The following is a 72,089-nucleotide window of genomic DNA, read 5'->3' as shown; positions in this document are numbered from 1 at the left end:
GCTACTCATGGAGGTTATGAAAGACAGACGCTCTATCCTCTAGATCCTGTACCCAATAACAAAGCTTGGATGAGTGTGGGGAGATGTGGAATACCAAAAACAAGTAATTAGGTCTTAATACTCATGTATTCAGTATTACTGCAGTTACATAGCATTAGTGAGACCATGGCTTGAATTCTGTATCTGTTTCTCGTGTTTGCCCATTGAAAAGGATGTCAAAAAAGTGAAATGGACTCAGAGAATTGCTGCAGGAAGTCTGGAAATCCTGCTTCACAACAAGAGATGAAATGTGTCTAGTCTCTTTACTTTTTTAAAGAGAAGGTTAAATAACTTGATCATGGTCTGTAAGACATCTCTTCCACAAAGAAACTTTCCTTCATGTTTGTCATAGACTGGAGTCCTTAAAGGTTTGTAAATACCAAATATATTTGAGGGGTTAGGTCTAATTAACTGTGTGAGGATTTATGATGGCAAAAGGCTTCTTGCTGTAACACACAAAGGCAACACAAGATTCAATAACTGGAGTCTGACGTTGCACCTTTTCAGACTAAGTGGGTGTTTTCCCAGGAGTGCAAATGTGCAATTTGCAGCGCCTCAAAGCCTTTTGAGGCACTGCAAACTGCACACAGCACATGTTCATCTGTTTTCTGCACTGCATATTTACAGCGCAGTGGCAAAATTTGATACCGGGAACACTCAGTGTCTGAAAAAATGCATTAAAGAAAAGCAGCATGGCACATACTTTAGGAGCATGCACCACAGTAACTGGAGTCTGGGTCCTCCAAGGAGGTGCTCTGGCAGCCAACCTAAGCATCTCTAAGACTGCTGCATCCCTCTACTGCTCCAATATGCTGCCTAAGCATGCTGGAGCAAATACGAGCGAAGCAGAGCTGTCAGCAGCCTGCTCCACAGCATTCCTGGAATTCAGGGTTCGTTCTGGGCCCAGACATGTCACCAGGACCAGCCAGGCTGCCCTGCAGCTGAGCACAGGCACCAGCCGTGCCTGTGACCTGGAGGCTGAGGCACCCAGGCCTCAGCTGCAGGCCAGCAGGAGTGGCAGGAGAACCTAGAGGCCACAGCAGGGGTGACCATGGTGAGGCAGGTGGGAGACCCCACCAGAGGAGCCTGCCTAGGCCTGGCCAGATAAAGTGGCTGACCTCCTGGCCATTTGGAGCCAGAAGAATACACCGCACCGATTCACTGTGGGCCACAGCAATGAGCATGTGTTCTGGGCAATAGTTGCGCAGATGGCAGAGTGGGGACACTGTAAGACCTGGCAGCAGTGCCGTACTAAGGTGAAGGCATTGTGGTGGCAGTTTAATGCCATCTGCAATGCCAACTGGTGTTCAGGGGTGGAGTGAATCACCATGCCCCATTATGAAGAGCTGGCCCACATCCTGGGGCCCACAACCACTAAACTCCCCTTCCCCCCATACTCTTTTGCCACAAGAGGAGGAGCACAGGCAGGGACAGCCAGCCCTGAGACCCAGGTGAAGTCCCTGGAGGCAGGGTCCTCCTCCAGGCCTGCTGCCCCACCATCATCCAGCCATGCTGGGAGCGACACCAGCAATAGGCAGATGCCAGGAGCCCTGAGTGACAGGTCTCCTGCCTCTTGCAGAACAGCAGCGGGAGCAGGGAGGAACCCAAGGAACAGCCTAGGGTGTTACCCAGGTCGGTGGAGGGCACATCCTAGTGGACTCAGCACCAGGTCTCACCCCCATTAGAGGCATAGTCCAGCTCCAAATCCCCCCAGCAGCCCAAGGCCCAAGATCCATGGTCTCCCAAGTGACCCAGCCACCTGTCACCAAGGTCTGGTAAGTCCCACACAGGGTGTGGGGAACTAGGAGCCTCTTCCTCCCTTCTTCCCTGGCCCACTCCTCCTCAGACTTCTCCAGGCACCTGACTTTACTCCCAACTGGTCTACCTAGATGCATCAGTGCTGCTGTGCAGCCACTGCCCACTAGCAGCTAGCCAAGAGGTACAGGCAGTTCTGCTGGAGTGCCCATACCACAGCCCAGGTAGCCATGCAGTCCCTGTCTGCATCCCATGGTGCATAGCCATGGGGCTTCAGGTTCAAGGGCCCAGATGCAGGTGGAAGCAGGTAGCAGATTGCTGCAATGGGAGCAGCATGCAGGGGTCAGTCTAGGTCAGGGCTGCTGTGGCAGTCCAGCTGTCACAGTGGGCTAGTGTCCCCAGACACCAACTGCCCATGCCTGAGAAACTTCTGACTATTTGTATCACCCAATTATCATGGGCTGTGAGGCCCATGTGGCTAACTAAAAGCTCCTAACGTATGGGGCCAGTAGATGGATGACGCAACAAAATACTTGGGACAACTAATGAAAAAATCAGGATAGGAGTGTCGTGTGGGTCAAAGGCTCAAGGCATGAAAATAAGTGTGCCTGAGGGGGACACTGAGCAGAGCCCCCTGGGCCACATCCACTGGCCCTCAAAGGTATCCAAGGAGCTGGTGAATGCTGCTCACTGGTGCTCCTCCTGGAGACATGAATGGACAAGTGAGAGGAAAGTGGCCCCACAGTCTCCAGGCACCTTCCTGGGCAGAGACTCCTTCCAGGTCAAATACAGGGCCCACTTGGCCAGGGCCAGGAGGAGGTTGGTACCAGGAGGTCCCGGGACTTGGTGGGGCCATGGATGGGGTGACCAAAAAAAAAAAAAAGGAGGGGAATGAAATTCAACCAGAACCTCAGGAGGAGGTTCTGGATGTGGACGTGGAGGGGCTGCAGTCTGGTGCACTCGAAGGTCATGTGCGTCAGGGTCTCCCTCTGCCCACAGAAGGGGCAGGAGACCGGGGTGTCTGTGAAGCTCGCCACATACATGCCCATAGTGATGGCTTCATGGAGGAGCAGCCAGCTGAGGTCCCCAGTGGCTCATGGGATGAGGGTAGAGTACAGACTCCTGAGAAGGTCCTGAGGACAAGTAGCCCTGAGTTGCTTGTCAGGGCACCTCTTGATCTAGGGCCACCCCATGGCTGAAGATGTAGGAGGAGCCGGGCAGGGTCAGTTTGCTCAAAGTGGCACAAATTGCTCTGTACCAAAGTGCATGTTCAGGTATGTGTGTTGAAGTACAAGTCTCTGGCACAAATTTGCGCTGCTGCTATTTGTGCCACTGCAAGTGCACATGCCCACATGTGTGGGCATGCCCATGAGTGCATGCCCATGAGTGGGAATGTGCATTTCCCCAGGGACAAACAGCAGTGGCACAATGTGCTGCTGCTGCTTGTCCCTGGGAAACACCTGTGCTTGTGCACTATGGTGCATGACACATTGCCTCAGGTGGGGTAGGGGAGCTCAGGGCCAGCACCTGGGCTTGCCCTACCAGACTTACTTGGGGTCCTGAGGGACTTCGGGGGCCTCAGCTGTGGCAATCCAGTAGCACAGAGCCTGGCTGGCAGCTGGAGTGTGGCTTCAGCTAGCCAGGCTCTGGTTCTGAGTGATGCATGCCGCTGCCATGTACATCACCCTCTTTTTTTAAGATGTGTGTTTTTTTGACACTGGGAGCTCTCAGTGTCAAACCCTGCCTCCACACTGCAAATTAGCAGCACAGGGGATGCCTGCATGTGTGGCATGCACAGTGTGTGTTGTCACAGATGGGTCTATGGCACTGCATACCACGTGTCTGCACTTGTCTGATCATGCCCAGTGAGTTAGTCAAGTGAGGTAGAAAGTTTCAACAGTGGGGTAACTAAGCCCTTAAATCAAGACTGGATTTCTTATTCTAAAAATCATTTCTTGAGGTCAATTACAAGATAAGGGCTTGATGCAAGGTACCACTGAGTAAAATATGGTTGTGTGGACAGGAGTTCATACCAAATAAACACAGTGGTCCTTTCTGGATTTATAAACTAGTAGACTTTGAAATGCTTTGCTTCATGTTATGATGAGGCCTCCATCATCCTTTTGCTTTGGAAGCATCTTGCTGACTTGACAGAAACCTCTGAGCATGCATCCTAAATGAAATCCCAGTGTAGCCCACATTTTAATAGTGCTTAACCTGTAAACCATCTGTTCTTCCATCCAGAATTGCTCAGGACAGTTCTCTTTATTGGTGAGAGACTACACTTATAAGTCATGTGCAACAGTTAAATATATTGAAAATGTGATAGCATTCAATTCTGTTTTTTCAGTTTGTCACATGAAAATAGGTAGCCATGTGTCTAGTTAGCTCAGAGTAGATCATTAGCCAGTATTCTGTTTATACCATTAATTGTTCATAGGCCATTCCAAATAAACTTTGAGCTCATGTATCATGCAAGTTGTCCTAACAACTGATTGCTGGAGTTGGAAAATAAATACTAGGCCCTGTAATATCACTCAAGTTCTTGGTTTGTTGGTTTTAGTCCTCATTGCCAAGCAGGTGTGTTGACATAACACACATTTTTGAATGGGGCTTTGGAGAGACTTCACATGTTCAGATCTTCTAGTGACTCAGGGCATTTATACACATGCTCTGGGAGTGGGGCGGGGGTGGGGAGCACTTTAATTAGAATGGCTCCAAGAGCTACTCTAAATGAAATGCTGCTCTAATTAAAGTGCCCAGAGAATCTCATGTATCAGCATCCCCACACGTAAAAATGGTGGTGGGGGCACTTTAGCTAAAGCTGGTTGAATGAGCTTTAGCTAAAGTGCCCCCGCCACCATTTTTAAGCACAGGATTACTGATACATGAGACACTGGAGGCTGCTGCAGCTCAGTAATTACCATGTTCCAGCAGACTCGATTAATTGAGTCTGCTCTGACATGCTGTAATTACAGCGTGTTGGAGGAGCCTTGCAGCTTGTGTATAAGTATTGGGACGTGCGAAGTGGGCCCCATTCAATTTGGATACAACCCGAATCAGGGACAGTGATTCGATTAGTTGATTCAGATCACTGTCCCTGATTTTATTCAATGCTGATTCAGAGAATCAGTGATTCGGACATAGACACAGCTTTAAAAGTTTTTTCTACATACCTCAAGGTACAGCATGGCTTGTGAACGCTGTGATGCTGGGGTGGATAGAGCATCCCACAGGAGTGCATGCTTGGCAGCGAGCCCAGAAGTACTTCCAGTCCACTTCTGGGTCCACTGGGGAGCATGCTGGGAGGCATCCCCATGCTTCCCTGGCTTGGCGATAGGCTGCAGGGGGGCCCCGGGTGCCCTCCCTAGACCCAGGAGGCACCAGTCACCAAGCCAGGAGGTTATGAGGGGTCCCCCAGCACGCTCCTTGGTGGACCCAGAAGTGGACCTGGAAGTGGACTCCATGCGCCCCAGCATCACAGCATTCACAAGCCCCCTGCTACCTTGAGGTATATAGAAAAAACATTTAAAGCTGTCTCTATGTCTGAATTGCCAAATCTCTCTGAATCGATTCGGGGGTTCTGATTCAATTCAGAGAGATTAAAGGGTCCTCTGATTCAATTTGGATTTAGAGATTCAGTCACCAAATTGGGCTGAATCTCCGCCGAATCGAATCAGGGACCGAAGCTTTGCACAGCTCTAATAAGCACCCTCAGTTTCTGAGACAGAGGTGTTTTTTCCTTTATATAGATGATAAACACCTGCTTATTATGCACACTAGAACACAATCACATTGTTTATGTTTCTTAGTAGCTACACTATGATCACATCTGTCAAACAATAAAAAACAACCCTTGAAATGTATAAATATTGAGGAGGGTATTATTTTTATTACAGAAAAGAGAATGAAGTAAATCTTATATAATCTGCTACATTTTAAATATTTTTTATTATTTAAAGATTTTTCTTTCATTACTTCTTCACTATTTCTCATGTGTGTGTATGAGAAAGGGAGAGAGATTCCATCACTACTTAACTTAAATTTAAAACATTGATCCCATCTGTGGTTTCATGGTATCCTAAATTTTAAAGTCAGAAAGATTTCAAAAGCTTTTGAATGATAGTAATTCCACCACAAACCTTGGTAAATTGTTCCAGAGCTTAATTTCCTTCATATTTAATCCATATTCAGTGTTTTTGTGATATGTTTTATATATATTTTAACCAGAATGTAGTGTTAAATGTTTTACTAAAATCTATTGGATCAATAGTTACCTTTGTCAATCAGATTTCTCATCTCATACAATACTATATAAAGTTAATTTGGTAAAATCTATTTGCATAAAATGCAATGGTCTTACATTAATTATGCTACCATTCCTTAATTCTTTACAGATCAAATATTACATCATACTACATTATAGATATATATCTATGTAGCAGACTCACCTTTCAGAGCTTGGATTGAGTCCCAGGCTTGAGATCCTGCTGTTTTGATTGGTGGAGCCCATCCACCAATCAGGAGGCAGCAGGAGAAATAAAGTCATGCCCCTGTCCTGAGGGGAGGGGGGGAAGAGCTCCCCCAGACCTGATTGAAGACTGTAAACTGTCAGGTCCAGAAGACTTCAGGGGCAGAGCCCTGGAGCGTGTAAAAGGAGCTGCGTGCCCAGCATGAGGGCAGATGAGGCAGGACTCAAGAAGAGTGGAGCCAAGAAAAGCTGGGGAGCTCTCCCTCAGTGGGCAATAGGCCCAAGGTTCCTGAAGCTGCCACTGGAGGAGCAGCCTAGGGAGTGGTGCAAGACTGCTCGGGCTGTTGACAGCACACAGGGACAAGTGAGTGGAGACCTGGCCCTGGGAGCAGTGTGAGATTGCTCGGGCCCATCACGGTGCGCAGTTCAGTCCACGGAGCCAGGTTTTGGGAGCTGCAAGTGGCAGCTCAAACCTATAACCCTGGCAGGGCCAGCAGGCCTTGAGGCTGCAGTAAGGCAGCTCAGGCCCCATCTCCCAGCAAGCGGCCAGGTCCCATGGTGTGCAGGGTGGCGCACGGGGCCCGAGGCTTGGGAGCCAGGGAGCAGTGGAGGATGCTTGGGTTAGCCATCCAGCATGAGGATGGCCTGCCAGAGACTGAAGGGCCTGGCCTGTGCTAAGAGAGCCTTCAGTGCTGAGCCAGAGTATGGAGAAATGGTAGTGCTGCAGCATGAGGCCCAGCACCAGTGAGGAGCCAGCAGCAGTGGTGCAGCAGCTGAGAGGAGCTGAGCCCTCAGTGCGTAGAGCAGGGCACAGGGTGGAGAGGAGCCCAGCAGCATGGGAGAGGCCTGGAGAGGTGCTCCAGCAAAGGTAGATCCCATTGAGTTGTGCCCTGACCACTGCAAACTGAGGGAGCGTGAGTCATAGATTAATAGATGTTAGGGTCGGAAGGGACCTCAATAGATCATCGAGTCCGACCTCCTGCATAAGCAGGAAAGAGTACTGGGCCTAGATGACCCCAGCTAGATACTCATCTAACCTCCTCTTGAAGACCCCCAGGGTAGGGGAGAGCACCACCTCCCTAGGGAGCCCGTTCCAGACCTTGGCCACTTGAACTGTGAAGAAGTTCTTCCTAATGTCCAATCTAAATCTGCTCTCTGCTAGCTTGTGGCCATTGTTTCTTGTAACCCCCGGGGGAGCCTTGGTGAATAAATACTCACCAATTCCCTTCTGTGCCCCCGTGATGAACTTATAGGCAGCCACAAGGTCGCCTCTCAACCTTCTGTTGCGGAGGCTGAAAAGGTCCAGTTTCTCTAGTCTTTCCTCGTAGGGCTTGGTCTGCAGGCCCTTGACCATACGAGTTGCCCTTCTCTGGACCCTCTCCAGGTTATCCGCATCCTTCTTGAAGTGTGGCACCCAGAATTGCATGCAGTACTCCAACTGCGGTCTGACCAGCGCCCGATAGAGGGGAAGTATCACCTCCTTGGACCTATTCGTCATGCATCTGCTGATGCACGATAAAGTGCCATTGGCTTTTCTGATGGCTTCGTCACACTGCCGGCTCATGTTCATCTTGAAGTCCACTAGGACTCCAAGATCCCTTTCCACCTCTGTGCCACCCAGCAGGTCATTCCCTAGGCTGTAGGTGTGCTGGACATTTTTCCTCCCTTGGTGCAGCACTTTGCATTTCTCCTTGTTGAACTGCATTCTGTTGTTTTCTGCCCACTTGTCCAACCTATCCAGGTCTGCCTGCAGCTGTTCCCTACCCTCCGGCGTGTCCACTTCTCCCCATAGCTTTGTGTCATCTGCAAACTTGGACAGAGTACATTTGACTCCCTCGTCCAAGTCGCTGATGAAGACATTAAAGAGTATCGGTCCAAGGACCGAGCCCTGCGGGACCCCACTGCCCACACCCTTCCAGGTCGAGACCAACCCATCCACCACGACTCTCTGGGTGCGACCCTCTAGCCAATTCGCCACCCACCGGACTGTGTAGTCATCCACATCACAGTCTCTTAACTTGTTCACCAGTATGGGGTGGGATACGGTATCGAAGGCCTTCCTGAAGTCTAAGTATACGACATCTACCCCTCCTCCTGCGTCCAGGCTTTTCGTAACCTGGTCATAGAAAGAGACTAGATTGGTCAGGCACGATCTGCCCACCACAAACCCATGCTGGTTTCCCCTCAGGATAATTTGCCCTGCCGGGCTCTCACAAATGTGAGCCTTGATAATTTTTTCAAAGACTTTACCAAGGATGGAGGTGAGACTGACTGGCCTATAGTTGCCCGAGTCCTCCTTCCTCCCCTTTTTGAAAATGGGGACCACGTTAGCCCTTTTCCAGTCCTCCGGGACTTGGCCTGTGCGCCACGAGCGTTCGAATATTCCCGCCAGTGGCTCTGCAGTGATGTCGGCCAGTGCGTTCAGCACCCTCGGATGGAGCTCATCCGGGCCTGCTGACTTAAAGGCATCCAGTTCTTCCAAGTGACTCTGCACCATCTCAGGGTCTACGCATGGAAGTCTGGCGCCTTGCTGCTGCCTCTCTACCACCCCAGTGAGAGACTTGTCGTGCCCCTCACTTAGGAACACTGAGGCAAAGAACTCGTTGAGGAGTTCAGCCTTGTCCCCCCTGTCTGTCACCAATTGTTTCTGTCCATTTAGCAGGGGTCCTATTCCTCCCTGGGCCTTCCTTTTACTCCCAATATATCTAAAAAACAATTTCTTGTTGTCTTTTACTTGGGTTGCCATCCTCAGCTCCATGGTAGCTTTGGCCCGTCTAACTGCCTCCCTACAAGCACGAGCAGAGAAGGTATATTCATCTTTAGTGATCTCACCTTGTTTCCACTTTTTATGTGCTCCCCTTTTGGCCCTTAGGCTGCCCTGGATTTCTCTGGTCAGCCATGGAAGCCTCCTGGCCCCTTTCCCTCTTTTGCCTCGGTCGGGAATCGTCTTGCTTTGTGCCCGAAGGATTGTTTCCTTAAGGCACAGCCACCCTTCTTGGGCTCCCATCCCTTCAAAACTCCTACTCTGCACTGCTTCCTTGACTAATCGCCTGAGTGCATTGAGATCAGCTTTCCTAAAGTCTAGCACTTTCACCCTACTAGTTACCTTACCCACTCGACGTCTTATGTTGAATTCTATTATTAGGTGATCACTGTCTCCCAAATGGCTACCGATCTGGAGGTCCCCTATCATGTCATCCCCTGTTGCCAATACCAGATCCAGTATGGCATTCCCCCTAGTGGGACCATGCACCTCCTGTGTCAGGTGGAGGTCCTGTACACAGGTTAGAAACCTGCGTGAACGATGGGACCTTGCTGTCTGCGTCTCCCAGCAGATGTTCAGGTAGTTTAGGTCCCCCATGACTACCACCTCTTTAGCTTTTATGGTCTCCGAGAGTTGCCTCAGGAGCCCCAAATCTATTTCTTCCCCTTGGTGTGGGGGTCTGTAGCAGTCATTGGGCCCTTGGATCCAACAGGGGAAAGATGTTTGTGGTGGGCCACCCCAGAGAAGGGGCTGGGTAAGCAGCCGCCGGCCTAGTCAAGGCTCTAAGGGGAGGGGCCCCTGGTGCTTCCTGGACACCCCCCAAGGGACTCCATTGGAAAGAGGACTATCTCTTGCCATGGGTCAGGGACTATATTAAGGGATAGATGTTATTAAGATGTTTGCACCTTTATATTTTGTAATTGAAATGTAGTATTGTGATGTTGCAAATAGTGTTATTTAGGGTTTGACCTTGGTTACTGGTTAGTGTTCACTGTGTAAATATATGTATATGATATTCAGTTTTATGTTTATGTATATTATAACTTAATAAATTGAGTATAGTTAAGAACTGTGGGCTTGGGCTAACTCTGTAGAGGAAAGAGGGATCTGCTTGAAATTCTGGCATCCCTCTTACAGCACCCCCTCCTGCCTACCCCTCCTATTCAATTAGGAATAGGGCACACCCTTGGGTGTCCCCGGGTTACATTTATATAAGATGTGTGTGTGTATACACACACATATGAATGTTTGCATATGCCCAATATTTTTTCTTTCTACTTCATGTACAATGATTCCTTCTGATCGTGCATACAGGAGAAAAAATGTGAGATTACTGCTCTACACTGGAAAGGTCCCTTGCTGTAACAAACATGGGACTTTTATTGCTATTTTTTACTGCCTCTCAACTATATGTCACTTACCAGCCAAGTGTTTTGGACCGATCTTAGGTCACAGAACTGTGCTCCACTGATATATATCTCCAGTAACAAGTATTACCTCTTACCTACAAACACTGACTTGGTGGCCTAGTGCCTACCTCCTTGGATACAGGGAAACTTAGGCACCTGTGTAAATGTTATTGTTTAATAACATATGCACCGTTTCAGAATTATTCCATTCACTGACATAGTGGCTACCTGTTTTCAGGTTATATTCATTTGCTATATATCAAGTAGAAATCAGCACTACTTGCATTAGATCCTGCCCATTTGGAGCTTTACACAAGCAGTTTAACAACAATCTTGCTTCAGTGATCCAGATATAAAAGTCTGATTCTTTAATTCTCTTTCTGTGGTGTAGTGTATGATAATGGATATGAAAAGCAGCATTAACAATCTGGAAATCAGATGGATTATACCCTCAGCAAGTTTGTGGGTGACACCAAGCTCGGGGTAGTAATAGATATGCTGGAGGATAGGGTAGGATACAGAGTGACCTAGACAAATTGGAGGATTGGGCTAAAAAAAAATCTCATCAGGTTCAACAAGGACAAGTGCAAAGTCTTGCATTTAGGACTGAAGAATCCCAAGTACTGCTACAGGTTCGAGATTAACTGGCTAAACAGCAACTTTGCAGAAAAGGACCAGGGGGTTACAGTGGACAAGATGCTCAATAAAAGCTAGCAGTCTATCTTTGTTGTGAAGAAAGTTAACAGCATACTGGGCTCCATTAGCAGAAGCATTGTCAGTAATTAAGGGAAGTAATTATTCCCCATGTTCTGCACTGGTGAGGCCATACCTTGAGTCCTGAGTCCAGTTTTGGGTCCCCCACTACAGAAAGGATATGGAAAAATTGGAGAGAGTCCAAAAGTGGGCAATGAAAATGGTTAGGGAGATGAGGCACATGACTTGTAAGGAGAGGCTGAGGAAATTGGGCTTATTTAGTCTGCAGACGAGAAGACTGAGGGAGGATTTGATAGTAGCCTTTAACTACTTGAAGGGTGGATGGATGGGAAAGAGGATGGAGCCAGTGGTGGCTGATGACAGAACAAGCAACAATGGTCTCAAGTTGCAGCAAGGGCAGTTTAGGTTGGATATGAGGAAAAAAAAAAATCACTAGGAGGGTGGTGAAGCACTGTAATGGATTACCTAGAGAGGTGATGGATTCTCCATCCTTGGAGGTTTTTAAGGCCCAGCTCAACAAAGCCCTGGCTGGAATGATCTAGTTGGGGATAGTTCTGCTTTGAGCTGCTGGTTGGATTAGATGATCTCCTGAGGTCCTGTCGAAATCTAATTTTCTATGATTCTGTGCTACTATGATACTTTAAAGGGAGCTTTCAGGATTTGTGCATGTAACTTCTCAGATAATTTCTAACAGCATGTGTACTATTTCATTACTTGATCCACAGTTTTCATATGGTACTCTATGGGTGCGTCTACATGTGCCCATTAAATAAGTGTGACTAAATTTAATGTGCATTAAGTCAATGTGTATAATGTGATTTTTGGCAGGTCTCTACATGTGCAGAGACTTGGCATTAAATTTAGTGCAGTGACAATTCTCTGTGGCCCTGCCATGTGCTACTGTGGCTACTGGGGGGAGCTGTAGCTTCCAACCATATGACTGCCAGCACTTGGCAGGCATCTTGGGAGCTCTGGCACCTGGCCAGCCCCTTTCCTGCCCAGAAGCTGCCTGCCTAGTACAGGGGCAGCACATGCCAGATCCATCCTTTCCACCCTGCCTTCCCATGCTAGGGCTGCCCCTGCCAGTGACACCCAGCACCCCACTTCTCTAGCCCAGCCCTGCCAGTGATGACCAGCACCCTGTGTTTCTGCTGTCCATGGTGCTGGCCCTACTAGTCCCAGCAGGCACTCCCTTACCCAGTCCCCAGGAGAGCCATGCACCTGCCCCCAGGGGTCAGGGTACATGCTGCTGGAGGTCATGGCAAGCCCCCTCCTCCTGCACTCCCTGCTCCAACCTTCCCACACCACCACCCGCAAACCCCCTATCCCCTGCTCACTTGCAGTACCACTCTCAGGCCAGGCACATGTTCAAAACAAAAGAGTTTTACTACCCTCACAAGCCTCCTCCCCACCCCTCCCCCCTCGCTCCTCAACAAACAGTGCCCCTTCACCACCCACCCCACCTACCAATAATAAAAAATGAACTTACAAGTGGAAAACTATATAGAGAGCAGCCTAGCCTTGGTGGAAGAGAGACGGCCATCCAGAAACCCTGGGGCTGGGCTCAGGCTGGCCCTCTAGTGGCTGGGCAGGCTCGACACTAAAGTTAGTGTCAGCTTGCATCTACATGCATGTTAATGTGCTTTAACTAAGCACTCCTAAATTGCAAAATAATTATTCAAATAGGGACTGTCTACACAATACATGTTAATGTGCATTAAGAGTATGTACGTGTACACACGTGCCGATAATGCACATTAAGTTAGACTAATGCACATTAACACATCTCGTATAGACGTTCCCTATTTGAATAATTATTTTGCAAAAAAATTAAGTCGTTTGCTTTTGATCATTTTGTTGCTCTAGGGGTAAGCCTGTCCTTTGTTTGAGGCTTTTTTTACATACTGTATACAGTACAATGTGTGAATATGAAAAAAGAAAAAACCCCAGAAAGGTAGCACTAAAAATGTGTTTACAATTTCAACTTAATTTTTATTGAGATAGGATGTGAATTCAATGTTTAAGAAGTATCCCTGAAATATCTTCATGGGTAGACAACATATGAGAAAAAGAAAAGATATTTGTCCAGGTTGGGGGGGGGGAGGGGTGGGTTGTGTTAGAAAATGAAGGCATAGTGTTATGCCACATGGGTTGCTAGATCTTATATTATATGCTATTTATAGTACTGACCATTGTTTTATTTGCTTTACTGACATTTTTAAATGTTATATTATAACTCATGAGAAATAATCTCTACAGGACAGTCAGCAGAAAGTAAGGGAGGGTATCTTTATCCATTACACTGTTACAGTCCAGTTGCTTACTGGAAATGTAGTGCACTTACAGTGATGTGCTCTCACTGTTTGAAGAAGAGATCCCTAGTAAATTCTCTTCATCAGTCTGTGATTAAACTGTGTATCAGCTTGTGGAAATGAGATGTAAAGGACTAGGAGGAGAAACTTTTGGTTTTCCTATTTCAAAACAAAGGAAGGAAGCAAAGTTGCTACAAAGCAGACAAGATGCACTGGGTTGTAAATGTTTGCATTTTGTGCCTGAAAAGTATTGTGTGTTTAAGTTATATGTAGTGATGGCTGCTACTTTAGCCTGCAAATTACAGATTGAACTGGGGCCTACCTGAATAGAAGGCACAGATCTCTATAATTTGAGCTAAAGAGCCAAATCTGACAGCTTGTTCTTTCAGCATTGTTGGGTGTCTTTGGTTCTTCATATCTGAGTGTAAAGGGAAAGATAAATATGAAGATCCTGGATTATTTTCCCTCTGACCATGTTGGTGTTATCTGGCCCAATCCAAAACCTAATAACTCTTCAGCAGAGTTTTTTTGAACAGCAGCTGTAAAGCAAAACCACAGAACCGAGGACTATGTTAGAAATCACCCGAACCTTCCTCCAATTCACTGTTACTACTACAGCAATTTGTCATGGAGAACTGCCTCCAGCACATCACTGCTTCAGTTTTGAAAATTAACCCAAATTTAGGAAAATATATTCCATTCCCAGGGGATACATCCTAATCTCTAATTGCCAGTTGAGGCCAGGCTTCATACTTGAGTGCAGACTATATCTCTACATTGTTCGTGCAGTGTTAGGGTTTCTTTGTTAAAGGTGCATTTGGCTGCAGCAAATGTAAGATGAGTTGATCAGAAAATTATAGGACAAGATGAATAAAGAGGGATGGACTGTGACTACACAATCTGCCATGAGCAAAGGGGAGGATTATCACTCAAAGCACTGTAATCTGTTTGCCAGATCTCCAGTGAGCAGACTAAGCTGTCCCAGGTGTATAGCCAGCAAATACTATGCCTAACCTGCCAATACAATTATATCACTGGGTGTTTGGAGCAGAGACAAGGCTTCCTTCTCCCACTCCTTAACACCCCGTGCTATGAAGAGAATGGGCCAGAGCAGTTCTGCAGAGCCTGTTTCCTGTTCTGTGCAACCCTCTGTAAGCCATTTATACCAGTACAGGAGAATAAGGAACCTACTAGTTCTTACAGGTGCTTTATCTCTTTGTGCTGCTATAAAACTGAGCCACAGTTTCTCCAAAAGATCCACTACATTTATTTTGTTACCTGGGTGATAGCATCTGTATTTGAATTTTACTGAGAAGAAGCCACAGTTTTCTACCGGCACACATCTTTTTCTTTTAGAGAGGTACAAATCACCGAGCTTTAGCAAAAAAAGGCTAATCAGATTTAATTTCCATTTTTAAAAAAGAAGTAGTTCAGGTTATTTACATATGCATCTAAAAGCATTTAATGTTCCATATATTTCTTCTTCAGTTTTATTTCTTAGATTTCATCATGTTTCCTTTCTGTGCTTCTAATATTTAAGTTAAATTACTTTAACCTACATTGTATACTAACTTTCAGAATAATTCTATTTTGCTATGGCATTTATGGCCCAGCACTTTTAAGCATAGTACAGACTGTTGTTTTTTGTTTGTTTTTTTTAACAAACATGTCCCAGGGCACTTGGCAGTCTGCTTTTAATTCATGTGCATTTGGTTACAGCTGGCACAAAAGGGAGACTTTTCCAAGGACACTGTGCAGACTTGCCCAGTGGAAATTGCAACATCTATAAATTGTTTAATGATCAAATTTTGTTTTCTCAGGCCTGTTTCATCAGATCACAGTTCTGGTGGAAGTACTGGTGCTGCTGAGCTTCCAGGCTGACATATCTAACTAAAATCACATTTTAAGGCAATTAAAGAGCTCTTAAGTAGGACAGCTATTTCCATCAGTTTTATTCCATTTCATGGTCAAGAGTAAAGCTAAACTCAAGTTCATTTGTTATTAATTCTCAGACAGGCTGAGAATTTACCTTTTCCTAGATATTTTAGCCACTAGGCTGTGGAGAAAAGGTGGGCACCAACAATGCCACTTCTACCCCTCAAGTGTGGGGCTAGGTGGGAGTAGGCAGTCTGAATCACACATGAAGGAGGTAGTTGGCCTTTGAAGCAAGACTGAATGGTTTGGCTCACAAGGGGATGCACATACACTAATGTATAGTGCTTCAGCTCTGAAAAGAGCAGGAGTTCAGATAAATGTGTGTGTTTAGCATTTCCTGTTGACTGGACTTGCCTAATTGCTCTTTGGAGATGCCTATGTCTCCCTATTGATTGCACAGGAATCCTAGGTATCCACACACAGGCAAACTGTATCTACATAGGTCCTTAACTTTGAAAATCCCTCCCTCTTGACACCCATCCGAGCTGGAGCCTGGACATCTGTCAGAAGTGTAAAACCTTTTTATTTGGGTAGGCCTTTAACAGGCAGGATTAGATTCTGAGGTACTGTTCAGGGAATTGTTTTATCATTTACCATTTTATTTAATATTTATGATGTGATGTGTTTATTGTAAACTGCATTTTTGGGAAAAGTGGCATATACATCAAATAAATAAATACATAAATAATGTTATCAATGTGCTGGATTCTTACCTACACTTTAGGTGCTGAAATTCGTAGCTGTAGACACCTTTGAGTTTATACCGAATCTGGCCCTTAATCCATAAGCAGAAACAATAATATCTCCTTAATATCTTTTCAGCAGCAGATCTTAAAGTACTTTGCAGAAAAGGCTGGGCTACAGAGTGGAAAACTGAGGCATGCTAGATGCTGTGACTTGCACTAGCTTCCCCACTGGCAGAGATGGAAATAGAACCTATGCTTCCTGAATCCCACCTTCAGTTACCCATCTTCAGAGACAAGGTACCATTTAGATTGAAGATTAGGGCTGTGCCTCTTAGTTTTCACTCTGTTATTTACTACAGAAAAATAATTGAGCAATTTTTTATTTTGCAAAGAACCTAGAAAGACCACATAAGTCAGAAATTTTCTAACACTATGGATTCTTGTTTGAAAACTCTGGGTTTATCTGATGAATCATGTTTGTACACCTAAGAGTGGCACTTGAAAGGATCTCAAGGCATCCCATGAAGTCACACCACCGTGGTTGAGAATCACTGGATTAGGACTTGCACCTATGCCTCTGGACTCTTATAAAGACACCTTAACTACTTTGCTACCACATCCTGGAACTGTCTTCTTGCACTCCCATTGACTTCAGCAGGAGCATTCAAGGAATAATATACCATTCAGTATGAAAATAATATCATCATTACATGGTTTACAGTGAGTGGATAGTGTTTAAAGCCAACCATATTTATTTCCAGTTTCCTTTATATTGTTTATTCATATTTCAGATTTTTAGACTGATTTTGGTTATTGTTTTATGTGTTACAGTCTTTCATCTAGTACATGAAATAAAAATACACTCATAAAGTTATCATAACAATCTTCAGTCACTCAGTTATAAAGTCCTAAAAACACCTATAAGGTCAAATTCTCCATGGTGTCTTCCATCTGGACTCAAATTAGTTGTTTGCCATCTTGAACATACAAATCCTTTCATGCAGTTATTGTGCACCATTAGTTGCACACACATAAGAGAATTTATGCACATAAAACCAGCAATAGATTTAGGGATGCTAATTTACTCTGTCTATATGAATTCTTGCATGTATAAATAATAGTGTGCAAGTGATTGTACCGCCCTCATCGAAGTCTCATTGGAAAATGTGGTATGGAAAGAGCTTGTCATAAGTCTGCAAAATGGAAATGAAAAACAAATTAAAAAGACTAAAGGGAAAAATACACATCAGTAGGTGGCTTGGTTGCAGTACACCTTATGTGTGCTAGTGGACTATAGTAATAGTTTTTAAAATTTAAATTAGTCAGAATGGAAATCCACAGGGGAGATGCCTTTCCAAATGGTCCTAACTAGTACTATAAATTCAGTCTGAGGGTGAGTATTGAGAAGGCAGTATTTCCTCCTGAAAAGGCATTGTTCTGACACTTTCCTTACACAAAGGGTAACCTAAAAAACACATTAAGCCATGGTGCTTGGTTTTGTACTTCAATATAATGAACACACAACCTCAAATTAGCAAGCTGTAACCATTCCAGGTAATATTTAAATGGAAATGTGAATACCTTTTCAGTCAGAGGTGTCACTTTTCTATCATTAAACTTGAAAAGGCAAATTACATGAATGTATTGCATTAGTAAAATACTCTTCCAGTGGTGCAGATGAATAATCAAATGATGGGTTTTTGCTTCATCTGGTACCTTTTATATGGCCTTTTAAAATTACCTGTTTACACTTTGGAGACAATGGACTGATTATTTTCTCACTTGCATACATGTAAATTAGAAGTAATTCTACTAAAGTCAATAAAAATATGCTTCTATAAAACTAGTATACATAAAACAAGAATCAAACTCATGATGTCTATTTGTTTTTCACCTTTATAATGCTATAAAAAAAATCTTAGTCTTATTTTCACTGGCGTTACTCATAAATATTACCATTAAGTAGAGAGTTGACCCTTTGTTTTTAATAACAGCATGGACCCATGTACCATGCCCTAATACATACCCAACATATCCCTATGGTCACACAGTTTTCACACGAAGTTGCATATTGCAGTTGCAGCTGAGTTACTTACCTTCTGCTTTTGAAATCTTGTAAGGTTCCAGTAGGCAGAATTTGGGCCAGCATCTTGTCAGCTACAAAACTCTGTCAGGATAATTTTTAAAGTATGCAAAGAAAGTAAAAGATATACAACCAATAAAAAAGGATTTGATCATAGTATAAATTAATTTTATTTTCTCTTATGGCATAAACCATTTCCTAAGAAAGTACTGCAAGCTGAGGTCCTGTTTTAGTAGGTCTGAAACATTAAATTTCATGATTGGATTCATATGTTGTGATCATTTCCACTTCAGTGTGGGAGCTACATATGTGTGGTCAAGCACAGCTTCTGTCTTGAAAGCTTCCTTGACTAAAATCCATTTTAACCTGCCTACATACTTAGAGTGATTCAGTTTTCTCTTTGCCCGTGAGGCTTGTTTATGAGGTGTGGAATAAGAAGTTATTTAAATGATAAACACAGGGCCATGTTTTCATTTTGAGTAATCAATGACTGCTTTAGATGCTACTGGGTGCATCTATACAAGATGCAATAATATGCATTAGTGTATGGAAGGGGTCTCAGAAGATCATTTAGTCCAGCCCCCTGCCCCAAGGGCAGGAAGTCTGCTGGGATCAAAGGATCCCAGCAAGATAAACATCCAAATGTCTCTAAAAGAAGCAGTCTCTTCCAGGCCTTTGGGTCTCAAACAGTAAAGTTCTTCCTTATGTCCAGCCTGAAATGGTCTTGGAGGAGTTTGTGACTGTTTGACCTTGTCATCCCTTGGGGAGCTCTGGCGAACAGACGTTCCCCCAGGTCCTGATGAAGACCCCTTATATACTTATAGGCAGCAACCATGTTCCCCCTGGCCTGTGAATGCAGAGTCCCATGGCTCTCAACCTCTCATCATAAGGCCTGTTCTCTTGCCCTCTGATCATGCGCATGGCTCTTCTCTGGACTCTCTGAAACTTCTCCACATCCTTTGTAGATTGTGGTGCCCAGAAGTGGATGCAGTACTCCATCTGCAGCCTCACCAAGGCCGAATACAGTGTGGGGATGACGTCCTGGGATTTGCTTCAGAAGCATCTACAGATGCAAGACAGAGTTTTGATTGTTTTACCAATTGTGACATCACATTGGTGACTCATATTCATCTTGTGGTCAATCATAACCCCCAAGTCCGTTTCAGCAGTGGTGCTAGGAAGCATAGCACTGACAAGTCTATAAGCATGCTGTGGGTTTTTTTTTCCCCCAAGGTGGAGTACCTTGCATTTTTTGGTGTTGAACACCATCAGGTTTTCGTCCACCCATTTTCTGATCCTGTCTAGGTTGGCCTGGATCACCATCCTATCCTCAGATGTGGACGCTTTACCCCAAAGTTTGGTGTCATCAGCAAACCTGGCCAGTCCACTTCTAATACCAACGTCTACATCATTAATAAAGATGTTAAAGAGTATAGGCCCAAGGACGGAGCCTTGGGTTACCCCACTGGTCATGGTGCACCATGATGATTTACTTCCATCTATTACCACTCTCCGGGTCTGACCTCGGAGCCACTTCCCCAGCCACTGGACTATAATATAGTTGAGGCCTCAGTTGGCCAATTTTTCCATAAGGATATCATGGGACACCAGATTGAAGGCTTTTCCAAAATCAAGATATATGATGTCAATCTCTTCTCCCTTGTCCAGGTGATATGTCACCTGGTCATAAAGATGACATTGGTTAAGCAAGACCTACCCACAACAAACCCATGCTGGCTGTCTCTCAGGATATTGCCATCAGTCAGTTTGTCAAGAATGGTCTCTTTGATCATTTTTTCCAAGATCTTCCCCAGGATAGAGGTCAGGCTGATAGGCTTGTAGTTCCCCAGATCTACTTTTCTCCCTTTCTTGAAGATAGGCTCCACATTGGCCTTCTTCCAATCTTCAGGCATTTCACCTGAGTGCCACGAGTTCTCAAAGATCTTTGCCAGTGGTTGAGCTACGATGTCTGCCAGCTCCTTAAGTACCCTGGGTTTAACCTGTCAGAACCAGCTGACTTGAAGGTGTCCAGCCTCTCAAGGTGTTCCTTTACATAGTCTACATTGATGTAAGGTAACAAGTCTCCTTCACCCTTGCCGTCTCGTACCATATTGAGCAGGGCTGTCCCTTGGGGCTGGTGAAAAACCGATGCAAAATACCCATGAAGCAGGTTGGCTTTTTCCTTAGTGTTGGTTGTAGTTACTGGACAGTAGTGCATGTGTAGATGTGAACCAGGAGCAGGTTTATGCCTGGGTCTGTTCAGCCGCTAGGGGGCCAGCCTGAGGCCAATCCCAGGGCTGTGGGCTAGGAGCTTCTCCTAGCCTAGGACTGGGTTGCTTCTATGGCAGCTCCTGTCTACAGGCTTTAAAAGCCTGCAGACATTTTGAGCCCTGGGGCACACAGACAAGAAGCCTGAGAGCATTTCAGGCCACTGTGTCCCCGTGGGCAGGCCACAGCCTTGCTGTGCCTGCCTGTCTGTACCCCAGCACTGCTGACTGGCACCTCACTGCTGTGTGGCTGCCAGGACAGTGCCATCCAGGCCAGTAGGGTGCTGCAGGCTGTTGTAGCCTCTGGCAAGGCTTGACAGCCCCTTTGACCACCCACAGGCAGCCTCTGGACAGCAGGAGCAGTGCTACCTGCCTGAAGCAGACCCCCAACAGCCTGCCCTGAACCTGCAGGTGCTGCGGGGCATTACCTCTGCCATGCAGTTGACTGTCCTGTGCCATGCCTGCACTGGGTGCTGCTGGCAGCTGTCCAGGCCCAGCAGCTCAGGGGCAGTCACACAGAGGCTCAGACAGCTGGCTCTGGACCCACCATAGCCTCCTCCCCATCTGTGGACATAGCCACATCCATGCCCTCTATCTGGGGTTCCAGCTGGAAGATACTGCTGACCTTGTGGCACTGTAGAGTGAGGCAGAGGTTCAGCACCAGTTTGAGTGAGGCAGGTGCTCCAACATACATATTTATGAGGCACTATCAGGCCAGATGGAAAAACAAAGGCACAATGGGTCAGTGCAGCAGTGCCACATAAAGGTCAAGGTCTTGTGGGCACAGTGGGTCACTGTGACTGACCACAATTATTAGTCCAGCCATGGCCATAAGTCCATGCCCTTTAAGCAGCAGCTGATGACCATTCTTGTTCCCCAGGACCCATGGTCTCTGGGCACCCTTTATCTGAGGCTGGGCAGTACACAGCCCCTGGTACAGAGTATCGTATCTCTGAAATGTTGCTTCCACTTCCAGGCCACCTCTGTCTGCCTTGCCTCCTCTGTCCAGGCCTCACAGACTAGCTCTCCCTGGGATTCACAGATGTTATGTAGCATACAGGCTACAGTGATGACCTGGGGGAGAGTGTCCTCAATGACCACAAGGCAGGCAGTGAGGGAAAGCCAGCATCGCTTGAAGCAGCTGGAGCTGTGCTCCACCAGGGTGCAGGTCTGACCTAGGCACCAGCTAAAGTGGGCCTGTTGGGCATCCAGGTGGCTGGTATAGGGCTGCATGAACCACAGCAGGAGCAGGTAGCTAGGGTCACCAATGAGCAGGGGTGGGACCAGGATTGTGCCCAGCTGCAGGTCTGGCATCCCTCACACAAAGATCCCACTCTGTACCATCCCACCAGCCTGGAGTTGGAAAACACATGGGAATTGTGGGTGCGACACACTCAGCTGGCTCTTGTGTGGGTGAATGTGCTGTGGTGGTCCATGATGGCCTGGAGGACCATGGAATGAAATCCCTTGCAGCTGTTATATGGGCGGTTTCTGTGGGGCAGACAGGTGATGGCAGTGGCGATGCATAGGGGAGAGCATCGGTGCATCCCCTGACTAGCTGCACTCACCGGCCAGTGAGATCAGCCACGGGGGACCCCCCCAAGCTGACTGGTCACGGGGGGGGGGCATGTGCCCCCCCTGACTAAGGCAGAACCAGTTGCCTATGGGTGATGGGGATGTGGGTCCCATCCAGGGCCCAATACAGTGGGAGAAGCCCAGTGCATGGAATCCCACCACCACCACTAGGGGATCATGGATGTAGAGCATGGTGTGCCCCAACACATCCTGGAGGGTTCCACACACCTTCAGGATGGCCTCCGTGGTGGTAGCCTTGTTCATGCCAAACAAGTGTCTGACATACTGAAGGCTGCCGGGCATGGCCAGCTTGAGCAGGGTGAGGTCCACCTAGGTGTCTGTGGGAAGGACCGGGCACATGCTGGTCTCCTGTCACTCCAGGTGGGGCCAGCGGTGCTGGAAGTGGTCCTGGAAGGAGGCCCGGGTCATGCAGAAATCATCCAGCCACTGACTGTTGTCCCAGGTGTGCCGAACATTATGCTGCTACCAGTCCTGACAGGCCCAGGGCTGGTGGGGCTGGAGGCCTAGGAGGGTGACAGTCCTGGTGGTGGCATCCAGAAGCTCCTTGTTGGTGTCCCTGCCCACAGTAGCTGTATGGCAGAATCCCTGGGATGGCATTCTGTAGCTAGGTCCATGGTTGCTGCATGGAGAGGAGCCAATGAGTGACAAAACAGTTGTGGCCCAGTTGGCAGTCACTGCAGCAGGCCAACAGAGCTAGTGTGGTGCACAGGCTTGGTGTCTACCAGCAGGAGTCTGGGGTCCTGGTCGTTACTGCCAAGGGCAGGAGATGGAGCAGCCATAGAACAGGGAGGCAGAGTGGCCAAGGATAGAGCTGCTGCATTCTGCCCCTGTGCTTGGCACGCTGCTCCTGAGCAAGGAAGGGTCTGACCAGAAAGCAGCATGAGAGGCTAGCTTTTAAGAAGGCTGCTGTGTGCTGACAGCTGCATCCAGAGCCAAGAGCATCTCCCAGTGGTGGCAGGGGCCCATTGCAGGGCTACAGGAATCTTGGTGCAAAGAGCAGCAAATCTTCTCCCTAATCTCTGCATGTCTACACACCTGCCTGAAAGGGCTTACATAAAAGTAGCTTACACCATAGTAAATTTAAGTCTGATCAAATGCACATGTAGATATGCCCATTGAAGTCAAAGAAGCCATATTTGTGGTCTGTATGAAACAAAGATACATGTAGCCATCTTTTGTGTGTTGTAGTCTTCTCCTCTTCAGTGCTGTTCACTCTTTATTACTGTCCCTCTAAAACATCCCTCTGGTCTTTTCCAGTGGGTCTAAGCTAGGGGTAGGCAATATATGGCCCATGGGTGAGATCTGGCCCACTGATTGATTGAATCTGGCTCAGGGCTGCCCCATGCGGTACTCTGCTTAGGGCAGCCCATGCCATGCTCCCGCCTTTAAATGCCCTATGTCCACCAACAGCACCACCTCAGCCCTAGCTCTGGCCAGTGCACGCAGCTTCCTGGCATGATGAACAGCCACCTACAGGTGGGTGGAAGGTGGCCTGGAGCTGAAGCTAGAGCCTTCATGCTACAGCTTCCCCCAACCTGGCTGAACATGAGGTGTCCCCCATGTACCCACATGGTTGCTGCTGATTCCTTGAACTACCTGCTGCCTGGAGCAGGAAGAGGAGGAGTCGCTGGAGACAAGGGGAGCTGAGCAGTACCCAGGTGGCTGTAGCAGCACTGGGAAGAGCCCCATTGGGAAACTATGCATTCTGGCTGCAGCTGCACCTGGGGCTAAAGTGGTTCCATTGTCAGGCTTGGGGTGGGTATGGGCAGGAGCATGGCTCCATACAGAGTGCCGCAGGGACACCCGTGGGCCTGATAGGGAGGGGGTGGACTGCATCTGCACGGGCACTGCACCACCCGCATGAGCTCTGTTGCATGTACTCCCTGTCCCGCCTTCCTCCACCCCCTGCTGGCTTCATGACCTAGTGTTCAGGGAGCCCCTGACACACACATGCATATCCACCCCTCCATACCCCCCACACCCCCTACCTATTGTCCCACAGATCTCACTGCCCCACACACATCCCCAAATCCCCCACTCCTACCTTCTTACATACAATCTACAACCCCCACATATACACATCCTACCCCCCCCCACACTATACCAGAGTAAGACTTTATTTTGAGCTATTATGTAAGCATCTCTATACACTACTCAAAAAACCATAAATCAGGACAAAATTATTTTTTGAAATAAAATTTAAATGAGATATATTGTTTTGTAGTATATGATTTGTTGTTATATATAATTAAAAGGACATCTTCTGGAAGATTTTGTGTGTGCAGCCCTCAACAGCTCACCAAAACTCATTAAGTGGCCCACCAGCCAAAATAATTGCCCACCCCTGCTCTAGGGTCTATGATCACTCTACTTCTTTCTTTTGTTATAAGAAACAGGATAATATTACAATTCAATATAAATGATTAGCAAACTATAACCCTTAAAATTATTTACAGCGCTACACCAAGCCTGCAAAACATGCACATAAAACTATAAATGGATGTTTAAAGGTCAAGTATGCTCTGTCTTCCAGACCTTGTTCTAGCCTCTTTAAAGCTCTTGTCTCTAACTGAGCCTTCCTACTGACATTTTTGAGGAGGAGGTCCATTCTGATCCTGTTCATTTTGGTGGTTGACCCTTTTTATGTTGTGGTGAAATATATTGAAGATGAACCCTGTTTTTCAAGGGAAGGCTTTTTGTAGTCTCCACTAAGTAGGATCTAGGGGTGTTTTGCATATTTTGGAGAGTTCCAAGCATTTGGGAACTTCTGAGCTGGACTTTGTCCCCTAGCACAGTAGCTTTAGCAGTGGTTTTACTCTGTATCTTATGTTGAAGGGGTTTTTTATGCTGAAGTTTTAGTTCAGCATCTCATTTAGTAAAATTCCTGTAGGTTGGGTCACCTAGGGTTAAGCTAGATGGTATCGATACCATAGGTAATGACATCCTAAGTTGTCATCCTATAGGCAGTACAGCTGGAGAGTCCTGATGCAACTGGTGTAGATCAATATGTCAGGAGTGCCTGACATGGATCTCTGGATTTACACAGATGCTGGTTCATTTTCTGTATTGCTCTCTCAGCTTCTCAGTTGCTTTGAGAATAGTAAGGACTGCTAGTGCAATGCTGAAAATCAAATTTCTCTGTAAACTGTAGTAATAACTCAGAGGCAAACTGAGGTCTACTGTCCAAAATGAGGACCTTAGGAACATTGTGGGTTGCAAGTATAGACTTCATTCTTTGGATGACCTGCACTAATGGGGTCTATATAAGTCAAGTGACATTAATAGATCTGGAAAAATAATCAATTACAATAATATATATGTTATTTCCAAGAAAATAAATTTGTTGCTAGCTGCTGCCAAGGTCTGCCTGGTATCTTTGTAGAAAGTAATGGCACTCAAGACTCTTTTTTTTTCTTTGTTGCATTCCTCACAATCTACTAAAATTTGAACTTGTTTACTCAATCCAGGCTACCATATAAATTATTGTGCTCTTGTCCTGCATTTATTTATACCGTGGTGTCCTTCAGGGATCTTCAAAAACATTTTTTCTGAAGTGCCTGAGGGATCATTACACATCTTCCTTTAAGAAGCAGACCATTGGCTGTGTGAAGGTTGTTTTGATTCTGCCAATAGGTTCTAGGTCTTTTGGAAGTTGCATTCTGTGGCCCCATCCATTTTGGCAGACGTAACCTAGTTTTTGGCAAATGTCCTTCTTTTATTGCTACTTTTGGATTTGCTGTAGTCTAGTAGCATATGCTGTCAATACTGTCAGAACGTGATCAATATATATATAAACATCTTTTTCCAGAGTTATTTCTTCTTCTGTTGGTTACTGCCTAACTGGTGCTCTGGATAGAATGTCTGCAATGATGAGCAGTTTCCCTGGTATATCTTCGATGGTGGAAGAAATTCTCATTCAGCAAGTAAGTGCTGAACTGTTCATAGGCCCAAGTGGTTGCCAACACTTTTTTTTCCACTTGAGCAGGACACTGGTCAGTGTCTGTAAGACATCTTGCTATAAATGCAATAGGCCTGTGATGTCCTTCTGGCTCTGATTGAATGACTTCTGCTCCTAAACCATATGAAGATGCAACTGCTATGATGATTGTGGGTTATTTACTGAATACTGTGCTAAAACAGATGGTGATGAAAATAGTTATTTGATTTTATTAAATGCCCCTTGTTGTACATTCTCTCAGACCCACATATTGTATCCGTTAAATAAATATCTTAAGAATTTTGTTTGCTGTGCTAAATTCAGCAAAAAATTTACAAATTGATTAGCCATACCCAGCAGTTATCTTGTGGCAGAAACATCTAGGGGTTCAGGTAAGGCACTCAGTACCTTTATTTTGTCTGGGTTTGGCTGAATTCCACTTTTGCTAATGATATGTCCAACACATTTATTTGTGCCTTCCTAAACTCAGTTTCTCATTCAAAAGGAGACCAGCTTGCTGGAAGCATCAAAAAACAGAATATAAACATTCATTGTAGTCCTGTTTATTTTTGCTATATACCAACACATCATCTATATGGCAAAGGATGCTGGGCAGCTCCATCATAATCTGAGAGATTCATTTTTGGAAATGCTTTGGTTCTGACAATATGCCAAAAGGAATCCAGATGACACAATATCTCCGGAATAGGGTAATGAATTTAGTTACTAGTTTAGATTCCTTAGCAAAAAAGATTTGCCAAAGCCCTGTTGCAGCATCTGAGTTTGAGAACACTTTAGCCTCTAACAACTGAGCCAATGTCTGTTCTACTTCAGGAAGCATGTCTTACTTTGCATACACCTTTGGTAAATTGAGTAAGGTTCACACAAATGATTTTTTTTTCCACTGGGTTTCAGTACTACTATTCTTGCACACCAGTCTGTGAATGCATGTGTTTGAGAGATAACCCCCCTTATTTCCATCCTCTTTAAGTCTTTCTTGATTTCCTGTTGCAAAGGAATAGGGATGCACTGAGGAGCTGTTAGAGCAAATGGAGTAGGTGATAGGCCCAGTTTAATTTTATATTCCCCTGACAGCTTCGCTAACCCTGTGAAGACCTGAGAAGACATCTCTTGTATGGTTTGCATTTTGCTATTAATTGAGTCCAGTTGTAGGTGTAGTCTTTGTATTGCTGGCAGGTGTAGTTGTATTGCTGGCAGTCCCTGTAAGGGAACTGGTAACCTTCTACCACATAGATAGGTTGTGACAAAAGTTTTCCTTTTTTCCAATATCCCCTTGAACTGGCCATACACTTCTAATGCAGTATTAATTGCCTTTCGGATAATTTTATCTGACCTTTGCAGATCACCATCCCAAGATTGATCATAATCTTTTGCAGTAACTGCAGCCCCAGTGTCTAGTTCCAATGTAATGATCTGGCCGTTGAGATCTATATTAGTCATTGAGTCTCCTATTGAGAATATAGTTCCCACTATAATAGGCTCATTGTCCCCTAATGCCACTTTCCCCTTACTGAATTATTTCCAGCAACTTGAATGATCTGCCCTCCCTTGCAAAATATCCTTTCTAGTGGCATCTTACATTCTTTGTTTATTGCTGGACATTGTTGCCAGTGATGGCTTGGTGTTTTGTGACATCTGCCACACCTTTCACTGCTTTCACTATCAAAGTTTCTTACTTGTATTTGCCTTGTTTTTGTCCTATTTTTATATTATATCTTAGATGTGAGGGTCCTTTCTAGGGCTGTGCAAAGGTTTGGTTCCTGATTTGATTCGGCAAAGATTAGGCCTGATTCAGTGGCCGAATCAACAAAATCAAATTAAAATCAGAGGACCCTTTAATCTCTCTGAATTGAATCGGAACCCTCTCAATCTATTTGGAGAGATTCAGAAAGATTCAGAGATTTGTACAGAGACATCTCCTTTAAATGTTTTTTTCTACATACCTCTAGGTAGCAGGTAGCATTTCTGGTCTACTTCTGGGTTCATTGGGAGCGCACTGGGCCCCTGTCATGCCCCTCGCCAGCTTGGTGACTAATGCCTCCCGTGACTGGGAAGGGGGACCTGGGGTCCCCCTGCGGCTGATCATCAAGCCAGGGAGGCATGGGGGGGGGGCAGTGGGCTCCCCAGTAGACCCGGAAGTGGACCAGAACTACGTGTATCTGGACTTCTGACATATATCTGGACTTTAAAAAAGCCTTCAATCTGGTGTCCCATGATCTCATGGAAAAATTGGCCAGCTGTGGCCTTGGCTACACCACAGTCTGATGGCTGGGAAATTGGCTCCGAGGTCGGACACAGAGAGTAGTAGTCGATGGTAGTGAATCATTATGGCGCTCCATGACTAGAGGTGTCCCCTAAGGCTCTGTCCTTGGACCAGTTCTCTGTAACATCTTTATCAACTATGTGGACATTGGTGTCAGAAGCACACTGGCTAAGTTCACTGATGACACTAAACTTTGGGGCATAGCATCCTCACCTGTGATCCACCAGGCCAACTTGGATAAGCTTAGTAAGTGTGCAGATACAAACATGACGACATTCAATACCAATAAATGCAAGGTACTCCACCTCAGGAAAAAAATACCTGCAGAATCCTTATAGGCTCAGTAGCGCTACGCTTTCTAGCACCATGGCTGAAAAAGACTTGGGGGGGTCATGACTGAGCAGAAGATGAACATGAGCCACCAATGCAATGTCACAGGTGGTAAAGCAAACAAAACTCTGGCTTGCATCTATAGATGCTTCTCAAGTAAATCTCAGAATGTCATCCTCCCACTGTACTCGGCCTTGGTGAGGCCGCAGCTGGAGTACAGCATCCAATTCTGGGCTCCACAATTCAAGAAGGATGTTGAGAAGCTTGAGAGAGTCCAGAGGAGAGCTATGTGCATGATCAGAGGGCAAGAGAATAGGCCTTATGAAGAGAGGCTGAGAGCCACTGGACTCTGCAGCCTTGAGAAGTGCAGGCTCAGGGGGGACCTGGTGGCTGCCTATAAGTACATAAGGGGTGTACATCAGGATCTGTGGGAATGCCTACTTATCAGAGCACTCCAAGGGGTAACAAAGACTAATGGTCATAAACTCCTTCAAAACCATTTTAGGCTGGACATAAGGAAAAAATTCTTTACTGTCTGAGCCCCCCCAAGGCCTGGAATAGTCTCCCTCCAGAAGTGGTGCAGGCACCTACTCTGGACTAATTCAAGAAATGTTTGGATGCTTATCTTGCTGGGATCTTTTGACCCTAGCTGACTTCTTGCCCTTGGGGCAGGGGGCTGGACTTGATGATCTTCAAGGTCCCTTCCAACCCTAACATCTATGAAATCTATGTGGAGGGCCCCCCCAAACTCCTGTGGGATGCTCCATGTGCCCCAGCATTGTAGCAATCACAAGCTATGCCTGCTACCTCAAGGTATGTAGAATTTTTTTTTTTAAAGCTGTGTCTATGTCCAAATCACTGATTCATAGATTTCATAGATGTTAGGGCTGGAAGGAACCTCAGAAAATCATTCAGTCCAGCCCCCTGCCCCAGGGGCAGGAGGTCAGCTAGGGTCAAAGGATCTCAGCACGATAAACATCCAAATGTTTCTTAAAAGAGTCTAGAGTAGGTGCTTGCACTGACTCTGGAGGCAGTCTATTCCAGGCCTTGGGGGATCAAACAGTAAAGAAGTTTATCCTTATGTTCAGCTGGAAACAGTCTTGGAGGAGTTTCTGACTATGTGACCTTGTCATCCTTTGGGGTGCTCTGGTGAACAGGCATTCCCCCAGATCATGATGTACACCCCTTATATACAGATAGGCAGCCACCACATCCCCCCTGAGCCTGCACTTTTCCAGGCTCAAGAGTACAATGGCTTTCAACCTCTCATCATAGGGCCTGTTCTCCTGCCCTCTGAGCATGTGTGTGGCTCTCCTCTGGACTCTTCTAAGCTTTTCCACATCCTTTTTTAAAATGTGGAGCCCAGTATTGGATATAGCACTCCAGCTGTGGCCACACTAAGGCCATGTACAATGAGAAGATAACATCTTGGGATTTGCTTGAGAAGCATCTATGGATGCAAGCCAGAGTTTTGTTCACTTTACCAGTTGTGACATCACACTGGTGGCTTGTATTCATTTTGTGGTCATTCATGACTTCCAAGTCCCTTTCAGCCATTGTGCTAGCAAGCGTAGCACTGCCAAGTCTATAAGTGTGCTGAGGGATCTATTCCCAAGGTGGAGTACCTTGCATTTTTCGGGGTTGAATGTCATCAGGTTTCCCTCCACCCATTTTCTGAGCCTGTCTATGTTGGTGTGTATCACCATCCTATCCTCAGGGTGGACACTTTACCCCAAAGTTTAGTGTTATCGGCAAACTTGGCTAGTCCACTTCTAATACCAATGTCTGTATCATTAATAAAGATGTTAAAAAGTATAGGCCCAAGGATGGAGCCTTGGGGTACCCCACTGGTCATGGTACACCATAATTATTTACTTCCATCTATTACCACTCTCTGGGTCCGACCTTGGAGCCACTTCCCCAGCTGTTGGACTGTAATATAGTCGAGGCCTCAGTTGGCCAATTTTTCCATAAGGATATCATGGGACCCCAAATCAAAGGCTTTTTAAAAAAAATCAAGATATGTGACATCAATCTCTTCTCCCTTGTCCAGGTGATATGTCACCTGGTCATAGAAGGAGATGAGATTGGTCAGGCAAGACCTACCCGCAGCAAACCTGTGCTGGCTGTCCCTCAGGATATTGCCATCAGTCAGTTTGTCAAGAATGGTCTCTTTGATCATTTTTTCCAAGATCTTCTGCAGGATAGATGTCAGACTGATAGGCCTATAGTTCCCTAGATCTACTTTCCTCCCTTTATTGGAAATTGGCTCCACATTGAAGATTGGAAGAAGGCCAGGCACTTCACTTGAGTGCCACGAGTTCTTGAAGATCCATGCCAGTGGTTGAACTATGATGTCTGCCAGCTCCTTAAGTACCCTGGGGTGTAAACTGTCAGAGCCAGCTAACTTGAAGGTGTCCAGCCTCTCAAGGTGTTCCTTTACATAGTCTATGTTGATGTAAGGTAACAAGTCTCCTTCACCCTGGCCATGTCGTACCATATTGAGCAGGGCTGTCCCTTGGGCTGGTGAAAAACTGATGCAAAATACACATTAAGTAGGTTGGCTTTTTTCTGGGTGTCAGTTGTCCCATTTGGTTTAGCAGGGGTCCAATGTTACCCTTGTATTTCCCCCGGCTCCCCACATATCTAAAACAGGACTTTTCGTTGTCTTTGATACGTGTAGCTAGTTGGAGTTCAGTTGCAGCCTTGTGGGAATGTGAATCAGTCGCAGCACTGTGGGAACGCGAATCTCCAAATCAGCACTGAATCTTCAGATTCAGATTCGGCCTAATCAAATCAGGGACAGCTATCTGAATCAATGAATTGAATCACTGTCCCTGATTCGGGCCGAATCCAAATTGAATAGGACCCGCTTTGCACACCCCTAGTCTTTTCCCCTCTCTTTACTATATAAATGTTATCAATGTATATCAATTACTAGATCAATGTTTTAGGTACATTGTTATCCTGTAAGTCATACTACTTTTTCTCTATTGCACCTTAACATGTGTTATGGCTTTTGCTAGTGTGAATTCTGCATATAACTGCAGTTGTGCTGATAAACTAACATCTCCGATTCCTACAACAATCCTGTCTCCTGTGCATTCTTCTTTCAAAACTCCGTAAATGCAATGTTCACCAAGAGCATGAACTGTAGTAATGCAAGATTTTGCTGTTTCCTCTGATTCCTCTTATCACATATTAAATTTGCCTGTTTCATATATAACTTTTTTTTACCTATAGAATGGGAAACAAAAGCTTCTTTCACTTTCTTATAGTTTTTCTTTTCTCCCTTAGTGAGAGAATACATAGAATATCACCCACAGCCTCTCCCATGGCAAAGATGAGGGTATTTACTTGGTATGCCCGTGTTTTTTCTGATAAGCCCCAAACTACCTGGACCTGGTCAAACCTTCTGATCAGGTCAACTGCCTGCATTCCCACAATTAAACTTCTCTAGAAGAACCATCTGTGTTATGGCCTGGATAGCTGCATTGGACTTTCAGCCTCTTATACAGCTTCTCCCTGACTTTGCCTGCACTGCAGCAGTTTGGGGGCTCTTTTTTCTGTTTCTTTTTCTTTCAACCATCTTGTGTGTTCTAAACACTTTCTCCAGAGCTGTCTACTCCTTTATTACTGGCGCTGTAATGCACTGTACTGTGCATCACCATTGCCCATCTTGGAATCAGGAATGAGGCGGTGGGGAGGATTAAACAGCTGCTGCAGCTCCAGCTTCACCCAACCCCAGATAGGGACCGGAGCCTCCCACAACTGATGCCCACCCCCCTCCCCTTGCCACCTTAGCCCCTCCATCTCTCTCCCCCCTGCAGACTTGAGCACCCTCCCTTCTCCCCCATCTCTTCCCTAGGCTCCATCTCTATGCATTGCTACAGGGCTAAAGTAGAGCTATGCTTCATGGCCCAGGCTGGAGCAAGGACAGAGCCTGCTGGCACAGAGCAAGGGTAAGCAGTGGGAGTGGGAGAGGGGAAGGCAGGGGGCAGAGTCTGTTGGGGGGGGGGGGGGGGGAGACAGGGAGAAGGGCCTGGTAAAATGGAGGGGCCAGAGGCTGCAGGGGGCAAGCTGTCTGCCTCTCCTCTACTCTCTGCTCTCCCATCTCCATATTGCTTGCCTCCTACCACCTGTCTCCTACTCTCTAGTCCCCATTTCTCACCCCGCTGCCTGTTCACTTACTGCCTGCTCTGCTACCTAATTAAAGACAATCCTCCAATAATTCAATTCTATACATGGAAAATTATAACAAATTAATAAATATTCTATGCATAGAATCAAATGATATGGGGAGCCATCTTAAATTTAAGGTCATCTTGTATTTGGGTAAATATGGTATTTAAATTGGGTAAATAGTTTGGATAAATAAGGCAATTAGAGCTCACATGATGAGCCAGAACATAAAGGCCACCCATATATAAGATGACCCTGAATTTAAGACAAGATATTTATACACATATATACACATTTTTCTGATTTGAAATTCTGAAGCATTTTGGAAAAACAGAACAACAAATCCCTCTCACTAACTGCAGGACAGGCATAGAGTTAAGGTTAAAGGGCTGTAGCCATGGTGACAAGAAGTTACTCCAGTCCAACCACTATGGGTTGTGATTAGGTTACCAAGGTAACAAAAAGGAAAAAGATATTACATAATTATCTGGGCTCTCAAAGGAAAAAAAATTCTAGCTTTTATCTGTTGTAGCTAGAGTTGTGAGAGCTGAACAATGAAAAACAATGTATTTTCCCATCACAAGATCATAAGCAGCTGCTGTTTCAGTGTCTCTTACACCTTCACAGAAAAAAAAAAAAATTAGGAAGACTTCAAGAGAAGTTCCTGCAACAGATATTTTTCATATACATCCAGTCAAGGGTTCTGAAAGCTTCATACATGAAATAAAGATGAATGAGGAAATATGGGGAAGTAGCAGGGTTATGGTAGGCTCAATGATGGAAAAAACATGTTTGGACTAGAAAATGATACTAACATGATACTGTAATTGGTCAGTAAAGTCAATAGAACACAGAAAGGATTGAGGAGCATCTGCGCATATTGTCTTTAATCCTGAACCCGATTGCCAAAGTACTTGACAGTCAGCCAAGAACACTTTTAACCACCAAACCAAAACCCCCTTTTACTTCCATTTTGCTGGAAGTATTTTTATATGGAAGGGTTGCTTTCAAAGATATAAAAAAAAAAAAAAAAAAAAAGTATTTCTGGTTAGGGCACAGAACTTGAACTGGATTTTTGGCCAGGCTCAGGCTGTAACCTGGGTCTTACCTCTCCTCTCTAAATTGGGTTTAATAAAACATACCTATCTTATTAATAATGCCTGTAAAGCTCTGAGATCCCTGAAGGAAGACACTGTATTACAGAGGCCACTATTTTCTTCTTCAGCTTTCTGTTCGAGGAGCTTATACTAGGTTATTGGTCTTTAATAAGATAAAAGAATGACCACATAACTACAATATATATACAACTATAGCACATAATCATCAAGGAAAGAAACATGAGGACGTTTGGTAATGCTGCATATTTACTAATGATACCACTACAGTAAAATGTTTACATAGGTTATGTGGCCACAGTCCGAATTCTTGCCTCAGAAGAGATACTGGGTTAAGGCACAAGGGCAGAAAGTCTGACCCAAGGAGGTAGTTTCAATAGTTGTAAGGCTCTTGCAATCTCCCTTCTCTTAGCTTCAGTACTGTCCCAGCCATAGACCACATTTTCATGAACTGGGCATAGCTAGAGTGTCTGAGACACACTTCTTCACTGCATCTTTCCTGGGTAGCTCCTCGCAAGTTTTTACAGATTCTGGCTGCTAAAAAAGCTGCCTTTCACTAGGGGTGACCTTGAAAGTAAACATCACCTGCCCTCTGTTAGGGGCATTCAAGTTTCTGTAAAGCATGATAGGACCAGGCTGACACAGCAGGAAATGAAAATATCAGAAAGGTAAGATTTTGGTCAAAAATTGTGCAAGTCTTATGTTTGTTTTCTTGTTTGTGTGTTCTGATTGGTGAAAAGGTTTTGGTCAGTGCCACAGAGATACCATGCCATGCCTCTGTTTGCCATAATATTTTATAATAGGTGTTGAAACAGAAAAAAGTTATGTTGGAAGGAATAGTAAACAATATATATACACACAATTTCATACACATATGGAGGACCATTTTTATTGGATTAAGTGAGAAAGTCCCCCAAAAAGGCTTGAATGCCTAATTAAGACCTGTGACTACAAGATATCTTTTTGTTTTCCTATGCTAAATCCAATGACATGGATATTTTGAAAATGTATTTGCCCTCAGCAGCTTTTCTTTTTTTAAGTCATAAAGACACACTGTGGTACTGAAAAACCTGGCCCTTTGCCATGCAGCTCGTAGGGTCTTGTGAAGGTCATTTAAACTGTCTAGATTCTTGCAGTTTGCATGGATTTGTCACTCTTAAACTGATGGTTCTGTAGACTTTTCCCCATAAGTCCCAGGTGAACATTTAAAACTAGCTTCCTACTGCCTTTCATACTGACATGGTTTTGTAATTTGATGAGATGAAGTCATAATTAAAAAAAAAAAATACATAATTATAAAATAGCACTCAGCCTGTGATTTGTGCTGCCTACAGGCATTTTTGGATAATTGTTTTTATTTGCATCACTTTTCTATAACACTAGTAGCTCCTGTTTTTCCTGTATGTCTTCCAGAGTGTTCTTTAATTCCTCTCAAATGATGTCAGTTTATGGGATTACTTTAAATCTCTTAGATGTCTTTCCAGAATTCATGAACTTATACCAATGCCCTCATCATGCATGACTGGACACTTGGAATGTATACATGCACAGTAAGCTTCTTGCCAGTTTGTACCAAACATTCCAAGACGCTTTCTACAAGTATTATATTAACTGTTGATGTGTAAGGAAAGAAACCCAGTATATTTCTTTAAAGTCATTCAAGGGTCTCAGAATCTATTTTGGTTGTACAGTCATTCATTTATGTCTCTTTTTTGGTTTCCAAATATAAAATATTTTATATCAAGATTGATATTTAAACAATAATTTGAATAAATTAGAAAATGATTCTAACTGTGGGGTCAGGGGTTTGTAACACCTTTTAAGCAATACTGAGACTGGAAAGTTGTGTTAAGAACACTTTGAAGGAATACCTCTTGCCAGTCAGACAGTTTTTTCTAGGAGTGGAAGTTCCTTCTTTGGATTCAGTCATTGCCAGAGAATTTGTTATCTGCAGGAACTAGTGATATTGCATTAAATATGAAAAATGGCATAAATATCACTTCCCAGATTATGAATGACATTTTTCTCAGTCTTAAGAGATATTTGATATGTGGATATTTAGGAATTTACTAGTTAAAGCAGAGGGTGAGGGACAGATTTTTTTTTTCCAAATAAAAAAAAAAACAACATTCTAATCACTTTACATATGAACTTTAATTCTCAAGAGCAAATCCTAGGCTACTTCTAAAGTACCTTTGAAGCAGTTGTATGGGAGTAATGAGGATTTCCTCAGCAGAAGAGGATCTTGTATTTTTGTAACTGTGTATACATTATTTTGTGCCTGTTTTATGTTTCCCATATCCAGTGCGCAAGGGGACACAGAGGACTTATTAGGATGTTGAGGAAGTATGCCAAGGGCTGGAGAACATGGGACATGAGAATGATGTTCTACTGCTCCCCAGGTTGCAAAACCTTCATTAGGGTTAGTCCTGTGACTTGTATGAGGGTTGATTTTGCCCTCCAGCCAGTTGAAGGGATCCATCACCCCTTATATCCTCTCCATGCCTGACCAGTACTGTAGCCCCCAGTTTATCTTTGTCCAGAGGTTGGAAACTTCTCACCCGGCTTATCCCATCAGCAGGTCCATTTCCACTGTTAACTCCTCTTGTCCCCTATCCCTAAATGAAGACCGCTTCTTTCTTGCCTGATCTCAGGAAACCATATTCACCATACTCACAAGCAGTCCTTTAAGTGAGCTGAGTCACCAATCACCTGTATCTTTCCCTTGAAGTGACCCTTTTCCATTGCAGTGCTGGGGCAGAGACTTACACATCTCTCTCTCTCTTTCTCTCACCATCCGTGGACACCCCATTCTCCCAGTGACTCACCACATCTATTGACTTAGTGACCCTATGGCAACACTTTCTAGCTGCCATCTGTCTCTGCTCATTAGTCCTCAGTTTCTATGCCTCCATGTAGACCCAGCACAACCAGCTCAGTTGCTTTGCTGGCCCCTCTGATACTGGGGGCATCAACATGCATCAGTGCTTATTCTTTTACAAGTTATTCCAGATGGTCCAACCAATCAATGGTGTCTCACCCAGGAGGACCACGACTCTCCAAAACCCATTGTGGGTTGATGTCATCAACTGCCACCATGGCACAACTCATCCATCCCAGGTAAGCATCTGTCTACCACAATTGCTTCCTTAAAAAAGGAGCTTATACTGGTCCCCTGTTACAATACAAAATGCACAACTCCTCCTGTGTGTACACACACACACACACACACACACACACACACACACACATACAGTGGGATACTTGATATCAAATTTTCCTTAGTGAATAATAATCAATTTAAAGTTCAAATCTATTTTTATTATAATAACCAATATGATAAATTAAAACAAAGAACAAATGAAAACTACAAAGAAAAATGTTAAAAATCACAATATATACATGTATCTATTATATTACTCCTCAGTAGTGAAAAAACAGCTAACCAGCTTTACCATCCCTGATACTCTTTATATTCTGAGTCTAGTTAGCAGCAGATTAAATCTACCTTCTCCTGAGCCTCTGGATGGATCCAATGCACCCGTGTCATTTCTTCTTCCCAGCAGGTGCTCAGAGCAGGACACACACCTCTCTGGCTGGGAGAAAAGTCTCCAAATTCTCCCTCAACTTACTTTAGTTCCTGGGACAAAGGACAGATTTCTTACCCCTCTACCAGTGAGAGCCAGAATTTACCTAGCTCTAAGCACTCATTGTTTTCAACAGGACAGTCCATTTCAGTCTACCAGACCCTGCCCCTCTTCACATGGAGTTCCCTCAGAACACTCCTCTCTGGGCCACAACTGCTATACACACTCCAACCACATTGCTAGGATAGAGTCTTTTTTCCTCCCTCTGACCTCAGTGATACAATACATTATGGCTGTTAACCACCATCATATCACCACTGAGCAAACTCCAGAGGGTCTTGCTGAAATTCCCAAAGCGGATGCATTTTGAAAGTTCCTCTCTACAGTGCAAAAGAGTTACACTTGCACAGTAGAAGACAGCATCTCACACATCAAGCTCTTCATGTGCTAGTGCCAGATGTGGAGGCAGCACAGCTGCATTAGTATAGCCCAATCAGTTCCTCTGAGAAGCAAGACTTATTGGCCCAGGTGCTGTACTGCATAACTGTGGTTGTTTTCCTTCCAGGTCCAGAGTTAGTAAATGCACAGATAACTTGGCTATCTTTGCATGGAACTGCCTTGTATTGGACTTCAATATCTGAACAACTGTGTTTTCAGCCATCTCAGGGCATCTCCACACTGCCCTATATCATGATATGTAAAGCACATTGTGCAATATCAGCAATGGTGAGGACTCAGCTGGTGTACTGCCCTGTGTTCAGTTTGGGTACCACACTAGAAGAAAGATGTGGATAAATTGGAAAGTGCCCGCCCAGTGGGGAGCAAGAAAAATTATTAGAGGCTTGGGAAGTATGTCTTACAAAGGCTGAAAGAGATAGTGTTTTTTAGTTTGGACAAGGGAGCAAGTTAAGATTGCATAGGGAACTTGAATTCCAACAGTTTTTACTTTATAACTTTGTTTTCTTTTACATGTTTGCTTGCACACTATTTGTGCTGCTCATTAATAAATATTTATTAATACAGGATGGGGCAGAGCATAAAGAATGATACCAAATCTATTTGAAGCTGCAGAGCTTATTTAGGGCCACAGAATGTATCTTGCTCAATTTAACATTCCCTGAGGGCATCAGGGCTAACATCAGTGCTCTTTAAAATGATGATGTGCACATATGTGTTTTAATGTGTAAAACAAAATGCTTTAGGAGAACTGTACAGGATCTTCATAAAGTCCTTGTGCACTTTTAAACTTTAATAACTTAGGTTGTAGGTATGATAGACAATCTGTAAACAACATTTAAAAGCAAATGCATTAAAGTTTTAGGACAACTAGAGTACACAATGCTAGACTTCATAAGTAATAACAAGTTTATTCTCATTTCAGATCCTTTGACAAAGGAAAAATGGCTACTGTAGACGAGAAGGTAAACTGTGTCCTATGACTAGCAGGATTGAAGTCCATATCAGCTGAGAGAAGAAAATGGTGGTTATGTTGAAGTCTAGTATTGTGTACTCTAGTTGTCCTTAAACTTTAATAAATTTGCTTTTAAATGCCATTTACAGATTGTTTCTATTATACCTACATCCTAAGTTATTAAAGTTTAAAAGTGCACCAGGGTTTTATGAAGACCCTGGGGGCATGTCCAGATGAGCCCACATGTGCCTCTTGCAGTGTGTCAAACCCCTTTGACACACTGCAAAAGGCATGTGTGGGAACGGGAAAAGGTTCCCCCTGCTGCAAGTTTGCAGCACGGGGGAAAATTAGACCCCTGGATAGGTCAAAAAACATGGAGTGAAAAAAAGCAGGTCAGGGCATGTGCCAGCAGCAGGGCTCCAGTGCCAGTCAGTAAGCGGGGGATGGAGAGATTCATCTGTCAGTCTGACCTGTTGTTCCAGGAGGTCTGCTGCTTGCTTGGAGCCTGGAACTAAGATGTCATGGAAGGATTACCAAGACTCATCCAACCTTCTGACTACTACTTCATGCTGTTCATCCATGTGGGCACCAGTGATACTACTAAGGGAGACCCTGAGCATATCAAGAGTGACTACAAGGCTCTGGGTGAAGGCTGAGCAGGTGGTGTCACCAGCAGGGATTCAGCTTCTTCGGCCATGGGATGTTCCAAGAAGGATTGCCAGGAAGAGACAGGATCCACCTGATAAAGAGAGGGAAGAGCACCTTTGCAGACAGGTTCACTAATTTAGTTAGGAGCATTTTACATTAAGTTTTCTGGGGGATGAAGAACAAAGCCCTGAGGTAAGTGGGGAAGCAGGGGACTTGAAGGAAGCAAAAGCAGGAGGGGACAGCAGGTGAGAAAGTAGGGGATTGGCTAGTCACCTTAGGTGTCTATACACAAATGCATGGAGCCTGGGAAATAAGCGGGAAGAATTGGAAGTCCTTGCCCAGTCAAGGAACTATGATGTGATTGGAATAACAGAGACTTGGAGGGATAGCTGTCATGACTGGAGCACTGTCATGCACGGGTACAAACTGTTCGGGAAAGGACAGGCTGGGGAGAAGAGGAGGAGTTGTGCTGTATGTAAAAGAGCTGTATGATTGCTCAGAGCTCCAGTATAAAATTATATGAGGCTAACTCCCCTATAGTTATCCAGTTAGAGGTGAGGTTAACTGGCCTATTATTAAGATAATTAATATAATCTTTGGTAAGCTTAAACACAAAAAGAAAGCTTAGAAGAAGTGAAAGCTTGCACAAACAACTTGGGAGGAGTCTAAGAATATGGCTTGGTCATGCAGGGATGAAGTCAGGAAGGCCAAAGTGCAATTGGAGTTGCAGCTAGCAAGGGACATGAAGGGTAACAAAAAGGGTTTCTACAAGTATGTTAGCAATGAGAGGAAAGTCAGGGAATGTGTAGGTTCCTTACTGAATGGGGGAGGCAATCTAGTGACAGATGATGAAGAAAAGGCTGAAATACTCAATGCCTTTTTTACCTCAGTCTTCGCAGGTAAGGCCAGCTCCCAAACTACTGAACCAGGCAGCACAGTTTGGGGAGATGAGCAGCCCTCATTGGTGATACAAAAGGTTAAAAACTATTTAGAAAAACTGAATGTGTACAAATCCGTGGGGCCAGATGCGGTGCACCTGAGGGTCCCGAGGTAGTTGATTGACATGATTGCAGAGCCACTGGCCATAATCTTTGAAAACCTGTGGCGATCATGGGAGGTCCTTGGAATGATTGGAAGAGGGCAAATATAGCACCCATATTTAAGAAAGGGAAAAAGAAGTATCTAGAGAACCACAGACCAGTCAGTTTAACTGGAAAAATCATGGATAAGGTCCTCAAGGAATTCATTACCAATTACTTGAAGAAGAAAATAATCAACATGGATTCACCAAGGGCAAGTCATGCCTGACCAACCTGATTGCTTTCTGTGATGAGATAACTGGTCTGTGGATATGGGGAAAGCAGTGGATATGATATACCTTGACTTGAGAAAGTCTTTTGATATGGTCTCCCACAGCATTCTTGCAAGCAAAATAAGGAAGTGTGGGTTGGATGAATTGGCTGTAAGGTGGATAGAAAGCTGGCTGGATTGTCAGGCTTAACAGGTAGAAATCAATGGCTCAGTGTCTAGTTGGCAGCCAGTATCAAGTGGAGCACACCACGGGTCAGTCCGAGGGCAAGTTTTGTTCAATATCTTCTTTAATGATCTGGAAGATGGAAAGGATTGTACCCACAGCAGGTTTGCAGATGATACCGAGCTAGGGGTGTAGTAGATACACTGGAGGGTAGCTCTAGGATTCGGAGTGATCTAGACAAATTGAAGGACTGGGTAAAAAGAAATCTCATGAGGTTCAACAAGGACAAGTGCAAAGTCCTGCACTTAGAATGGAAGAATCTCATACACTGCTACAAGCTTGGAACCAACTGGCTAAGCAGCAGCTCTGCAGAAAAGGATCTGGGGGTTACAGTGGATGAGCTGGATAGAGCCAATAGTGTACCCTTGCTCACAAGAAGGCTAACAGCATACAGAGCTGCATTAGTAGGAGTGTTGCTGGCAGATCAAGGAAAGTAATTTTTCCTCTCTACTCTTTACTGGTGAGGCCACACCTGGAGCCTTGTGTCCAGTTTTGGGCCCTCCATTACAGAAAGGATGTGGACAAGTTGGAGAGTGTCCAGCAGTGGGCACGGAAAGCAGTTAGGGAAATGAGGTACATATCTTCTGAAGAGAGGCTGAAGGAAATGGCTTATTTAGTGTGCAGAAGAAAAGACTGAGGGGCGATTAGATAGTAGCCTTTAACTACCTAAAAGGTGGTTCCAAAGAGGATGGAGCTAGACTGTTCTCAGTGGTGACGGATATCAGAAGAAGCAATGATCTCAAGTTGCAGGAAGGGAGGTTTAGGTTGGATATAAAACTCTCTCACTAGGAGGTTGATGAAGCACTGGAATGAGTTATCTAGAGAGTTAAGGTCTGACTTAAAGCCCTGGCTGGAATGATCTAGCTGGGGATAGCCCCGCTTTCAGCACGGGGCTGGATTGGTGACCTCCTGAGGTCCCTTCCTATCCTCATTTTCTATGATTCTAAGACTCGTTGAATCTCTGTTGGCCTCATCTACAGTTATTTTTTCTTTATTCATAAGTCTCTTATTCTGACTGTAAAACAAACTCAATCCTGTAAAAGAACATCCCTTTTAATACTTCTGGTTTACTTTTAGGTAATTTACTGTGATCAACTCTCATTTGAAAGTTCAAAATATGAGAAAAACTTATTTCCATCTATACACAGCAAATGATAATTGAAACTAAAATTTTTAATTAAAATTGTCATTTTAGCCTGGTTTTGGTACTGCTGAAGAAAGTAAAAATGTTATGTTTAAAAAAGTTAAACATTAGTATTTTTATTCTGATTGATAAACTAATAATTAAACAAGACATACATTGGCTTGTAGTCTTTTATATCAGGCTCTCAGATTATTGGTATGAAGTTTTTAAACAAGAAATCACCTCAGAAATGTTAGTTTTAATTAACAGTTACTTGTAAAAGCATTTCATTGTCTGTGCAAGAGAAAAAAGTATTTTTCATTAAATGTAATTATTCTGAGCTAAATTGGCAGTTTTCCTGCAGTCAAACTTTTTTCAAATCCCTTCCTGTACCAACACTATTTAGATATAATAGATTCCACATCTTCCATACTTTGAGCCATTAAGATGGACTACAAGTTGGATGCCAATTTCATAATGTTTGGGCTGCATAACGGCTTGTAATAGCCTTCAATGGCATGTCCAGATGAGCGTGCATGTGCAGTATGGAAACAGTACACACTGCACATGCAGGCATTTGATGTGCTGACCATTTGGAGCAAGGGGGTTTTTTGCCTGCGAGATCCCGGTGTCAAAAAGCCTGTTCCTGAAAAAAAATGGTTCGGCACACATCAGTAGAAAGCACTGCCCAAAACTGGAGCCTGGCCAACCAAAGTGACACACCGGAGGCCCCTAGGATCCCAGGTAAGGTTGCTGGGGCCAGCCCAGGCTCTGGCCTAAGCCTCTGCTACCCTAACAGGGGAACTTGCCACATGCCAAAGCACACATGCACAGGCAATTCCTTGAGACAAGTAACAGTGGCACAAATATGGGCCACTGCTATTTGCCCCCAGAGAAACACATGTGCACTCATCTGAATACACCCCAAGAGGTTTTCCACTATATACACTCTACCCCAAGGGACTCGATTACAAAATGTAGTTATCAGTTATGTGGGAAATGATTACTATAAAATCTACACCTTTCGAAGTTAGTGCTATCTTGCTAAAATAATAGAACAGTTCAATTTATGCCAGCCAAAATTGTTAGGGTGTACCTAACTGAGATCTTTCTCCCCTCAATGATATATAATAATATTTACTTTTGTTTTATAGGATATTATGAGTGGATTTTGCTGTTCTCTGGATTCATTATCTATTTGCTTCAATCTCGAGTTAAAAAAAACCCCAAACCAACCCTTTTAAAAAAAAAATCTGCATTAGTTTCATAATTTTGAGTACCATTCACTTGTTAGTTTTCAGGTCTAGTGATGTGCATTGTCTTCAGGTGAGGGCAGGGAATTAGTTTCTAGAAATTAGATTCTGGAATCTAGTCTTTTTTGTACCGCTGGCTTCTTGTGTAAGAGATGAATTTTCTTCAGTTTATCTGTTCATGATATAGGCCAAATAATGCTAACCTAACATGGTGCTGGAGATTTAATTAATCAATGCTATGTTGACACTGAAATTAAGAAGGCCTAGAAAATGGCATTGTGTACCTGAGACAAACTCTACTTTGTATTGTATAACCTTGAACAAACTGTCCTCTTTTCTCTTCACTGAGCTGATAAAAGAATTCTACTGCCTTAAACAGGCAACAGGTCATTATGAAAACTAAACAAAAGCCCAAATGCAAACACTCATAGCCTTTGAGGAATTTTGGATTTGGATGTTCTCAACCCATGCATCCGGATGCTACCATATTGGAGAGCTTCCTATGAATCTCAAGTTTACAGAGGTCATCTATATATATTTTAATTCAGAGAAAAGAGAGTAGAAACATGACTCTAGTTCAGTCAAGAAATTCAGAATTATTAATGCACGCAGATGTGAAAGATTTATAAAACAACCTAGCACAGTGGTAATTTGAAACTGGGAAAGGTAATGGCAGATCCGTTGTGTTACTTGTAAGGCCTATGGCACTAAAAATTATTGTGCATGATGGAAAGCCCAGTGAATATTTGACATCAAACATTTAGAAAAAAAAATCTTTTAAATGGGTATAATTATAAAAAAAAAAAAAAGATTGATAGGGTACTTCCAAATTACTATGTAAAAGTGGAGTAAATAGCTCCATGTAGTGACATGGCTAAAATTACAGCCTCATCTCTTGTTTATACCTTTAATCAGTAATTATAAGGCTTTGCTTGATTTCACAGTGGTAGTTTCTTTCTTCATGGCCTGCAGTCATTCAAGCAGATCAATGGTTTAATCATGTTATCAGTCAGTTTGGTCTCAAAGCCTTTTGTGGAATCTTTTATCATTTTAGTGGATTTATTTTCAGGTTACAGGGATCTGAAGGGTTCAAACTTAGGTCTAACAAAAACTCATATATCCATCCCAGATTGTTTTGCAGTCTCAAGGCACAATGTGTGCCTTCGACTACAGATCACCGATTGCTTTTAAGAGGTTTTTATGAAGGATTATTGTTATGATATTTTAAAACGTGAGGAGTGAGGCTCCTTTGCTTTGTTTTTTCAGTCTTTCTAGCCATCTCCTTTACTATATGGTAACAACAAACTGAAATATGCTTCTCCTGGCATTTAGAAACAAAACAAAACAACCCCAGTCCTGTAATTTGTTCTGAATGAGTTGGCTCTTCTACCTGGCTGTACCCAATTACATTTATTGAGGGTCTACACAGGTCTAGATATTTACTGGAACAAATTGGAGGATAAGGTGAAATGTTTAGTCCCTCCCTGATTTTGTTGTGCTGAGGTAGATTAAATTATTTCTACCATACGACTGAATTATATTGTTTTTATTTAAGAATCACAGAGAAGTAGGGCTAGAAGGGACCTCCAGAGGTCATCTAGTCTAACCCTCTGCCTGACACAGGATCATCCCTATCCAAACTATCCTCTACAGATCTGTTTCTGACCTCTTAGCAATAAACAGAAAAACCTTAAAAAAAATACAATATATAAAATTATATGACAATTCAGTTTTCTAATACTGTATTTACTTACATAACATGCATGCTCATGTAATGGCCTCACCTCAAATATTGCCTCAACATCTTCAAATATAGCTTCCCCTGCACTCACATTTCTAAAGAAGTGGACTTGTAAGATATTTCTTTTAAGACATACAATTTATTGAAAAAAAATAATGCACTTTTCTGGGAAACCCAAGCCATCTGGTACATTAGGTATGCTCTACATTCAGTCTAGTCTGTATGATTGTGTAGGATGGCAAGGTACATATCAGTGTTGCTAACTGTCCATAAATTTACAGACAGCCCTTAAAAAACAGGCCAAAACTGCCTGTCCATGAAGTCCATTTTAAATAAAAATGGAGCAACCCATAAAAATCTAAGGAACAGGGAACTCATTTGAAGTTCCATTGTTATCATCAAAATGAGGTTAGATTAAGGTGGGTATTCATGAAAGGCCTGAGCAGAACAACACCACCTGGTATCTAAGTGGGGCCCCAAATTGGTGACTTGCAGGGATCTGTATGTTAGCCCCTTCTCCCATTCAGCCTCACCCATGTCAGCTGCCCTCACGTGCAACAGCTGCTCAGTGCTCACTTCAAACATATGCAGTGCTGCATGGCCCCAGGCTAGTTAGGTTAGGGGGGAAGCAATGCAGCCAGGCTAGAACGGTCAGTCTGGGAGGTGGGGCAGGGGTGGCTGTTGGGGCCTGTGGGAGGTCAGCTTGAATAAATGGACTAGACAGAGCAGCAGAGTGTGATGCAGTAAGGGTTGTCATGGTGTGAGGTGAGTAGGGGATCCTTGGGATGGGGGAAGTATGGTATAAAGCCATTGCTGTGGTCTTCACCATGTCTTACTTAGGGTCTCAATACAATTAAGGATGAAAAGACATTACAGTTGTTTTTATACTTTAACAAGACTGTTGCCTTCAGGAGTAGGCTCTGAAATGCCACTTGGAATAATAAGCTTTATTTTCAACTATAGTTAATTGTACTTTTTTGAAGGGGAAAGAACAGATTAGGATTTTAAGTTAAAGGATGGCTGTGTTACCCCTCTCTGCGCCCACACTGGTGCTGGGCTCTTTGTGGCCCTGCCTCGGTCTCTGTGCCCACACTGGCGCCAGGGCCTGTGCACCCCAAATACCATGCCCTCTCTGGCACCAGGGTCCCCACACTGTAGTGGGCCCCCAATAAGCCTCCTTCTTCCCCAATAGCTTCACCCAAACCACCGGGGTTATAAACAAAAGTAAAAAACACAATAGGCTATACCATAACTCAAACTGCACAAGGTATGCTCTAACCCTTAACATTACCAGGAGCAGAACTTACAGTCAGGCCTCTTCCCTGCACTTCCTCTACAAGGGCTCCTTTCCCCCTTGGCTTCTGGCAGAGAGCTACCTTCCCTAGTTCCAGCCTGGGGTTTATATGGGCCCAGGGCCCTACCCCCTCTTGGTCAGCTGACCAGGTGCAGATGCAGGCTAATTTGCTTGCTAGCCTGTTGCCCTGGTAACTTGCACCTGGGCTTCTGCCTGTCTCTTTGGGCTCTCCCCAGGCAGTTTCTGCTCTTCTAGGAGCAGGCACCTTAGTGCCCTGCGACACCCACATTTACAAATTTGTTTAGCATTATGAGCTCTTCAGCCTTGTTCTAGGGTGTAGAAAATGTTTTGCCTTAATTTTTGGCAATAGAATTCTGGAGGAAAGAGCAGCTATTAGGTGACTAAATACAATATATTTTGCAATGCATTTGACTGTTTCAGAAGTCATCTATTGCACTCTTAAAGCAATCATCTAATGCATTTACCCTAGAATTTTTAGAATAAATGCAACCATGGGGTAATAGCTGTAAGTCCACTGATTTCATGAGGGGAGAGCTTTTTTTTCTCTTTTATGCAAATAGTCCCTTTCACCACAAAAAGTTTATAGAAGGCTGATTTCACTTGCACTATGTACATTTGGTAGGACAGGTTGTATTTGGCCCCTGTTACTGAGGATTCTTCTTCTGAAGGTACTACAAATGTTAAGGTCTAGAATTAAATACTGATCTTGGATTCATGAACCAGCAACTCTCCAAAGATTTTGAGCCTATTTCTATTTCAAAGAATCCATAGTTTTAGTTTTAACACTGAATTAGGTGAGAACACTTGACGTTTTCAGAGATTGCTAACAGGATTTCACCTTCTTTCTTTATAGAAGATCCTTCTTATTTGGCCCCTTTTATATAGGCAATCATGTCTGACTCCCTTCTGCTCACATTCTCTGGTATTTGGATCCTTCCAGATGGCCACTCCATTTCTTGACTAGCTTTTCACTCATTTCCAGTTTTGTACTTTTTGTCATGCCAGTTATTCACTTCATGCTTCCTGAAAACACACACAAGACTCCTTTATTACCTTGATTAATGCTATCTTGCTCTATTTGTCTACCACTGACTAGGCACATCTAAACATGCAAATGATGAGGGAGCAGTTTACTTTAGAGTAAATTACTCTAAAGCAAACTGACGTGGGCAGGTGTCTACACATGCAGGACCTTGGGAAAAGATTTTTCCCAAGCTAGGAAATCCTTATTCCCTAGCACCAGCTCTGCAACTATGGGGCTGGCACTGGGAGATCCTTATGTCCCAGCCCTAGTCCCATGATTGTGGGGCTTGGGGTGAGAGATCCTTATCTCCCAGCACCAGCTCTATGATCATGGGTCCAGTGTTGGGAGATAAGGATCTCTCAGCACTGGCCCCATGATCATTGAGTGGGGTCTGCTGCTGCAAAGGCATGGGGACATTATCCCCATGCCCCAACAACAGGCAGCTCCTGGGGGCAGAGAGCAATCTCCTGCCATCTGCTGCTCAGCTGGCCAGTGGCACGTTGTGCATCTCTGTCACCTGGGAGCCAATGCTTGCATTTGCGACCCACCTGGGATGATCTAAGCAGGGTGTAGGGCCCAAGGCAAATCAGCATGTCCAGGTCTCTTACCCTGTGGCACTTCCATGGGGGAATTAGCAGCACAGCATGCCAGCTGCAGGGGGAGGGGCAGCAGCCAGAATTTACTGCCGGAATGGCCAAAGACAGTCACAACCAACTGGGAGGGGGGGTGGACCACACACAAAATGTAAGAGGCACCCCTGCATCTCTGCCTGCTTCCCCCTCTCCCCCAGTACTGCATGGTTTTTAATCACAAGTAAATTTGCTACTTGAGTTTGTAGGTAGCAAATTTACTTGTGATTATAGCTAATTACTGTGCAGTAAGCATCTGCACATGTAGACATAGATGCTTACTGCACAGTAATTAGCTCTACTGCACAGTAAATCATCTCCTGTAGAGGAATCCACTGTGACCTGTTTTGGAGTCCAAATATGCAATGATTCTCATTGTAAATCTTGAAATCATATAGACTCTCCTGTCTGCATTTTGGCAGATTGCTAGGACCAGAAAAGAGTTGAAGGCAGAGAGGAGAGAGAAGATGATGATTAAATGTTATCCTAAATGAATGAGCTCCTGCTTATGATGTGGAAGGGATCCTGTGGCAGACCACCTTTGGGTGCCTGCCACTTTAAGGGATTGAGCAGGCTGCAGACCAGCCTTCAGGTGGAAGCAGACCCAATGAGTCGGTCACATAGTACACAGGAGTCTGCCTGATTGGTTGAGGGATGAGCAGCCTGGGTATAAAACCAAGTCTAGAAAGCAGAGCTGGCAGTTGAACCTGTGAAACCAAAGGGTGAACATCTCCTGGCCAGAGTACTGCTGTTCCCAGAACACCTGGAGGTCAGGATAGGAACTAGGGGGATGGAGGAGGTTCCTGGTCCTGGGGCATGACCTGAAACTACACCCTGATGCGGTTGGTGTGGGGGGGCTGCCTGTGGTGGGGCAATCTCCAGGAAATGCCACACCTGTGCCTCCCTATAGAAAGGTGAATATAGGGTGCCAGAAAGCTTCAGCCCCGACTGTCTTGTGGGTACACTGTGGAGAAGAGAGTCTAGGTGAGCACACCCTGACAGAAAACCACAGGGCTCAGGCCCATTGAATGGGGCCTGAGGCAGGGTCCAGGCACATCAACAGACACCTGAGGCCTGAGTGGACCATAGGTTGAATTAGGGGTCCATGCACATTGACAGACACCTGAGGCCCAAGGGGCATAAAGCCCAGAAGATCCAGTCAGGGGGCAGAGTGAAAGCCAGAGGCTGTGTAGAGTAGGGTATGTGGGGGCCTGAAGGACTGCACATAGGCTGGCCAGAGTTGAGGTCCAAGCGAGGGGAACATGTGGCCAAGGCATGTCTACAGACAGCTGAGGCCAAATTTGGGCCAGAGACCAAGTGTGGCCCAGTTAAGGGGCCCGGGGAGTAATAGTGGGTAGTGATTTTGGATGCCATCTGTGAGGCATGGGACACAGTACAGGGAAGGTTGGAGCTGTGTATTATGCCCTTGGTATCAGGGCATTAAATGGGCAGCCTCCTGTCTTGAAACAACTATTTAGTTACAACTAAGTCATGGCAAGTGAGTCAGGTGGGTGGGCTGCCCAAGAGAGGTGGGCAAGTCTGCATTGTGACCAGCCCCAGAACAGCCCCCTGTCACAGGCCCAAACTCAAGTCTTAAGAAGCCCTCATTGGAGCAGTAAAAAAAAAAAATCAAACATAAGTTATAAGCTTGACTCAGATATTATTGGTGAGGCTGTTTTCAGGTAGGAGTAGGAGGGAGGGAAAGATCTTAATGGTTCCTTAATGGTTCTGGCCTTAATATATACAAATACTTCAGCAGCTGGATGGAGGATCCACCCAGGGAGTAACTGGCAGCACCTGAAGAAGGAATAAAAGAATGAGTTGGGGAACCTCAGTTCAAATAAACAAACTTCAAAGAGAATTTTAAACCTTTGAGGTTCACCCATCAAAACCAGAAAGTAATTAATTTTAACTTTTGACCCTTCTTTTTTGTGAATTCCTAATGCAATGGCTGATTTTTTCTACTCAATGTTTCTAATTCCAAGAGTAGCATTATGTATGTGAATGATAAATAATTGTTAAAAGGGCAGCAACTGCTGTAGGAAAAAATGTATGCATACGTTTCAGTTTGCTATATAACTGGGTATGTTTCAATGGCACTATTATGCTATGTATCTTGTGGCTAGTTTGCTAAAAATAAACTCAGACGAACCAAAATAAATTGGCTAAATATATGTAAACATTGGTAGTGTCCGGTGGAAAGTTATAAATACCAATGGCAGGAGGCTGGCAGATTTGCCTTCAAAAGATAAAATCTGACTTGAAGTCCAAAACAAACTGATTTGAGGAAAACGGATACCAAATGCTTTAGCTTATATGTGAATAGTTCTCTTAAAATATTTATTTAAGCCCTTCAGAATTGTTCTGAAAGGATGGCAATTTCCTCTTTTAAAAAGTCTGAGCAATTACACTGGCTTTAGAGACACCTCTTATCAAAATATTTCCCACAGGTATTTTACATAGTTGTAGGTTTTTCAGACTGTGGCGCCTGCTTCTGAGTTTCACTCTGATTCCCTTAGGCCAAAAGCTCATGAATCATTATGTTACCTGCCTTCTGAGTGAGGCAAAGGGGACTAAATAAGCAGTTGAGTTGTGGCTGACTCATTCTCTCCTTATTGCCTTACTAAAAATAGGCCCAATGATTTTGTTTGCTCTGGTTTCTTCTCAGGTTTTCTCTGTAATCCTGCACACTAGCTCTTGGTAGGGCAGGAAATTGAAAAGGGTAGGGAGGGGAGAAGCACTATATTGGCTAGTTTTGAGAGACGATGAGAGGAGAGACTGATACAGGAGGAGGTGAGCAGCTATGGTGAGATAATGAATAACAGGAAATTTGAACTGGTGCATAGTTGTAAAGGGAGCTGTTATCAACAGGTGGCTATTGAGTAAAGTTTCAATGCTTTAGATGGATCAACAGCACAACAAATGAGGTATAATGGGGAGTGGGGGTGGGGGAGGTAGTGAAACTTTGCAAGCATGTGCTCATACATTTGGAATGATTAGGAATTCATTTCAAGAACTGAAAAGGCATAATAACACAATTGAATATATATTCAGTAATGATACCACTACTTGTGAATATATGCAATATTTGTTTGTTTTAGATATTTAAATCTCTTTTAATTTCTCATCCTCAGCAGTTCCTGCTCAGCATCAGATGAAGAAACAACTAATAGCACTTTCACAACTTATGTCATTGCAACCTGTCCTTAGCTGGCTATTAGAGGACATACATGGGATTGAGTAGTTGAATCAAATTAACCCATTTAAATGAATATGTTCTAGTTGGGTGTGTCTATACATGCATTTGCTCTGGCTTAGATTTATTCTGGTGTAAACTAAGATGGACTAAAGGTTTTTGGGTAGGTGTCTACACATGCAAGGATTATGGAGAAAATTTGGTCCCAGTTCTCTGCAGCCCTGCAATGGGCCCCTGCAGCCACTGAGAGGAGCTCCAGGCTCCCCTTGTTTGCTAGCCCAGGGCCTGGCAAGGAGCACGGAGCCAGGAGGCCTGCTGCTGCTGGGGCGGGGACAATGTCTCTCTTTCCCAGCAGCAGGGAGTTCCTGGCCTTGACTTCCCACCAGCTCCAGGTTGGGTGGGGAACTGTCCTCATACAGGATGCTCCCAGCCCCTGATCTATAACTGCAACTGCAATAACAGAGTGGGGCTGAGAGAAAACTCCCAGTCTGTTCCCAGCCCCAGCTCTGCAATTGCAATCAGGGAATGGAAGCTGGAAGTGCAGGGAGACATTGTCCCCACCTGGGCATGCACTGTGGGGTCTGGAAAGCTTGTTCCCAAAGCAGCTCCATGAGCATGGAGCTGGGGACAGGGACAAGCTCCCCAGCCTGCTCCCTACCTCCCCACCCCAGCTCCCTGCTTGCAAAGCTGGGTGGAAAACAGGCTCCCTTTCGCACCCCCCACCTCTTCCCCCAAGCTGGGAGTTCCCAACCCAGTTCATCAGTTCCTCAGACCTGTATCTCCCAGCAGCAGTTCTGTGACTATGGAGACAAGCATCTCCCAGCAGCAGCCCTGCAGTCATGGAGCCACTGCTGGGACATAAGGTTCTCCCAGTCTAAGCCCTACGGCCATGATCTGGGAACAGGGGTCTTGGAGCTTCCCTGCTCCCAGGGCTGGGAGACATGGTGCCCACCCCAGCAGCAGGCAGCTCCCGGGGGCAAGGAGCTATCTCCTGCCCCCTGGTGGACAGCTGACCAGGAGCAGATTTCGCTCCTGGTTAGGTGTCAACATGAGTGCTATGGCACTGTTACTAATCTCCAGTAAATTTGCTATTTGTATTTGCAGGTAGTAAATGTACTTGGGATTAGGAAGATTTACTGCAAAGTAAGCATGTACATGTGTAGATGTGGATGCGTACTTCACAGTAAACTATGCTAATATGAAGTTAAGCACCTTGTGTAGTCGTGCCTCCTGTGCAGGGTCTGTTTGTTTGTATTGTTTATAGATTGTTTCCTGTTTTGTAAAAATACTTTAACCCCCCCCCCCGCCTTCCCTTTTGGAAGATGAATTTTTCTATGAGGATTTTCCATGTTTTAAACAACATATTGTTAAAAGCTGAAGTTAGCTCCTTCCGATGTATTTTATGACAAGGTTTTCCTCATTAACAATCTGTTGAATTCTCTTCTACCTTCTAAATCAGAGGGACATGTTTGCTCTTTTACTCCATTGCCATGTTCTGAATTAATGTTATAATTTTAGAGTTGCTTAGAATGATGTTGGTATAACTGTGATCAGAATCATCCTCCTGTACTTCAACTCAGATGTCAGAGTTCAATCGCATGGGGCACATCCAGATGAGTGCACATGCATGTTTCCCCAAGACAAATAGCGGAGGTGTATAGTTATGCCACTGCTACTTTCCCTGGGGCATGCTGATGCATGCACATTCTGGCATATGGCAAGTTACCCGGGGTGGGGTAAGGAAGGCTGAGCCCAGCACCTGGGATGGCCCCAGCAGCCTTAGCAGGAGTCCTGGGGGCTTCCCAGGGCTCCAGCAGTGTCAATCATAGAAAAATTATAGAATCATAGAAAGTTATGTTTGGAAGGGACCTCAGGGAAGTCGAACCCCCTGCTCAAAGCAGGACCATCACCAACTCAATCATCCCAGCCAAAGCTTTGTCTAGTTGGGTCTTAAAAACTTCAAAGGATGGAGATTCCACAATGGATCTGGCACACAGAGCCTGGCCAGCAGCCAGAGTGTGGTTCTGGCTGGCCAAGTTCTGGTTTCAGAGGGTGCACACTACCGCCATGTGCTATGCCCCACCTTTTTCCGGTACTGTTTTTTTCCAACACCAGGATCTCCCAGTGTAAAAACAAAATGTCATGCTACTACTTAGCAGTGCAGCAAATTCCTGCACATGCATGCTCGTCTGGATGTGCCCATATAGTTTATATTTTTAATACAACTTATACAGTGGAACAAGTTGCATATATTCCCACATAGCTGGATTTGTTCCCACGTAGCAAGATTTACATTTATGAAGCTGATTCATCAAGACATGCTCAGTTTTAAGCATATAAGTAGTGTTATTGATTGCAGTAAAATTACTAACAAAAACTGAAGAGTAGGCAGGTACCTACCCTTACCTTGCTGACTCAAGCTTTTATTTCTTTCTGAGGCACACAGTTTTATAATGTGAAAGGATGTTTTGGAACATTGTTTGACTATCAACAAATGTGGTTGGGCCTCTTTTTCTCCCTCAAGTTTATTAAGATTAACCATTTCCCTAACAAGTGCATTTTCAGCATTAATAAATAAATAGTAGTTTGGAAGCTGTCATGCTGGCTGGTAAATCATTTTGTGCATTATTTTCTTTTAATGGCATTCTCCAACTGTTTTTGTAATTATTAGTTTTAAGTCCATGGAGGAAATTTCTAACTAATGTTAGCATGGCAGTAAAATCCTATTTCCTATAGTTTCAAAGTTTTTTTTATGTGTCTCAGAAAAAGCCTTTTGACCTCTAAAATTCAGAGATGGTCTGCATAAAGTTCTGATAGTAATTACTTCATGGCTTTTATCAGCATTTACACTCTTTCATTCTTTTCAGGTTTTTTTTGTTCTCTTTCAGAGAGAAGCATGACCTATGTATGTTCTGCGGCTCTCTGCTTGCTTGTAAAATAGATTCATCTGTGAGCAAAAGCTTTTTTTTCTTAGAAATTATTTTTAGCTAAGAAAAAAGGCCTTGAAGATTTTGTTTTTGCTTTGAGCCACATTGGGATATTGTCACACCTATTAGTTGAACTCTGGGTAGTCATGAGTTCAGAGAAAGCCACTAATAAGTGAATTATTTCCACTTTTAAAAGAGCTACTGCCCACTTCTCCCCCTCCTTCCTTCCATCTTTTCTCACTGCTTTTGGTCCCTCTTGACTATTCCTGGTGACTGATGTCATCAAAACCATCTGAGAATATTAATGATGAAAGCTCTTTGAAACACAGACAGTCTTGTCTTATCCTCTTCAGTTTAGTTCCTGGCAAACATTGTTGACACAAAAGTCTAAGTCATTTCCTCTACTGGTTTTTCTGAAATGTTCTGTTTTCCAGAAAAATAACTCACTTTTTGAATTATTATTTTTAAGGATAAAAAATAATAGGTCAATTTGAAACCATAGCTCTGGGTCCTATTTTATACTATACTGAACTTAAAAAAAATTAAAATAAAGTCTTTGAAAAGGTGGTTTTAGTTACTGAAAAAAAGAGAGTACTAATAAATAAAATAAGATAGGAGGCATTTTGAACTGTTTTATTCCAACAGTGCATTATGAATACAGTGAATATAGGGTTAATGTGGCCATGATTTTGCTTACAATTTCCATGGATTCAAATAGAGAGCAAATAATAGAAAATACAGAGTACCCTGGAGCTTCTAAGCTTCAGAAGGTTACAGATACTGGCTCACTGGTTCAAAGAAGCACTAGCTCTATGTCTTCAATGGTGGTATAACTGGATGACATAAGAGAATCTGGCTTCAGCCCCACTCTGTCTTCTGTGACAGGTTTATAACCAGTAGAAGTTTCCAAAGAAATCCCAGTCAAGGGTTGAAAAAGGAAGGATAGGAGAAGGCTGAAAACTCTCAGGAAGTAGGCATATTGAAGGGGCATTTTCCCCACCTCCCAACTTTCAGGTCAGTAATGGCCCTTCCCGCTCAGACTCAAACTTCCAAAGTTTGAGGCAGAGCCAGACCAACACCAGTCCACAAAGTGTGGCTGTACATGGGAGCCTTAGCCTTCCTGTCTTCCTCCTCTGTTGGTGTAAAAGCAACTCATGAGATAATTGTCCATCCACAACTGAAGGGCAGAGATAGATTCAGTCAGAAGTGGGAACACAAGGTCAGCTTTGCTCCTATGTTGGCATTCAGAATAAATGAGAAGGAAGAGTCCCTGACTTGGATTTGTACATGCTAAAAAAATCACCAGGCCCACTCCACAGTGTCTGGGGATGACTGTAGGGATGGGCATTTAATTGATACGTCTCCAGTGAGGGTGAGAGGGACAGTATGTGCAGAGATCACAGAGGACTCTGGGTGCTGGGAGGACAGGTGAGACGGGGAAACAGGAAGACTCGGGATTGGCAGCAGTTCAATTGTAAGAGGGAGAACTTTGGTGTGAATTATTCCTTCTTTAGGCAAAGCCAGAGGTGAATATTCCCAGTACTTCTCTTTGGATAGGGTAAACCACATTGCTTATCCACTCTCATGGCTCATGCAGTGAGATCTCCCATTTGTGGTTCAATCTTCTTTAACTGCTGTGAAGAGGGGAACACAAGACATTAGGGAGGGCAGTGCACTGAGGCTGAAGAACATGAGTGAAAGTCCTGGTAGTTGCAGGGTGCTTAAGTCCTATGTTGAATGCACTCTTCTACCTCTTTTTCTCAAATTCAAGGTTAAAATTACTTTTCTTTAGTAACTGGTTACATCTTAGGAGGAACTAAAATAGGGCAGTTATGTTTTTGTAGATGTGTGGACCCTCAAAGAATTCAGTATGAGCCTTTTCTTATTGCCAGATGGGATAGAGAGTCCTAACCACAGTTATAGTTAAATAGGTCCTCACAGTTGCCAAAATGCTGGGCTCCCTCAACCTAATCATAATTTGATGGTGAAGAAGCGAAACAACGTAGAACTGTCAGCTTATGAGCCTTCTGTTTTCCTTGCATGGCTCTTTGGGTAGTGGTAAACCACATGGCCTACTTGAAATTTCTTATGGAGCTGACTGAATTGACTGAAAGTCAGAGGAAAGCTTGCCATTGAATAAGGGAATGCAGTAAGCATGTTGAGGTCACACCTGTGAGTCAGAGGGCCATCTAGAAACTGAGCTTCTCAGAGCTTCTCATTCCCCCACCTTCCCAGGAACAGTTTGGGCTAGTCACTCAATGCATTATTCAAACAGTTCCAGTTGGGAATTGCTCCAGTCATGAGAATGAATGTCAGCCTCTATACTTGTACAGTGAGCGAGTAAGACCCATAGCAACACTGTATGTAAATGGCCTTGGATTGTGGCTGCCTGTTGTTTTTCTTTATTATCTTGAACTGTTTTCTATTAAACAGTTGTAAAGGAGCCAATAATATTTAGGTCAGAATTTTTACATGAACTGTGCTGTTGGATTAAAAAAAATATATATTGACCAATAGAACCAATAGAAATTAATGGAGGGCAGGGGAAATAGAGAGGCAAAGCGCTGCTCGACCTGGTGCTGGCTACTGGGGAGGACCTAGTCGGCGACCTAGTGATCGATGGGAAGCTGGGTGACAGCGACCACGAGCTGATCACCTTCACCATCTGCCGAAAAGCTGGCAAGTCGGTCAGCAACACGCAAGTCCTTGGCTTCAGGAAAGCCGACTTTGACAAGCTCAGGAGGCTTGTCAGTGAGGCCCTAAGGGACTGTGACCGCAGGGAGAGGGGAGTTCAAGAGGAGTGGTTGCTCCTCAAGGGAGCGATCCTCAATGCACAAACTAAGTCTATTCCATCTTGGAGGAAAGGCAGCAAGAGGGCACAGCAGCCCCCCTGGCTCTCCAGGGACCTAGCAGACCTCCTGAGGCTAAAAAGAAAGGCCTACAAAGGATGGAGGATGGGAGTCACCTCCAAGGAGGATTATTCTGCACTGGTCCGGTCCTGTAGGGAGCAGACCAGGAAAGCCAAGGCTGCAACTGAACTCCAGCTAGCTTTGAGCATCAAGGACAATTAAAAAGTCCTTTTTCAGATATGTGGGGAGCCGGAGGAAAAGCAGGGGCAACGTTGGACCCCTGCTGAACCAGATGGGGCAACTGACAACTGACGCCCAGGAAAAAGCCAACCTATTAAATAGGTACTTTGCGTCGGTCTTTCATCAGCCCCATGGGACGCCCGTGCCTGCTACAGGGCCGGGAAGTCCAGGTGAGGGTGATCCCCTGCCCTCCATTAATGCTGACTTTGTGAAGGAACATCTTGAGAAGCTGGATACCTTCAAGTCAGCCGGCCCTGACAATCTTCACCCCAGGGTACTCAAGGAGCTGGCGAGCATCATAGCCCAGCCTCTAGCGCGGATCTTTGAAAACTCTTGGCACTCTGGTGTAGTGCCCGAAGACTGGAAGGAGGCCAACGTGGTGCCTATCTTCAAGAAAGGGAGGAAAGTGGATCCGGCTAACTATAGGCCCATCAGCCTGACTTCTATCCCGGGGAAGATCTTAGAAAAGTTTATTAAGGAGGTCATCCTTAATGGACTGGCCGACGCCAACATCTTAAGGGATAGCCAGCACGGGTTTGTTGCGGGTAGGTCTTGCTTGACCAATCTCATTTCCTTCTACGACCAGGTGACCTATCACCTGGACAAGGGAGATGAGATTGATGTCATATATCTTGACTTCAAAAAAGCCTTCGATCTGGTGTCCCATGATCGTCTCTTGGAGAAACTGGCCAATTGTCGCCTTGGGTCCTCCACGATCCACTGGCTGGAAAATTGGCTCCGGGGTCGGACCCAGAGGGTAGTAATTGATGGAAGTCACTCATCGTGGTGTCCGGTGACCAGTGGGGTCCCCCAGGGCTCTGTCCTTGGACCCATACTGTTCAACATCTTAATTAATGATGTGGACACTGGAGTCAGAAGCGGACTGGCCAAGTTCGCCGATGACACCAAACTTTGGGGCAAAGCATCCACGCCAGAAGACAGGCGGGTGATCCAGGCTGACCTGGACAGGCTCAGCAAGTGGGCGGATGAAAATCTGATGGTGTTCAATGCCGATAAATGCAAGGTTCTCCACCTTGGGAAGAAAAACCCGCAGCATCCTTATAGGCTCGGCAGTGCTATGTTTGTTAGCACTATGGAAGAAAGAGACTTGGGGGTCATCATTGACCACAAGATGAACATGAGCCTGCAATGCGATGCTGCGGCTAGTAAAGCGACCAAAACGCTGGCTTGCATCCATAGATGCTTCTCAAGCAAATCCCGGGACGTCATTCTCCCCCTGTACTCGGCCTTAGTGAGGCCGCAGCTGGAGTACTGCGTCCAGTTTTGGGCTCCACAATTCAAAAAGGATGTAGAGAAGCTTGAGAGAGTCCAGAGAAGAGCCACACGCATGATCAGGGGTCAGGGAAGCAGACCCTACGATGACAGGCTGAGAGCCCTGGGGCTCTTTAGCCTGGAAAAGCGCAGGCTCAGGGGTGATCTGATGGCCACCTACAAGTTTATCAGGGGTGATCACCAGTATCTAGGGGAACGTTTGTTCACCAGAGCTCCCCAAGGGATGACGAGGACGAATGGTCACAAACTACTACAAGATCATTTCAGGCTGGACATAAGGAAGGATTTCTTTACTGTCCGAGCCCCCAAGGTCTGGAACAGCCTACCGCTGGAGGTTGTTCAAGCGCCTTCATTGAACACCTTTAAGATGAAACTGGATGCTTATCTTGCTGGGATCCTATGACCCCAGCTGACGTCCTGCCCTTTGGGCGGGGGGCTGGACTCGATGATCTTCCGAGGTCCCTTCCAGCCCTAATGTCTATGAAATCTATGAAAATCTATGAAATTGCATGAGAATCTGGGCTTTGCCAAATAGACCTGTTTTTAACATAGAAAATGACTAATAGTACCTTCCCGTTAGTGCTTATTCAAAACATAATTTAGATCCTTAAAGTGAAACTTAGGCATAATTCAAGTGCCCATGTCCAAGTGAGTGATATACAGAATCTCTTCCCAACTGGTAAGGTGCTCAGAAGTCCATAGGTGCCTAAGTTGTCATTTAGACGCTTGAAGTTCTTTTAATGTACATGTTCAGAGATACTGTCATCCGGGATAACCTGAACATCTCGGTGCCATTTGCTAGATACAGTGCTAGAATCTGTATTGTATTTTGCTTATTAAATTCCCAAGGCTTACCAACCACTTGCCTCTAAAAATATGTGGCTTGCCTCCAGAGATTAATCCTATTCTACCCCAGAAGGTACTTAACTTCCCCAACCCCTCAATAAGCAGCCCTGTACTCTTCCTCTCATATGGTGGTCCAGCTTGCCCAGAGAGGAAATGTCTGCACAAACTGGTACACCAGCACTGACTTTTGTGGAAGGAGGAAGAGCCAACCACCTTTTATCCAACAGGCTTGTGTTTAGGAGATTTCCGCAGGAAAGTGGACATCTGGATTCTAGGCCTTCCTTATGCTGAGGGATTTCCCACACTTAATTTCCAGGCACCTGGGTTCCTTCAGTGAAGGCAGAATGTTAGGTGCTGCAGACTGAGCTTCACAATAGCTGGCACACTGAGAGGGGGGCATTAAAGCCAACCAATAGCAAATGCCAAGTAGATGGTATCTCTGAAATCCCACCTTTCTTGCTAAGTTAGGTACCTATGTGAGACCTGAACGCATAGTCTGAAATCAGTTCCTGAGCTTAGATGTACAAGTCTTTCCTGTGGGTATACACAGGAAGAGGTGGTAACTGCTGTGTGCTAGCACCTTTTATACACTAGCTTGGTGTTTAGGGCCCTTGCCCAGCAAGTAAGCATGTATGTGCCTAGAGATGGAAGAATTATCCTGGGAACCAGCCTCTAGGTTCCAGACCCTCCTCCAATGTTGTTTATGTGTTTTTATCCAGTGGCCACTTAATCCAAAATGTATAAACAGCAGTCCTTAACATATTCCCTTCGTTGCATTGGGAATTTAGGTGCTTATCTTGGTGTTGTGAATGTTCAGTACTACCACACCCAAGTCCTTTTGTAGATCTGGAGCTTACTGCTTTTCAAACTATGGATCTGATTGCAGCCCTGACACATTACTAAAAATCCCACTGAATCACATTATTAAAGCTAGTCCACCCCTATTTGTTTCTCATCTTGGCAGCTACAACCAGGTTTTTGTGATATTAACTCCACTCATCTTCAGTCTATTCAAAATGTTACTGCCAAAATTCTCTCATATATTACTTCAGTATCTGTCTCTGTTAGGATCCAAGTTGATAGTTGTCAGGAGTAAATCCTACTCAGTATGAGTAATAACTGAATCTGGCTCTAAATACAAAGAGCACCACAGAAAGACAGCAAACAATTGGCATGCTAAACTGTGTTGGTCATTGGATTACCATTTAACTGAAAATAAATTCCCAGAGGGTAGTTACAGGTGAAGAAAGCTGTTTTCATGATCGTGAAGAATCTGTAATACAACAAACTATATACTAATAATAGTAGTTGATGCTACTAAAGTTTTAACTGCCTTTGCAAACATTGATTGATTAGTCTTGAACACTATGTAGTAGAAGAAAGCTATGCTTGCTTGCTAAAATAAGGTATGGAAAGTTAAGGACTTTGTGAAAGATCACATGGCAGGTCAAAGTCAGAATTAAATCTTCCAGTCGTTTGCTTTAACCAAAGGACAAATTACCATTTTTCATTTTGGTAAAAAACAAAACCAAACCAAACAACCCCCCTCCCAAAAAAATAATTAAGAGATCACAATGCAGGACTTATTTCTTTTACATCTGTAATTACTTCTAGTAACAGTTGCTCAAAGAGTAGTTGTCAAACCAAAATAATAAAATAAGATTTAAAATGTTAGCTTTTCTTTCATATTTTCTGGAACTATTTGCAACCGTCTACATTAGCAGACTGTACATTTGAACTCATGGGGCATGTCTACACATGCACTCTAATGTGCATTAGCCTATTTTAATACATATTAAAGTGTTACTTTAAAAAGGGCTTTTAAATTAACATGTATTAAAATAGGCTAATGGGGCAGGTGTAGATGAAACGGGGGCCCTAAATTGAAGTGGTGGGTTTTTAAAAACTCCGTTTCAATTTAGGGCTCTTTAAACCCCCGTGTGGTGCACACACCCTACTGACTTACTTGACTGTCTGGTGGCAGGGAGGGAGAGCGAGCTGCTGGAGGGTGGAGCAGTCCCTGGGCTCTGGGGTGAGCTGGTCCTTCCCTCCACAGCAGCAGTGGAGCCCCCCAGGCAGCACCTGCCCACAGGCACCCAGCTTAGGTGGTCCCAGGGGGCACCACAACCACAGAGTACCAGACCCTGCACAGCTCAGGCAGGAAGGCAGGCTCCAGGGTGAAAAAACCCAAACTTATTGCTTGCCACTTTTTTTGGGTGGAGCTGCTGCCAGGATGTCTGCAGGGCTTCCTTCAGAGCCCCTGAGCTGCACGAAGCCCAGTGCTTTGCCCTGCAGCTGTAGGGGCAGCAAGCTAAAATGCCTTGGAGGAGTAGATCTGGGCCTTACTGGGCCTCAGAGGAGTTTTAGTTTGCTGCACCCCAAGTCATTTAAGGTGTATTACACCACCAAATTTGCTACAGTATCTGTAATTAATGCGCAATATGTAGCCGATGTGTGTACCATTGCACCATTAAAGCAGTGCAAAAGCATTTAGCCCACTTTAAAGTGTCACGCACACATGGCCTTCATTTTGTCTACACATGGCCATGAGCATTAAGCATCACTTAAAAGCGTACTTTTTAGTTAATGCTTGTTAAGCCAGGCTAATGCGCATTTTCCTAGTATCTCACAATGAAGGACACTTTTACACATACTTGGGGGGTGCTTTAATTAAAGCAGTTCTGAGAACCACCCTAAACTAAAGCTCATTCAATGAGCTTTAGTTCAAGCTCCACTGCTGCCATTTTCAGGCACAGAAATGCTGATACGTGAGATGCAGGAGGCTGCTGGAGTGCAGCAATTGTCACGCTCCAGCACACTTGATTAATCGAGTCTGCTCCAATGCACTGGAATCCCAGCACATTGGAGCAGCCTCCACACTCAGGTATAGGTGCTCAGGGGTGCTAGATTTAATAAGCATTAACTAAAGTGTGTTAATGTATGTATAGACACACCCATCATCAACTTAATGAAAATCAAAATACTCTACCAACCTCCCCCAGCTGCTCCTCCATACTTTATACTTAGAGGACAACCCTTAGAAAATGTTGAGCAGTTCCTTTACCTGGGTAACCACCTTTTCCCAAGAAGTAAACATAGACAACATTCAACACTGGATTAAGTCTGACAGAGTTGCCTTTGGGCTACTGCAAAATTGTGTCTTGATGATTATAACATCAGGACTCAAACCAGACTCCTCATCTAGTAGGCTGTTGTCATCCCTGTTCTGTTGTCTGGGTATGAAACTTGGATGACATATTGGAAATACATCAGAGCTTTGGAACCGTACCATCTGTGACTTTTTCAGAAAATCCACCACATCATTTGGAATGACAGAAGAATGAATTCCAGCATTCTGGTCAAGCAAATACTACAGCACTGAAGCCACATTTATAAGGCATTAGCTCCACTGGACAGGACATGTCATAAGGGCACAATCGGCTCTCAAAACAGGTCCTATACTCCCAACCCACAGATGGTCACCACTCTACAGGTGGGCAAAATAAGAGATTTAAGGACACCTTGAAGGCCAATCTGAAGAAATGCAGTATTAATATCAATATCTAGAAGACTCAAGTGCTGGACTGTCTCCAATGGTGCTGTGACATATGACAAAGGGTAGTGACCATACAATATCAGGATCTATTCCTTCCTCTTGAAACGATTTTCTGTGTCTGCATTTGAACATATGGATCTCAGACTGGCTTCCTCAGGCATCTACAGACCCACTGACAAGTTTCATGTTTACTGGAAGATTCGTCCTCATTTCAAGGGACTGCCACAGCTGTTGATGAGGACATTTATAAGTATTTGCTGAATATTTCAAATGAACAGTTTTCAGACTGTTTTGTTCCTGAGCTAGTCATGTCACTCACCTGCTTAGCTCCTGAGGACGTGTTATTGTTGCTTCTAGTCGATTGGACAATAAACTTTGCAATGAGAAAATAAAATTACAAAGAGTTCATAATGAATAATGATTTACTTCCAGTACTGAGACCTGACTAAGTATGTCTTGCATTCAAAAACTTGTCTAACTTTATCTCAACCACATAGTTGGTCCAATAAAAGATACCACCCTAAGAAATACAGTATGCATTCTTGAAACTGCCAGGAGACATTAACAGATTAGTAATTTTGTATCTGTTATCTGAATAACAGCAAATCAAAAAAACAGAATTATGCACAAATAGTAGAAAACTGAATTTGGTCTGTTTATTCATGGATGTTATTATTAATTCTAGGGATCCCAAATGAGACTGGAACCCCATTGCTTCTATCTTTAAAAGTCTGTCATGTAAAAGCAGAAGAAAAAGGGCAGAGGGACACTCTTATTTTCCAGATAGGGAACTGAGGTATAATTAGCTAATGTAATTTACAATAACAGAAGAAGGATCTGACAGAGGTAGAAATTCAACTTCGGTTTACTGTGTCCCTATCTAATGATTTGACAATAAAACCATTCTCTCTCATATATATATACACTTCAGTATTCAACTATCTCTGCTTGTAACAAGAAACAATATACAGACTTCCCATGAATTACACATAGTATTCTGAATTTTATAAGAAGGTATTCAAGGTCTGTAGTATGAGCTGACAGTTTCCAAATATTGGCATTTTAGAAGTAAATTATTTCTGGACTGTTTTTCACAAGCAACAGTATTTGCTAGAGTGGAAGGACAGTGGTCAGTAGTAACGCATTAATGCTTTTATTCTGGGTTAGTAGAAAGCAAACAGTGGCCCTTTTCATTCTGTTATGCTGGAGTCCAGTGTCATGCCTCATAAGCCCCTCAGGGTGGGGCAGGCATGCTGCTACAGAATTGTATTACATGGCTCCACAGAAAATACCAGAGAACTACTCATAGAAAAATTGTTAGAACATACATAAAAAAAAAGAGTTATTCCTTGTAAAATTTAGTTCATGATGTTTTGGTCTCCCAAATTCATTAGTTTTGGAAAATGACTCAAGGATACTGTAGTAGGTTGCTGGAAAACTGAACATTTTTCTGGGTTTTTTTTCTATTGGTAATAGTTGTCTGTTGATTACTACATGATAATGGCTTTGACCACTTCTACCGTATAGCCAGTATACATTATAAGAACTGCCTAACCAATTTTGGCTTGAAAGAACTCAGACCATTCCTCTTGCTGGAATATTAAAACTTGCCTTTGTCATAATTACACCTTACAGTCTTGATTTTGTCATTTACTTCACATGATGCTCTTTGCAAATTTGGGACCTTAGACTTTTAACTGTCATCTGAATGAAAATCAATTCTGAGAATTGTCTGTGTCATGCCCAGTCAGATCAAGAGTGGGGGGGGGGGGGGGAGGGAGGGAACACATCTCAGGTTTGGGAGAAGCAGCCAAAATCCAAGGGCAGTATGCAGAGTCCAAATGTAGAGAAGCCAGAAGCCAGGAGGTCTGTCTAAGGAACCAAGTCAGAGATCCAGCGAGTCAGACAGAATGCAAAATCAGCTAGCTAGCCAGGTCAGGTATCCAGCAGATCAAACCAGCATCAGGTTAGGTATCCAAAGGGTCAGGTACCCAAATAATCCAATAGAGTCAGTGGTGGCACAAGACAAGGGTACAGCACCCTAAGTACAAGGTTAAACCTTGTTGCCCATACACTTCCACTTCTGGGTCATGGGGTTTATACTGAAAGAGGTGAAGGGTCAGTGGTGGTGGGGAGTGGATGGCAGGGAGTGGGTGGGTGGCTAGACCCAGATGGACCTGTATCTACCCTAGTGCTCTGCTGATAAGGTGCTACACTGGCATAAGCAGCTACACCAGGCAGGCTAGGGCCCTGGTTCAAGGCCACACTTACTTTGATAACACTAGGTTAAACACTGCGTCTCTCAAACCATAAATATAGTTATTTTAGTGCAGGTTAGTGAAGTAGGTCATGTCGAGAATCAGAATGGAAAAGAATTGAAGCTGATTTCATCTCTGACCCTATGGGACTCAAACCAAGACTTTAGGATGTTGGGATTTAAAAAAATCAACAAAAAATCCCACTCTTAAAGTGTAAAAAATTAGACATAATTTTAAGACGTATGCAGGAAATATTTATAAATAGCATGTTCCAGGTCTTTCTTTGATAGAAACACTGTAGATACTTCTCTTGATATTGTACAAATTAATGATACAGAGAGGGGACACAAGTGCTTTCTAGATTGGAAACCTGCCTCCTTAAAGTGGTCAGGACTTGAGGTTCTTCAGTTCTTAACAAAAACAAGCCTTTCCCACTTGTGCTAAAGGAAATTTTGAATTAGGCAATAATCATGGTAGGTGATTTTACTTCTGTGGCCTTTAGTTAGTCTATAAAAGTGCATCTCTACCCAGTCTTCTACCTATAAGGAAGAGGGTATCATTGTGTATATTGTGTCACAATCACAATAACATTTTTTCCTATGGACAACAGGTGCACACTTCAACAACAACAACAAAAAAATCACACAATTGCTCAATCCGTTTTTTCTCCTTTCACTAAGTAGCACTGTCCTTTCATGGAGACATGTGAAAAATTGTAAGTGAAATTCTGTTTCCATAAACTACCATCACTGAAGCTATACCTGCAGAAAGTATGGTTCTGTTAATCAAATCAGCTTGCCTTCTTCTGCATTGTCTATTTACTCATGTTTTGTCCAGTGTGGTTTAAATGTGTCAAATGATACCACTTGTAGTATTTCCTTGGGGAGATTATGTCACAAGCTAATAGATCTCAGAGGGCCACACGGTGACAGAGATTTTAAGGGAGAACTTTTCATTGATTTCTGTAGGTGCTCTCGGTTCACATTAATTGCCCATGGTTATAAGCTCAGCATGCAGATATCTTGTTTCTTATTTTTTTTAAATCTATGTTGTGAATAAATAATATTTTGCTTGAAGAAAACTGTTTGGTCACTGGATACCCCTGTCAGTGTTGCAGATGGAACAGAACCACAGGGGCTGGAATCACGTGCGCTGAGGGAATTGCCATAAATTTCAGGGCCTGCAGCCAAAGGACCTGCCCTAGAGGGAGAGAATAATGGGAATCTGTCTTAAGAAAGGTGATAGCTAGAGGTCTTTAAGCATGGTGCCCTTGAGGAAACCATGAGGGGAGTCAGAGTACATTTATATCTAGGAGCTGATATTTTCAAGAATTTTTTTTTTTTATTCAATCTAACTTTCCATTATTTTAAATCAATTCCATTACTACATGATTCCTCTCTCTCCTAGGTGTTTACACCTTTCAAATATTTGTAGACTTTTTATCTCCCTCATTAGTTGTCCCTTAGCTAGCCTGTACATACTTACCTCTTTAATCATTCCTTGTATGCAGGCAAGAGATATGGAAGGCATCAGGCTGCCTTAAGTAAGACTGCTTAGAGAGGGTAGATATATGATGATCCATATGGGCAAAATCAGCCATCACACAACACCTGCACATTCCTGCTTACCTTGCAAAACTGTAAGGCCCGTTATTTTCCTCTCAGCTGTACCCCTTCTTCAGCTGTGCATTGTTATCCTGTTTAAAGTGAAGAAATAACATCAACATTGTTTTAAATCAGTAAATTAAGGTATCAGCTTCATTAAGTGAAGTATCCTGTTTCTACTCTCCAGTTACATATTCCCCATTTTCAGAAGACACCTCTTCAGAGTCTTTAATTGTCCCTATTTTCCCGACCTCTTGCCTGTTGCTCCCTTGGAAGCTATATGAGTCAAGGGTGCTTCAGTTTTTTCTAGAAACTCTTTAAAAATAATTTTTAAAGTTTATTTTGGGATAATATTTTTAACAGCGTTTTTCTGGTGATTTGAAAATTCAAAGGATTTCAGGCCAGATCCTAATTGATCTTGTAGGTGCCAGCACAGGACTTGGGTAGAATTTATATGTGCTTAAGCCACAAAGAGTGATCTTAATTGTCTTGCTTAGCAGCTGCAAAATCAAGTAGGCACTCAGTTTGGCCTGAAAAATCCCTGTCCTTGAAAAATAACCTGTTTTGAATTGATCCAGGTTCATCACTTAAATGTCTCATTCCCACCTAGCCTGTGGAAAACTAATCACAGCTGGAAAGCAACTAAACTCCATTGGATTCCCATTAAGTCCCTATTCCTTAGGCAGCAATAGAGCATGCATGCAGCTCAATAGAAAATGAGACAGTAGGAGCTGATCTTTTGTCCAGTAACCTAGTGTTCACGAACCAGGAGACCTGGATTCTAGGTGTTCCCTAGGTTTAGGGGATACAAGTCCAAATATTAGATTTCTTAGGGGAGTGATTTAACTACCAGGATATAGGCTATATTGGGATTTTAAACACATCCCAGTACCTAGTGTTCCTATTGGCTATCTGTAAACAAGGGGCTTATTTGATATGCAACTAGGTGGTCTTGATCAACCTTGGGTGGTACCTAGCTCTTTCCCTTCACTTGATAGTGGGCCTTGGTGCCTAACCTGTCAATCTGATTACTCTCCCCTCCCTTTTTAGAATTTGTGACACCAAAATGGAGCCACCTTAGAGGTCAGTAAGGATCTGCCCTTAATTTCTGGTAAACCAAAATATTCCATTCATCCCAAATGAGAATGTTTGTTTTTATTCCAGGGCTGTTAAATTCTTATTATTTACATAATGAATATGTATTACAATTAAATGAACTGGAGGAAGATTCAAAATAGTCATTTGAATCAGAAAATCTAAGGTGTGTTTAAAAATATCAAAAACAGAATGTAGTTATAGACAGGTGAACAATTTGCTGTAGGGAGAAAGGGCTGAGGATTTACCACATATCACAAGCTTAATGGTAACTGCCCATGGTAAGTGGAAGCTAACTCATCTCTTTTACTGAAGGCTAAATTTTCAGGGTTTTGCTTCCACTAACTTCAAGATGAGGAAGTGGGGCACATAGGCAGGTACTAGAGAACAGCTTATCTGGGACCACCATCCTTCTTTTTTAAAAATCTCACACTAAATTCGCACTCGGGAACCAGCAGTGGGAAGGAGAGGAGGCAGCACATGTGTGTCCCGCACGCACGTGTGCCCTTTTACCAACCGACTGACCGGAGGCGGCAGCGGCAGCAGCAACAACAGAGGAATCGGCAGTGGGGGCAGCAGCAGCTGATCCCCCGAAGGTAAGTGGGGCAGAGGGACCCGGCGCAGCTGAGCCGGATCCAGGAGGGGAAGCCCCCCGGGTCCCATATAGCTGAGCTGGTAGGGAGCCGCGCTTCCGAGCCGCGCGGCACGAACAGAGCGCGCAAACAGGCGCGCTCTGTAAGAGCATGCCGGTGTTTGCGCAGGCGTTCGCGCCGGAGGGCGGGCCAGGAGGGCCAGGAGTGGGACTCCTGTAGGGGTAGGGCATAGACACCGCGCAGGTCTACAAACAGCAGCTTATAGAATGGTGTCTACGAGGAGTGCTGCTATGGCCTCTGCCTAGGGGGACAAGGCTACCTGGGGCAGGTCTGAGGCCTCCACCCAGACTGAGCCCATGGGGGAGCTGATGTCCCCCTACCTCCTGGCCTCTGGGGGATCCCCAGCAGGGCCAGGGGGGGCAGAGATTGGGGGCCCCCACACCTGTCCAGCAGGTGCCCATCTTAGGGCTCTGGAGGCACAGGTGAGGGAGCTCCGGGAGGAGGTTAGCAGGCTGAGGGGGATCAGGGAGGTGGAGGATGAAATTGACAGATATTTCCTTTCCCTGCAGGCCCAGGCACCCAAGGAAGAAGCAGCCCAGGGAATGCCCTCTGCAGCAGAGTGGCAGACGGTCACAGCCAGGACCGGAGCAGCTCGCAGCGAACCGGTACCAGCTTCTCCAGTCCGACTGGTGAACAGGTACGAGGCCCTGGCGACCCTGCAGGAGATGGAAGGGGAGGAGGAAACCCTTGGGCAAGAAGAAACACCACATTCTTCACACTCCAAACAGAACAAGAGATCCACGAGGACCCAGAGGAGGAGGCGACAAGTGCTCGTCATAGGCGACTCCATCCTGAGAGGTACGGAAGGACCCATCTGTCACCAGGACCCCTCGGCACGAGAAGTATGTTGCCTCCCTGGAGCAAAGATTCGGGATGTGACGGAGGTAATCCAGGCCAGGATCAAGCCCACCGATTATTACCCCATGGTCCTAGTCCATGTGGGTACTAATGATGTGGCCAGGAGAACCCCCAATCACCTGATGGCGGACTACAGTGCTCTGGGTGGCGTGCTGAAGGAGTTCGGTGCACAGGAATTTCTCTTCCATCCTACCAGTGACCGGACGAGGAAGACGGCAGGAGAACTGCATCAGAGAGACCAACTGGTGGCTTCGGCAGTGGTGTCTCGAGGCAGGCTTCGGCTTCCTGGACAATGACCCGCACATCACAACGAGGGACATGCTCAGCTGGGATGGGCTTCACCTGTCCCCCAAAGGAAAGCGTGTGTTTTCTACTAGGTTGGTGGATCTCCTCCGGCGGGCTTTAAACTAGGCTCGTCGGGGGGAGGGGAGTACGAGGGCAGGGGAAGCTGTGGACCACCAAACCATGTGGCACCCACAAGGACAGCCCAGCCTGAAGAAGGATAACATTGGGAACCTGAAAGCCATGGGGAGGCCAGCACAACAGAACAGGTAAGGAACAAGAAGGTAAGAAACAATGGGCCCCATGGGACTCGGAGCGGGGGGGCAGCAAAGGCACCAGTCGCAGGGCTCAAGTGCCTATATACTAATGCTAGGAGCATGGGGAACAAGCAGGATGAATTAGCACTCCTGCTTGCACTAAACACCTACGACTTAGTGGGGCTAACAGAGACCTGGTGGGATTCATCCCATGACTGGGCGGTACATATTGAGGGCTATAGATTGTATAGAAAGGACAGGTCGGGGAAGAAAGGGGGGGGGTTGCACTTTATGTCAGTGAGCAATATACATCATCCCTCATCAAGACAGAATCCGAGGTTGAGGAAGTAGAAGGATTGTGGGTTAGGCTACATGGGGGGCAAGGAGAAAGGGATTTGGTGGTAGGGGTCTGCTACAGACCCCCACACCAAGGGGAAGAAATAGATGCGGGGCTCCTGAGGCAACTCTCGGAGACCATAAAAGCTAAAGAGGCGGTAGTCATGGGGGACCTAAACTACCCAGACATCTGCTGGTAGACGCAGACAGCAAGGTCCCATCGCTCACGCAGGTTTCTAACCTGTATACAGGACCTCCACCTGACACAGGAGGTGCATGGTCCCACTAGGGGGAATGCCATACTGGATCTGGTATTGGCAACAGGAGATGACATGATAGGGGACCTCCAGGTCGGTAGCCATTTGGGAGACAGTGATCACCTTATAATAGAATTCGACATAAGATGTCGAGTGGGTAAGGTAACTAGTAGGGTGAAAGTGCTAGACTTTAGGAAAGCTGATCTCAATGCACTCAGGCGATTAGTCAAGGAAGCACTGCAGAGTAGGAGTTTTGATGGGATGGGAGCCCAAGAAGGGTGGCTGTGCCTAAAGGAAACGATCCTTCAGGCACAAAGCAAGATGATCCCCGAGCGAGGCAAAAGAGGGAAAGGGGCCAGAAGGCTTCCATGGCTGACCAGAGAAATCCAGGGCAGCCTAAGGGCCAAAAGGGGAGCATATAAAAAGTAGAAACAGGGTGAGATCACTAAAGATGAATATACCTCCTCTGCTCGTGCTTGTAGGGAGGCAGTTAGGCGGGCCAAAGCTACCATGGAGCTGAGGATGGCAACCCAAGTAAAAGACAACAAGAAATTGTTTTTTAGATATATTGGGAGTAAAAGGAAGGCCCAGGGAGGAATAGGACCCCTGCTAAATGGGCAGAAACAATTGGTTACAGATAGGGGGGACAAGGCTGAACTCCTCAACGAGTTCTTTGCCTCCAGTGTTCCTAAGTGAGGGGCACGACAAGTCTCTCACTGGGGTTGTAGAGAGGCAGCAGCAAGGCGCCAGACTTCCATACGTAGATCCTGAGGTGGTGCAGAGTCATTTGGAAGAACTGGATGCCTTTAAGTCGGCAGGCCCGGATGGGCTCCATCTGAGGGTGCTGAAGGCACTGGCTGACATCATTGCAGAACCACTGGTGGGAATATTCGAACACTTGTGGTGCACGGGCCAAGTCCCGGAGGACTGGAAAAGGGCTAACGTGGTCCCCATTTTCAAAAAGGGGAGGAAGGAGGACCCGGGCAACTATAGGCCAGTCAGTCTCACCTCCATCCTTGGTAAAGTCTTTGAAAAAATTATCAAGGCTCACATTTGTGAGAGCCCGGCAGGGCAGATTATGCTGAGGGGAAACCAGCACGGGTTTGTGGCAGGCAGATCGTGCCTGACCAACCTAGTCTCTTTCTATGACCAGGTTACGAAACGCCTGGACACAGGAGGAGGGGTGGATGTCGTATACTTAGACTTCAGGAAGGCCTTCGATACGGTATCCCACCCCATACTGGTGAACAAGTTAAGAGGCTGTGACATGGATGACTGCACAGTCCGGTGGGTGGCGAATTGGCTAGAGGGTCGCACCCAAAGAGTCGTGGTGGATGGGTCGGTCTCGACCTGGAAGGGTGTGGGCAGTGGGGTCCCGCAGGGCTCGGTCCTTGGACAGATACTCTTTAATGTCTTCATCAGTGACTTGGACGAGGGA

The 72,089-nt window shown here is 44.6% G+C and overlaps 1 long non-coding RNA gene across 1 annotated transcript; it reads right to left on the bottom strand.

Annotated features, from left to right (window-relative positions):
• Positions 1-16,847: 16,847 nt before the first annotated feature.
• Positions 16,848-46,540, bottom strand: LOC132249951 (uncharacterized). The gene is made up of 3 exons (XR_009461494.1): positions 46,484-46,540; positions 18,182-18,252; positions 16,848-17,278 (listed from the first exon to the last, which is right to left on the bottom strand). It is a non-coding gene; the product is annotated as an uncharacterized LOC132249951 (long non-coding RNA).
• Between the last annotated feature and the right edge of the window lie 25,549 nt (positions 46,541-72,089).

The sequence above is a fragment of the Alligator mississippiensis genome, chromosome 1, assembly GCF_030867095.1.
Source record: "Alligator mississippiensis isolate rAllMis1 chromosome 1, rAllMis1, whole genome shotgun sequence".
Classification (NCBI taxonomy): Eukaryota; Metazoa; Chordata; order Crocodylia; family Alligatoridae; genus Alligator; species Alligator mississippiensis.
This window is presented reverse-complemented; position numbering and strand designations above follow the sequence as displayed.